The following is a 72,089-nucleotide window of genomic DNA, read 5'->3' as shown; positions in this document are numbered from 1 at the left end:
CCAGCTTAAGTGCCCAAGTCGCACCCTTAAGGGCAGCAACACATTTAAACAGGAATAACCCGTCAGTCCCTCGGATCTAGTCCGATAAAGCCACTTACCAGGATCGAATACCACTTGCTCACACAAAGGTGAGGCACAGAGAAATACAACAAAACATAATACCACAAATTTAATAAGTATCATTAGTGATTACATTATCAGAGTTTCAGAAATAATAACCATAAATTTTAATGCAGCGGAAATAACTAACGGAGGAAACCGAGTAACATGGCGAAGCCTGGCCATGCTACTCCTCCTGGTCCTCTCCTACGGAAGCAGTAACCCACTCGACCATCTATCTCGGTGGCAGGAATGGAGGCCAAGTCACACCAGCAACAAATCATCCTAAGGAGTACCTGCAAAAATTGTGCCACAAGCAAGGCTGAGTATACTAATACTCAGCTAGACTTACCCGGTGTGAGGAGTCTACTCCTCTATCTCTAGACATGCAGCTATTTGGCTGAGGGGTTTGGTTTGCCAAAAACACTAGCTGAGTCTAAAAACAAGTTTTAGCTTTTCAAGTTTTAGTAGAATCCTTTAGACTAGATGTGTACCTAGCTATTCATACAGGGTATCAAACATTTTTATCAATCAACATCTTTTTCCAGTCACCTCATTTCCACTTATTACTCAATGTAGCAGCATGGATCAAACAGTCTCATTAGCTGCGAGAAGCAGACGATTCGAATCGAGTTTTTAAACCTTGCAAGGTAAACCTAAACACACGACGTGGCGAGGCACTCCGTCCCCACACACATCAACCGTCCCCATCGATTCCCCGTCAGCAGAGAGGGGCTCACCGCCTTGGCGTACAATGCCTCACTGACCCCGACTGCCGTCGTGCAGTGACCGCACTTGTACCCACCATAACCGGAATGGGAGACCACGTCTCAGGTCGCGTGAGGAGGGCAATCTGCTGCCAGGTTCACTCAGGTACTAGGCTTACCGATTTACCATATTTCTCGGCATATGTTTAGTACGTTCAAACGCTTGACTCACGGTACCACACCTTAATCCTTATTCCAATTTCCATCCCGTAGACAACGCATCCCCGTGGACCGTTGTCCACACACCATCATCATTATGATATAAAAATGGATACAACCAATTCCTGACCTCGCGCGAGTGCTAGAAAAATCACTCGACTTCTACCGAGATCCCTAATTAGTAAAGCAGCTACTCGACCTAGCATACTAGTATCCATCTCAAAAGGAATCCTGAGTTCATGCAACTAGGGTTTCAGTCAACTCCTACACTTAAGTGCACAGTACAAGCCTACAAACATTAAGTGCAGTAAAATAGCATATATAACGGTTATGCATAAAACCGGGGCTTGCCTTTTTAACACTTAGGTAGTGTTTGCTGGGGGAGGTACTCGCTTGGCGAGTATCTACTGGGTAAGTCCACCATTCTCCAGGTCGTCCACCAACTGCATCTTGTGGTTGGCACCACATCAATGGCTCGATCATCATCTCTCGGTCCTAAATGAGATGCAATATGCATATGTATGAATATAATGAAACAGCACAAGATAATTTAAGTACACGCTAGCGAATTAAACACTAAGTAGCGAGACATTACAAGCAACCACACCCACTAGCGTTAGCTAACTACGTATCGTCGAGCGCACAACATTACATCACTAAAAAGACGACAAACATTTTGGATATTTACGCAACACAATACTACATCACAATTAACTAGAGAAAGAAACGTATAAAAACATGACACATATATTATCTCAAGCTTAGCCATGGCAATTCTATGTGAATTTAGTGCCAACCAATCATTTTTAGCCAAAAGGGTGAACTAACAATTAAATGAGTGCTTGCAGATTTTTGGGACAGCAGCACAACAGTTACTTGTTTTAATCATAACTTTTCAAATATTAATCCAAACATAGCAAACTAGGACTTTCTGGAAAGCGTAAAATGTTCTCTACAACTTTGGTATTTTCACCTCAACAAGATTCAACACTTAGCAAGGTTAAAAGTGCTAACACAACAGATCTGTCCAGATTTGGACAGATTCAGACTTGTGAATTTAAAAATTCATAACTAAAGATTCAAACATCCAAACAAAGTGATTTTAGACTTTCTGAAAAGATAATTAAATGTTCTACAAATTATTTATAAACATCATTGGCTAGTTTAATATGTATCAAGGGTAAAATACACTATGAAGGCTGTACTGTCCAGAACTGGACAGATTCAGTTTTCAGACTTTAAACATCCATAACTTAATCTTCAGACCACCAAAAAGAGTGATCTAAGACTTTTTGGAAAGCTCAGCAAAAGCACTACATAACTTTTATAATCACCAAGAATTGATTCCAGGTTTAAGTAAACCCAACATTACAGTTTTCAAAATCTGTTCTGATAGTGGACAGAACACAACAATCAGTTTGTAAAATTCATAACTCTTAAACTGTCAGGCTTATGGTTATGAAATTTTATCACAAGTAAGATGAGAAAAGCTTCTACAACTTTCTTATAACAACCATGAACAGATTGTAACATTAACTTAAGCAAACAGTGCAGTTTCTGAAATCTGTACAGAATTGGGACAAATTCAGTTACTAAATTTGTAAAAAGCATAACTCCTAAACGATCAGACTTATGACTGTCAAATTTTAACACCAGCAAGATAATAAAGTTATCTACCCCTTTTCTATGGCACATATCTACAGAAAATACAATTTAGTTCATCAAACATGCAGCACGACAAAAACAGCGCGTGCAGCCTAAAACAGCAATTAATAAAATTCAGCTTCTATTTACTTCAAAAATTATCGCGTTCTAGAGACTCGACTTATTCTAACTTATATCAAGGCACACTTAAGCATAGTCACACAATAGATGACGTGATGGCTACGTAGTCATGCCATCACTTCACCCCACAATCCCAAGTAGCAAAATAACTCTAACCGAACTTGGCATTTAGTCGATCGATTCCTAACCCATTTTTTTCATACCACCACTACACGACATGCCTACTACGTTAAATGACTTGTTCACAATTCACATACATATTTACCAAAACATTCCCACATCGCTTGCAACTTAACCTAAGCTTCACTACACAATTTCAGGACATCTACTTAATTCATGAATATCATCGTCACACACATCAACTCGATTTGAATTAACCACACATGTCTATCACATGAATGGAGCATTTCAACAAATATCCTAAAACAAACTAACTTCATCACGCATCTTGCATTACAAACCTACTTGACTTATTTGAAGTATCTACTCGAAATCGTAAGCACAATCATACACTATCTGCGAAACTCCATTTGACGAACTATGTACGCATCGTCACGACTCAACTTATAATTATAGAGAAAGCGACGACTATTTGGCATGTCACCACCTCTCTATATAAGCCAAAACAATTTCTACTATCGACTAAGAGTTCTAAGTATTAAACACACTGTTACTGTCCACGCGCAAATAAACCTACTCTTAACACTAATGACACCGATCGATGGGTTTTTACTAAACTCATCATGTTCATAATCCCGTCTCACATACAATTATATTGCGGCATGCACTCAAGACACTTAAGTATTTCAAGAAACATGCACGCTTTTGTTTACTTCTAATTTGTCTCTAATTCTTCTTATAATTATAAAACGTGTGTCATTTAGCAACATATGAAACTATCTAATTTGGAGCTGAAATTTTTATGTCGCATAGGTAATAACAAATCATGACTAATGTATAAATTTCACATGCTCAGATTTTATATTTTATTTACTACAAAAATAACAATTTGTTAATGCAATAAAGCATGTGAGAGCAAGTTAATTCTAAAATTAATTATTTTCTGTGAATACATGACCATATTAAGTTTTCTTAGGATACTATAATATCATGCAAGGACAGTGGAACACCATTTTCCATTTTTACATGCATATATTATTTATAAATTATTTAAAACTACTTAAGGTGCATTAAACAAGTTAAATCACTAACTTAATCATACATGCACAACAATTCATAAAATTTTTACCAGTCCCCAAGCATCACAACAAGAGTCTACTGTAAAAATGTGAATCGATTTGGAGCAGTAGAGCTACAGATCAAAAAATAACAAGCAAAACAATCATCTTTTTCCTATTTAACATGTTTAAATTAACACACCAAGAAAACAGTGAACAACATATAAGTTTTATATTTTTCCTTGATGGAGCATGACAACATCTAACTAATAAAACAAGTTTCATCATTTTTGGATTTTTATAATTAAAACTATGGAGAGATGCAAGTTCATTTATTTTCTAAACCAATTTTTAAATACGAATTTCTACAGAAAAACTTTTGCACTAAAACATACAAACATATAGATCCAATAGTTAGAGCATTTCACAAGGAAGCCAACAAAACAAATTTCGTGATTTTTGGATCTCCGAAACTCAAGATATGAATTTTATAAAACATCCCACAAATCTGCACATTGACTGTTTTACCTTAGCCCTGGATCCACACGTCATTAGCACAGCGAGTTCTTCTTCAAGCTGCACCCACGCACAGCCATATGCAGAAGGAGCACGACGTTGTTCCATGGGGGAGTCGAGGAGGGAAAGGAAGGGCCGAGCTAGGAGGGGGAATGGCGTGGGGAGGAAAAGTAGAGGGCGCCGAGCGCCATGGGAGCTGAGTGGAGGTGAGGGCCGGCCAGCGAAGAAACGGAGGTCGGCCAGGGAGCAGCTATGGCACGACCATGGCGCGCAGGGCGGAGAAAGCTAGCAGCAAGCGGCGCGTCGGACCGCCGGAGGAAGGAGGGAGCTGAGGAGGAAGGGGAGGAGGCCAAGGGTATCCATTTATAGGAGAGGGAGCAGCCAAGAGCGTGGACAAATGGCAGCTATGGCGGAAGCAAGCTCTGCGCATAGTGGCCACGCGTCCTCCTTTGCAGCAATCCATCAAACAGGTGGTAGATGCTACGGTAGCGACTTTGGGCGGCACTTTTTGGCGTTGTCTGTTTGGATTAGGATCTTGGTCACTGTAGCAAAGTTTCTTCCCGCACAATGCTCTACATGTTTGATTAAGGGTTCTCAGCCATTTGCCAACTAGATTAAGAGATAATTAAGTCCAAAGTTGCTACTGTCAGAGGGTTCATTTCACCTAAAGAATGGATGTCAAACCTTGTCAAAATGGGTCGGATGAATGCCATCTTTTGATATGATGTGCCTCTATTAGTTATTAACAACTTTTATATTTGGGGAAACTTGAGTTGTTCAATAAAAATTTGGGAACGCGAGACGTCGACCCGAACGACACTGATTTCAGACTTAGAAGAATTCGAATCCTGAAATCAGATTTTTGTTCTGTCTTGATGGCACTGTTTGGGATACTTAGAGATTGAATCAAGGCTTGGTTTAAATATAAAGTTTGTTGTATAACACAGGTTCTACAACGTTTATTAAAGGTCAAACCTCATATCTTGAATATAAATAAAAGTTTCACTTTGGTCAAGGTAGTATAGTTATAAAGCTTCAATTTATATTTTTAAAGCGATCGAAGTATTTTCTCGATATTTTCTTGGCATTTTCTCTACATGAACCCTTAATAACTTCTGTTGTAGAGTTGATATAGAGTTGTTTTAGCAATATGACAAGGTTTTGTTGAATTTCAAAATTCGCATTTGTTCGGACGAGCAGTTTCAAGCATGTATAGGATTTATCTTTTCATGTGTGTATTTGGTTCGAACTTCTAGAAATCTTTAGATACACTTGATAGATAGAGATGAATGATGATATAGAGAAAACAAATCGATTTGCATAAGAATTAATTAGAGGTTCACACAGAGAGATCCTGCGGGAGAATGCGAATTCGGATTAAGTATTTGGACGTAGACCGACTATCGAGACAATGAATTCGGACATAGATTGGATAATATCACAACTGTCAAGAGTCCGAATAAATGAGTCTGGACAGGAGTTACGAGACGATATTGACTTTCGAATTTGCATTTGCTCCGAGAAATAAAAGTTTTAACAGGCTCCAAATTTGGCTGTTCTTGAGATTGAATAATTCCAAACTTGGTGAAACATTCATGAGTAACTTGATGAATGAAGATAGATGTGATAGAGAAATAGAAATTTTCACTGAGCATTCGAGATTAGGATAAATCTCCCAACATAACATGAAATTGACACCAGGGGTGTCACAAGTATATGGTTGGAACTAGGTTGTAAAACTCTTGTGTGTAGCCTATAAACACTATTATACACAAGGGGTAAAATAGGTTAAGTGGTATGTCGAAGATTGTTTGATTGTGTTTATATAGGGTAGATCACAAGATTGAAAGTTGAAGGTAAAGGCATAAGAGACACAAAGATTTATATAGGTTTAGGATCTCAATGTGAGATAATACCATATGTCTTGTCTAAGGTGAATATGTTGTTGTATGTTTGGATGAACGATTGTTCTCCTGTCCCTCCCTTTATATCCTAAGGAGGGACAATGGTACATAATAGGCATTAAGTTGGTTACCAAGTTTCTGATAGTCAATACCGAGTTGTATTCAAGTCTAACTCTATGTTTACAAGCTTATATTTGATTTTATTAAGATATTTGCCATATATGTGTGTTGGGTCCTTACACACTGGCCCAAGAACTCGGGAGCATGTGAGACAAACAATGCATGACAAAATGGTTGGTAGGGGAGCATGGATGTCTTGTGAAGCGGGCCCCATCCACTGTCGAGTGGGGGTATTTATAGGGTGACCAAGGGCCTAGGGTCTAAAGTATGTATGTACTCTTGGTTACCTACTATATTCAAATAATATATTGTACAACATGGTAATTACATAACAGTGCTACAATATGCTAATTTACACCAAATGTTACACCCAAGGGACAGGCAAACAGGTGGGCCATGCAGGTAGGCTGAGGCCCCATTGGGCCCCTATAGTCCTCATGTGGCTCTTAAGGTCCAAGTCATGTGGGCCTTTGTCTTGAGGTCTTCAAGATGATCACTTTGACTTGTCTTCAGCTCACCAAGCCTCTATTGTCCACCTATGGCCCTTCGGGTCCAAGTCCTAGGGGCATTTACCTTGAGGTTTTTAGATCAATCACTCCGATCCATCCTCAACTAGCGAATTTGTACCCTTCACTGCCATAGAATCTTTAATGTGGTTTATTGTAATGGTAGTCGATTCCCATAGGGTGCGATGGCCTCATGGTCTTTGGCTTGTAATCGCATGACGCCCTCGCTATGTATGGGTCCTTGGTGTTGCCACCCCTGGATGGGGACTTTGGACCTCTGGCCTCGCCTGGGAGGACTTCGCCTACAGGGAGTGGTCATTGACTTTAAGACTTCACATGCCTCACATCTGTTTCTGGTAGTTAACAGAGGCATATGATTAGTGTGAACATGATAGATGTAAAGTTTGGCCTTCGCTCCTACACTAGTCCCCGAGGGGAGGGTCAACTTGATGAGTCGATGTCGAAGTCTGGTAAGAAGGGTATGAACGCTGCCCTTGATCATCAGTTGAGGCTACGTCAGGGGGCGTGGGAAAAGTGGTTGATTTAACGTTTTCACTATAGTCACCGCCCTTTTTCCCGGCCTTTTTAGTAGGGTTATAAAAGGGGTAAAAGATAAATGGCCTTAAACCATTTTCTATATTGATTTTGGTGCTTGATGACCATCATAACCATTCGGACTAACTAGTTTGCCTAGTCTTTGAATCACAGGTTCATAAGTTCAACAATTCAGTTCCTAAGTTAGAATCAGCTCAAATTCAACCAAAAAGGGGTAAAACTTGGAATAGATGAACTAGCGATAGTTCTATAGTTTTGATAAGTTCTAAATATCTCTAGGAACCCATTTGACTCACCTAAAAAGGTTGGATATCTCAGTTTCAACATTTCACTAATATGAAGACATTTTGAGCTAGAGAAGGAATGTGAGTTGAAGGAATTTAAACAACCATGTTTCATGACTTAGACTAGTTGGAAAGTCACTAGATATGTTTATCTAAGTCATAGGAACACCCTCAAGTGCAGCCAAACTTGTTTGAAGAAGATATGTTCAGAAGTGCCAAAGTTGGTATGTGCTCTGGTGCACCGTACCAGTCCGGTGGGGCAATGGACCAAGTGCGATGAGGGCTCTAGAGTTGGCCTTCGGCGGCTGGAGCACCGAACCGATCTCATGGGTCATCGGACCAAGATTCTAGAGAGGTTGTTTTTGAGCTCATTGGAGGCTGGCACGTCAGACCAGTCTGGTGGCTCACCGGACTGTCTAACAGGTTCAATGGTCATCTACTTCCCTAACGGCTATGCTGACTTGGCAGCAGCCCGGTGCATAAGGACCCAACCCCGTGCACCTATCAGAGGCTGACACTGTCAGAACGACTCCCTGCTACAACAGTCAGACATGGGTCCAATGCGCCGCCGGGCTGACACTGTTCATGGTCCGGTGTGGCACAGAACTTTGTAGATTTCTCCACTCAATTCCAATGACTATGTGGGATGGTTGGGGATATAAATACCCCAACCAGTACATTGAAGACGCAAGAGCTATGCCAAACTCTATACATTCATTGCAACATCTCCCAAGCATTCAAAGCCACACAAGCGCTGCATTTGTTCGATTTGAGTTAGAGAGACTTAGTGCCTTGTGCTCTTAAGTGTTGCAAGTTCTTGTGGTCTTGTTTTGTGTTTTCATTCTCGCTCTCACCCCCATTCTTTCACTTGTACAGCTAGCAAGAAACACCTCAGTGTGTGGTGATCCTTGTGGGACTTGGTGTCCCTTAGAGAAGAGAATAAAACTCGATCGGTCTCGGTGACCGTTTGAGAGAGTGAGAAAGGGTTGAAAGAGAAATGTCCTTTGTGAACTCCTCAACGGAGAGTAGGTTCTTGAGAACCAAACCTTGGGAAACAAATCGCCCGCGTTCTTTGTGTTTGATCCTCATTTGCAATTTGCTTCTTCCTCTCAATTTGCTAGTGCTTCATTCCATATCAATTAAGTTGCTCCCAAAGTAATCCACAATCATTTGAGCAACTTGTTCAAGAAGAAATCTCTCTCCCTTACTTTGAACATTATTATTATCGTTCTAACACTAACCCGGGGTTGAAGTTTGTGTTTAAAGTTGTAAATTTCAGGTTTCGCCTATTCACCCCCCTCTAGGTGACTTTCAAGGGGGCGTAGGGTGTTAGGTTTTCACTTTTTCACTCGTGACTGCCTATGTTTCCCTCTCTCTCCTGTGCTTGTGACTCTTGCTTTCTAACGTCGATCACGCGCCACTGCTCATCATCGACTGTTTCATGCTGTCGCTCCCAATACGCTGCACGCATGTCTTCTCCGTCTGACTTGAGTCATACCGTGTCTCTACCACCGATGATTGTTAATGTCCTAGTGGTCGGTTTGTCTTCTATGGGGTCGAGCAACGCCGGCGCCGCACTGCCCACTGACATCGCTGGGGGCACATGCTGACGTCACCATGTGCAATAGATGGGGAAACCTTTGAGGTTGGGCGATCAAAGTTTTTCAAACACCGAGTTAAAGATATGGAGGCGCTCAACTACTTTTTGATGGGGTCTAGGAGGGCAACTTGATCGAAGATTGTGCCACAGCCATGGGGTGACAAAGTCATTGTCTTTAAATCTTATTTCATTGTTGTTCTTCGCCTTCATTGCCATGACTTTATGGTCGATGTTCTAGAGAAGTTTAGAGTTCAAATTCATCAATTGACTCCCACCACTATAGTCATGTTAAGCAAGTTTGTTTGGCCGGTTACAACTCATGGGGGACTTTATCAGTCGAGGCCTTCATCAAACATTATTATCTGGACTAGTAGAAAAAAGACAGTGAACAAATGAGTGTTGCACCTTTACCACAAAGACTACAAAGATGAAAGGTAATGTGACTGAACTGGTCCCCTATGCCAAAAATTGGTGGGGCAGCTAGACAAACGTTTAGTTCGATGTGCGGGATGAGGAAGATGAGCGGTGGCTGTGTGTGAGTACAATGATCTCGTATGATTATGGTGCCTTCCCTCACTTCAATGTGGAGAAGGATGACCTGGATGACAAGGCCTTTAGATTTGCCTCATGGTCAGTGGAGGCTAGGATTTGATTGAAGAGTATATGGTCGTTGGAATATGGCCCCTGAGTCGAGGCTAGTTTGTCGGTGAGGTGAACTGCCTTGATTTTCCTAGTTTGCCCAGACAAGTGTGAAGGCCTCCTTTTGTAGCTGATTTGAAGGGGATGATAGGGGCAAAGTTTATTAAATAGATTTAGCTCAAGGTCATCAAGCTTGTTGGTCCTATGATGGGCCACAAGGTGGCTAAGAGCTTGGAAAATCGAAAAGGAAGCGTTTGGGTTAATTGAGTTTTTGGATTGATGAAGGTCCCCTATGGCATGGACGTAGTGTGCATCAAGGGCAAAAGTAGTGGGGCCATTGGAGACAAGTGAAAGTTGGAAGAAGAAGATGTGAAGGCTAAGAGGTCCCACATCAAATTTTGGTTACCTGCGGGGGCCTCGACCGAGGGAGTGGGTGGTGCGAAGGTGGAGGTTGTGTCTTACGCGTTCACCGCTGACCTCACGAATACATGCGAGTCACCTCTTGGGTTGTCACATGACACTGGCACATATGAAGAGGACTTCATGGAGAAGGTCATCTATGGTAAGTTTGGGAAAGTTAGTGCGTAAGACGGTTAGCTCGGAGGGATTGAAATGGTGGGTTGTTAATGATGCGCCTCTAGCATTTGGTTGCGAAGTTGCACTAGCCAGGATGGCTAGGGCACTGAATATATACCCATACTCATATAACATTGAGTATGTGATGGTAGGCATGATGGAACCAAAGGGTAAGGTACATAAGATCATGTATGGCATTTTCAATATGACAGGGTGGTCCTTGAAGCAGAAGGTGGGTGTGGCTCATGAATCAACGAATGTTGTTGTGGCCATGGAAACAACAAATATAGTCATCACGATGGTTGTTGGAGGAGGAGGCGGGGCAACAACAAATATAGTCATCACGATGAATGTTGTTGTTGGAGGAGGAGGCGGGGCAACCAAGGCCAAGCAGGAGGCGGCACCTCGTCGGCTGTCGAGCGAGTCGACGGCGCCCCAACGGGGGGCACGTCGGGCATCGACCTCGCGTTTGAGACGAAGACGAGCGTCGTCTCCCCGCAACACGCCAATCCCAAGCAAACGGACGACGCCAGCACGCTCGCGAAGGACTTGCTGGGCGTCACCCTCGTACTTGAGACGATGGTGCAGTCAGTCCCTGACGTGACTTCGTCACCGCCCGTCGACCAAGAGGTACCAACCGATTCCCATCTCACGCCTTTTGGATTCAACCTCGACCCGCCAAGCGACTTCGCTTTGGTGGGCGCTCTCGTAGAGGCGAGTCCAAACCCTCTGGGGTATCGTATGCGGTCACCCTGGGACCGGCTGACGGACGTCTCGACCTACGGGCCCTCGGGGTCCGAGGAAGATGACGAGCCCGACTTCTGTTGGGATTTCTCCGGACTTGGTAACCCCAGTGCCATGCGTGACTTTATGACCGCATGCGACTACTGCTTTTCCGACTGTTCTGACGGTAGCCGCAGCCTCGGCGACGAGGACTGCGGCCCAAGTCGTGAATGTTTCCACGTCGATCTAAGGGGTCCCTCCGAAGGCAACCATCTTGGTATGCCGGAGAACGGTGATCTCCCTAGGCCTGTGCCTCGCGTTGACATCCTACGGGAGCTAGCTGTGGTCCCCTTTCCGGTGGGGGGTCATAACCCACAGCTCGAGCAAATCCGTGGGGTGCAGGCCAGGCTCGACGAGGGAGCAGGAACACTTGAGCCGATCCATCGGGACGTCGGGCAGGAATGGGCGGGCCAACCTCCGGCCGGAGAAGTGCGTCATCTACCCCAGGGTATCCAGCACCGCATCGCCGATGATGTCAGGGTAAGGCCGCCACCCACCTCCAGCGGAGTTGGCCAGAACCTGGCTGCAGCGACAATGCTTCTCTGCGCGATGCCGGAGCCATCAACCGCCGAGGGGCGGCGAATTCAGGGAGAGCTCAAGAATCTCCTGGAGGACGCCGCGGTCCGACGGGCCGAAAGCTCCGCCTCCCGAAGGCAGGGGTACCCCTCGGAACATCGCGCCGCGACTTCCCGATTCATGCGGGAAGCCTCGGTCCACACCGGGCGCACGCGCAACACGGCGCCTGCGGCCCCGGGTCGCCTCGGCAACGAGCACCATCACCGCAACCGTCGGGCCCACCTCGACGAGAGGGTGCGCCGAGGCTACCACCCCAGGCGTGGGGGACGCTACGACAGCAGGGAGGATCGGAGTCCCTCGCCCGAACCACCCGGTCCGCAGGCTTTCAGCCGCGCCATACGACGGGCGCCGTTCCCGACCCGGTTCCGAACCCCGAATACTATCACAAAGTACTCGGGGGAGACGAGACCGGAACTGTGGCTCGCGGACTACCGGCTGGCTTGCCAGCTGGGTGGAACGGACGATGACAACCTCATCATCCGCAACCTCCCCCTGTTCCTCTCTAACACCGCTCGCGCCTGGTTGGAGCACCTGCCTCCGGGGCAGATCTTCAACTGGGACGACCTTGGCCAAGCCTTCGCCGGTAATTTCCAGGGCACGTACGTGCGCCCTGGAAACTCCTGGGACCTCCGAAGCTGCCGACAGCAGCCGGGAGAGTCTCTCCGGGACTACATCCGGCGATTCTCGAAGCAGCGCACTGAGCTGCCCAACATCACCGATTCAGATGTCATCGGCACGTTCCTCGCCGGCACCACCTGTCGCGACCTGGTGAGCAAGCTGGGTCGCAAGACCCCCACCAGGGCGAGCGAGCTGATGGACATCGCCACCAAGTTCGCCTCTGGCTAGGAGGCGGTCGAGGCTATCTTCCGGAAGGACAAGCAGCCCTAGGGCCGCCCACCGGAAGATGTCCCCGAGGCGTCAACTCAGCGCGGCGCCAAGAAGAAAGGCAAGAAGAAGTCGCAAGCGAAACGCGACGCCGCCGACGCGGACCTTGTCGCCGCCGCCGAGTACAAGAACCCTCGGAAACCCCCCGGAGGTGCCAACCTCTTCGACAAGATGCTCAAGGAGCCGTGCCCCTATCATCAGGGGTCCGTCAAGCACACCCTTGAGGAGTGCGCCATGCTTCGGCGCCACTTTCACAAGGCCGGGCCACCCGCGGAGGGTGGCAGGGCTCGCGACGACGATAAGAAGGAAGATCACCAGGCAGGAGAGTTCCCCGAGGTCCGCGACTGCTTCATGATCTACGGTGGGCAAGTGGCGAACGCCTCGGCTCGGCACCGCAAGCAAGAGTGTCGGGAGGTCTGTTCGGTAAAGGTGGTGGCGCCAGTCTACCTAGACTGGTCCGACAAGCCCATCACCTTCGACCAAGCCGACCACCCCGACCACGTGCCGAGCCTGGGGAAATACCCGCTCGTTGTCGACCCCGTCATCGGCGACGTCAGGCTCACCAAGGTCCTCATGGACGGAGGCAGCAGCCTCAACATCATCTACGCCGAGACCCTTGGGCTCCTGCGTGTTGATCTGTCCTCGGTCCAGGCAGGCGCTGCGCCTTTCCACGGGATCATCCCCGGAAAGCGCGTCCAGCCCCTCGGACAACTCGATCTTCCCGTCTGCTTTGGGACTCCCTCCAACTTCCGAAGGGAGACCCTCACATTCGAGGTGGTCGGGTTCCGAGGGACCTACCACACAGTACTGGGGAGGCCATGCTACGCGAAGTTCATGGCCGTCCCCAACTACACCTACCTCAAGCTCAAGATGCCGTGCCCCAACGGGGTCATCACCATTGGCCCCACGTACAGACACGCGTTCGAATGCGACGTGGAGTGCGTGGAGTACGCCGAGGCCCTCGCTGAATCCGAGGCCCTCATCGCCGACCTGGAGAGCCTCTCTAAGGAGGTGCCAGACGTGAAACGCCACGCCGGCAACTTTGAGCCTGCGGAGACGGTTAAGTCCGTCCCCCTCGACCCCAGCAGCGACGCCTCCAAGCAGATCCAGATCGGCTCCGAGCTCGATCCCAAATAGGAAGCAGTGCTCGTCGACTTTCTCTGCGCAAACGCCGACGTTTTCGCGTGGAGTCCCTCGGACATGCCCGGCATACCGAGGGATGTCGCCGAGCACTCGCTAGATATCCGAGCTGGGGCCCGACCCGTGAAGCAGCCTCTGCGCCGATTCGACGAGGAAAAGCGCAGAGCCATAGGCGAGGAGATCCACAAGCTAATGGCGGCAGGGTTCATCAAAGAGGTATTCCATCCCGAATGGCTTGCCAACCCCGTGCTTGTGAGAAAGAAAGGAGGGAAATGGCGGATGTGTGTAGACTACACTGGTCTAAACAAAGCATGTCCGAAAGTTCCCTACCCTCTACCTCGCATCGATCAAATCGTGGATTCCACTGCTGGGTGCGAAACCCTGTCTTTCCTCGATGCCTACTCGGGGTATCACCAAATCAGGATGAAAGAGTCCGACCAGCTCGCGACTTCTTTCATCACACCCTTCGGCATGTACTGCTTTGTTACCATGCCGTTCGGCTTGAGGAATGCAGGTGCAACGTACCAACGGTGCATGAACCACGTGTTCGGCGAACACATTGGCCGGACGGTCGAGGCCTACATCGATGACATCATAGTCAAGACGAGGAAAGCCTCCGACCTCCTTTCCGACCTTGAAGTGACATTCCGATGTCTCAAGGCGAAAGGCGTGAAGCTCAATCCCGAAAAGTGTGTCTTCGGGGTCCCCCGAGGCATGCTCTTGGGGTTCATCGTCTCCGAGCGGGGCATCGAGGCCAACCCGGAGAAGATCGCGGCCATCACCAGCATGGGGCCCATCAAGGACTTGAAAGGCATACAGAGAGTCACGGGATGCCTTGCGGCTCTGAGCCGCTTCATCTCGCGCCTCGGCGAAAGAGGCCTGCCTCTGTACCGCCTCTTAAGGAAGGCCGAGTGCTTCACTTGGACCCCTGAGGCCGAGGAAGCCCTCGGGAACCTAAAGGCGCTCCTTACAAACGCGCCCATCTTGGTGCCCCCCGCTGCCGGAGAAGCCCTCTTGATCTACGTCGCCATGACCACTCAGGTGGTTAGCGCCGCGATTGTGGTTGAGAGATGAGAAGAGGGGCATGCATTGCCCATCCAGAGGCCAGTCTACTTTGTCAGCGAGGTACTGTCCGAGACCAAGATCCGCTACCCACAAATTCAGAAGCTACTATACGCGGTGATCCTGACGCGGCAGAAGTTGCGACACTACTTCGAGTCTCATCCAGTAACTGTGGTGTCATCCTTCCCCCTGGGGGAGATCATCCAGTGCCGAGAGGCCTCGGGTAGAATTGCAAAGTGGGCGGTGGAAATCATGGGCGAAACGATCTCGTTCGCCCCTCGGAAGGCCATCAAGTCCCAGGTGTTGGCGGACTTCGTGGCTGAATGAGTCGACACCTAGCTCCCAACAGCTCCGATCCAACCGGAACTCTGGACCATGTTCTTCGACGGGTCGCTGATGAAGACAGGAGCAGGCGCAGGCCTGCTCTTCATCTCGCCCCTCGGAAACCACCTACGCTACGTGCTACGCCTCCACTTCCTGGCATCCAACAATGTGGCTGAGTACGAGGCTCTGGTCAACGGTTTGCGCATCGCCATCGAGCTAGGGGTCCGACGCCTCGACGCTCGCGGTGACTCGCAGCTCGTCATCGACCAAGTCATGAAGAATTCCCACTGCCGCGACCCGAAGATGGAAGCCTACTGCGATGAGGTTCGGCGCCTGGAAGACAAGTTCTACGGGCTCGAGCTCAACCACATCGCCCGACGCTACAACGAGACTGCGGATGAGCTGGCTAAAATAGCCTCGGGGTGAACAACGGTTCCCCCGGACGTCTTCTCCCGAGACCTGCATCAACCCTCCGTCAAGACCGACGACACGCCCGAGCCTGAGGCACCCTCGGCTCAGTCCGAGGTACCCTCGGCTCAGTCCGAGGTACCCTCGGCCCAGCCCGAGGCACCCTCGGCCCCCGAGGGTGAGGCACTGCGCGTCGAGGAGGAGCGAAGCGGGGTCACGCCTAATCGAAACTGGCAGACCCCGTACCTGCAATATCTCCACCGAGGAGAGCTACCCCTCGACCGAGCCGAAGCTCGGCGGTTGGCGCGACGCGCCAAGTCGTTTGTCTTGCTGGGGGACGGGAAGGAACTCTACCACCATAGCCCCTCGGGCATCCTCCAGCGATGCATTTCCATCACCGAAGGCCAGGAGCTCCTACAAGAGATACACTCGGGGGCTTGCGGCCATCACGCGGCACCTCGAGTCCTTGTTGGAAACGCCTTCCGACAAGGTTTCTACTGGCCAACGGCGGTGGCCGACGCCACTAGAATTGTCCGCACCTGTGAAGGGTGTCAGTTCTACGCAAGGTAGACCCACCTGCCCGCTCAGGCCCTACAGACAATACCCATCACCTGGCCTTTTGCTGTGTGGGGACTGGACCTCGTCGGCCCCTTGCAGAAGGCACCCGGGGGCTACACACACCTGTTGGTCGCCATCGACAAATTCTCCAAGTGGATCGAGGTCCAACCCCTAAACAGCATCAGGTCCGAACAGGCGGTGGCGTTCTTCACCAACATCATCCATCGCTTTGGGGTCCCGAACTCCATCATCACCGACAACGGCACCCAGTTCATCGACAGAAAGTTCCTGGACTTCTGCGAGGATCACCACATCCGGGTGGACTGGGCCGCCGTGGCTCACCCCATGACGAATGGGCAAGTAGAGCGTGCCAACGGCATGATTCTACAAGGACTCAAGCCTCGGATCTACAACGACCTCAACAAGTTCGGCAAGCGATGGATGAAGGAACTCCCCTCAGTGGTCTGGAGTCTGAGGACAACGCCGAGCCGAGCCACGGGCTTCACGCCGTTCTTTCTAGTCTATGGGGCCGAGGCCATCTTGCCCACAGACTTAGAATACGGTTCCCTAAGGACGAGGGCCTACGCCGACCAAAGCAACCAAGCTAATCGAGAAGACTCACTGGACCAGCTGGAAGAGGCTCGGGACATGGCCTTACTACACTCGGCGCGGTACCAGCAGTCCCTGCGACTCTACCACGGCCGAGGGGTTCGGTCCCGAGACCTCCAGGCGGGCGACCTGATGCTTCGGCTGCGACAAGACGCTCGAGGGCGGCACAAGCTCACGCCTCCCTGGGAAGGGCCGTTCGTCATCGCCAAAGTTCTGAAGCCCGGAACGTACAAGCTGGCCAACAGTCAAGGCAAGGTCTACAGCAACGCTTGGGACATCCAACAGCTACGTCGCTTCTACCCTTAAGATGCTTTCAAGTTGTTCGTATGCCTCGTTCCCACGCAAAATTTGGTCATCAAGGAAGGGTCAGCCTTGCCTCGGCAAAGCCTGACCCTCCCTCGGGGGCCGAAAGGGGGGAACCCCCTCTGCGTCAAAATTTTCAATCAAAAGGCTTCCGCGTTCCCCCGGCTATGTCGGTAGCAGGACCCCAAGAAGCAAACGCGGGTGCATGTAAGTGGCAAGGCTGACTGAGCCGAGGGACTCCTACGCCTCTGGGTTACGGATACCTCACTCATCACCTACCACGAAAAATGACTCCTACTTGGGCAAGCCACCCTGCTACTGACGAACGGGGCCGGGCACGCAAAATGAAAGGAAAAGGGGCACGACTTTATACTATGATAATAAAGTGTTCGGGCCTCAGCGGCCGCAAAAGACACACGTGCATTCAAAGGAAACTGCTCCGGCGGAGTTAGGCGTCGCCCGGGGAAGGAGCCGCGCCTTCGGCTTCGTCCCCGCCTTCGGCTTCGTCCCCGCCTTCGGCAAAGTCCACCCCGGCTTCAGACGACGGCGCAGGCGGGAGGATCTCTGCCTCGAAGGTGGTCGCCAGCACTGCGCTCGGGCCCGCGGCGGCCGCGTAGAGCGTCTGGACTTCAGCCAGGGCAGCTTCATCTTCGTCAGGAAGGCAATACCCCTCGCTGACCCGCTCCAGATCCACGACGTAGCGGGAAGCAAGCACGGCGAAGGCCCGCCTGACGCCGTGGTGTAGCGCCTCGCGGAGTCTGCCGCGCACGTGGTCACCCAAGGCCTGCAGGCGACTTTGAGGGGAGCTTCCTGAGGGGACGTCGCCGAAGCCAAAGACCCGGCAGAAGTCCGAGATGGCCTCGGACATGGCCGCGTGGTCGGCCTCTCTCTGCTCGGCCACCTCGGCAAGCGCCCTGGTGGACTCATCAAGGGCAGACTCGAGCTCTGTGAATGGCCAGAGCGCAAGGCCTCAAACACAAGTGGAGGAAACAAGCTGGAACGAAAACCGAGAACAACCAGGACATACCTCCGGCTCGGGCACGCTGCTCCGAGGCTGCGGCTTGGGCTACGGCTAGGTCTGCTGCAAGGGCTCCGGCCCGGCTTTCAGCCTCGGCAGCCCGGCCCCGAGATTGATCTCGCTCATCGACGACCTGGTCAAACTCCGACTGTCGTCGCTGCACCTCTGCGCGTGCCGCTGCTGCCTCTGCTCTTAGATCGGCGCAGAGCAACCGAAGGTCCGTCACCTTGGCGCCCTGCTGGGAGAGGCGCGCGGTAGCCCCGGCGAGCGAGGTCCTCAAGGATCGCAGCGAGCCCCAGACATCGACCTCGTGGCGGATGAACGATGACTTGGCGGTGCTCAGATCCGTCAGATCCTGAGGGAAGGAGGCGGGGCGTCACAAAGGATGCCTTGATCACCAAAAAGGTATGCCTGAAATCATTACCTGGAGGATCTTGGGGATGTCTCTGCAAAAGACCTCCAAGGATGACCGGAGCGACCCCACCGTTGCTTCGGCACACTCGCGGAGCTCGTCCCAAGACTGCCCCTCCCGCTCATCGTCAAGAACAAAGAAGGGATCCAAAGCCTCACGGGTCCGGAACCGGAGCAACTGGGGCCGCCCCTCGGAGCTCCGCCGCGCAGGGACAAGGCTGCCGCTCGGCGGGACGGGCCGCATTTCCATGCCCCCCTCCTTCGAGGCACCAAGCGCCGATGCCTCGACCATCTCAGCGTCGGTGGCGACAGGTCGCTCCCCGACCGGGACGACAGCGGCTTCGGCAGCAGCTAGCGCCAACACCGGCGGCATGTCTGGTGGGCCCGAGGCCACGTCCGCGCCAGCCGCCTCCCCCAGCGCGACGGCCACCTCGACAGAAGAGCCGGCCTCGGGAACTCGCTCCACGGCGACTGGTGCCGCCTGAGCCCCCCGTTGTGGGGCGCCTTGCGAGAAGGTCAGCTGAACGGCGAGGCCCGGCGCGGCACCGGCTGCGGAAGCCGACGCCGTCTTAAGGACTTTCCGGGGAGCCAGATCGGTCAGGCCATGGCTTCGCTTGCTGAGGAGGAAAGGAAAGTCGCGGTCGGGACATACGAATGAGGAGCCAGGACGAAGACATTCTAAGGTACTTACCCGCTCCGGGCCATGATCAACCGTGCCTGAGGAGAGGTTTCTCGGATCTCGACCCCCGAAGGTGCCGCCGAGGTCCGCCTCGTCGCCAGCTTCGGTACCATCCTCGCCTTGGGCACCTTGGACGCCCGGGAGACGGACTGCCCAGGCGCTGCCACGGCGACCTGAGGGTCGCTCTCCTGCGCTGCCGGCGTGGGCGACGGCACTCGGGGAACAGGCGCCTTGGCCTGACTCCCCGGGGTCACCTCAACTTCCCCAGCCGAGGGGTCGAGTACCCCCTCGGTCTGCCTCCGCTCTTCGGGCCGGGACCTCGGCGTCCCGACCCCAGGAACTGACGGCGCCAGCCCGCTCAGGGGCTGGCTTGACGACTCCTGGCCAAGCCTCAAACCCGGGTTGAGGCCAAGGCGGACAGCCATGTCGTCATCCTTGTCATCGTCTTCATCATCGTCGTCGTCGTCAGGCGTTTTCGGCGACGGCTCCCTTAGGAGTCCATCCCTCTCCTACCGATGACGGAGTTTTCCAAGGCGTCCTAGGCCCGAGCCTTCTTCGCGTCCTTTTTCTTCTTCTTCTCCTTCGCGGCAACCCGCCGCGCTGCTCGGTCCACCGCGTCCTCCGGGACCCGTGGCCGGGAAGGCTTGTGACACCCTACCTCCTGGAGACAGATGAAAAGTCTTGACCGTAAGGACCAAGGGCGATCCGACGCAAGGAGAAAGAAGGAGCGGACACTCACCAGGGACACACACCCATGGTCGGGGCGCATCAAGGGCTGAGAGAAGGCGCTGGCGTCCGGTTTTCCCAACGCGACGGCCACCCGCCCGTGGAGAACGTCGATGGGAAGGGGATCCGAGGACATCCGCGAGCCCTCCAAGTCAGCCTCCGGCGTCATCTCCCAAAGCGGCAACCGCCGCTCCGCCAAGGGAAGCACCCTCCGGCGGTGAATGGCGGCAATCACTCCCACGGCGGTGAGCCCTCCTCCGCAATGCCTCTAGGGCCTTGAGAAGGGGCTCGAGATTATTCTGTCTGTCGTGCGGGGTCCCGTAGCGCCAAGCATCGGCGGCGACGGTGACCACTCGCTGAGAAAACGGCGGAAGCATCTCGTCGTCATTCTGGAGGTAGAACCACTGGCGCTGCCACCCTTTATTCGAGGACGCAAGGACGGCGGGAATATACTGCGACGCCCGCGACTGCCTCAGCTGGAGGATGCAGCCGCCGGCCCGCACTACCGCGCGGACCCTTCTCTCCCCCGTTGGCAAAGCAAAAAGCTCCACAGAGAAGAAATGAGTCCACAAGTCCCAGTGGGGGTCGATCCCCAAGTATCCTTCGCACACCGCTACGAAGATGGCGGCTTGCGAGATGGAGTTGGGGCTGAGGTTGTGCAACTCCACCCCATAGTTATGGAGGATCGCCCGCATGAAGCGGCTTGCCGGCACACCGAATCCCCGCTCGTGGAAGGAGATGAAGCTCACGACGTACCCCGGCGGCGGGGACGGGGCGGCTCCGCTCGGGGGGGGATCCACTCCGACCGCCTCTCATCAGAGAGAGGGCGAAGTAAACCCTTAGCAACGAGGTCCTCCAGGTCATCCGCCGTGACTATGGAGAAAGGCCATGGGTTGCGCGGCAAGACAATGGTCACCCGGTCGGCCATCACCGAGCAGAAGGGGTGGCGGCGGAAAGGACTGGGTGGGCAGTTTCCTTTTCTCTGGCTAAAACTCTCAGGTTGCGAAAACCTAAGAAGGAAGCAAGGAGCGGAGCAAAGAACCGTCACCAGACCCTCCCCCGAGTATATAAAGACCAAGGCGAGACCCGTTCAACGCGTCGCCCGAACCCACCGCGGGATTCAAAGACTCAAAGCGAAACGACCGTTCCTCGAACGGCTCGCGCACGCGCAACGGCCGCCTCGCGAACCACTTGCCCCGTCGCATTAACTCCGCGGCGGGACAGGCGGCGCCTCAGGCAGGAGAAGCGAGCGACGCTTCGCCTTCGCCATAATGACCGCGTCAAAAAAGGTACGCCACATCATTCGATTTCGTATCCTTTTCCTTTTTCCTCTTTCTCTCTCTTACAACAGGGACCGGGAAAGGGGGATACCCTGAAAAGGATCCTTCTCCATGAAGGAAACAGGCCCCGAGCCTCCCTACTGATCAGAGGTTCAAAGGCTGGCCCCTCGGAGGGGATCAACAACCGCCTCAGAGCGCTTGGGTTCTGCGCCCACTACTGGTCAGAGGTTTGAAGGCCGGCCCCTCGGAAGGGTTCAACGGCCGCCTCAGGCCACTCGGGCTCCGCGCCCACTACTGATCAGGGGTTCGTAGGCTGGCCCCCGAAGGGTTCACAGCCGCCTCAGACACAGAGCGAGGGATGACCCTAGGTACGTTCGATACATAACCAAGGCTCGGGCTACGCTCCCGAGGTACCCTAGGACATTTCCGAGGCCAGCGGGAACGATCTTGTAACGGAATCCCATCAGAGGGAGGCATCGAGCCCTCGGACCCCGTCGAAAGGGGACCGGGTCCGGCAGATCACCCACAGGTACTTTTGAGCGCGCCTCCGGGCCTCTAGCCGACCCCTAACAAATGGGGCACGGGCGTCCACTCGGATTACCCGCCAGCAGCTCACCGGAGACACCATGTTCAGCGCCCTCCGAGGGCAACATGGCGCTTTCCCCCCTCCTTGCGGAAAGGCGACGTAGGGGCGTATGTAAAAAAGTCGAGTCTGTCCTTGATCGTCCTCTCACCCTGTGCAGAGGCTCAGGGGCTGCTCTCGAAAACCCGGCTCCGGCCAAACCGTTGACAGCGTCAACATACCAGCCCGAGAACTTGGGACCCGACCGTGCACCCGGGCTACGACCAGCTCGCATGAGGGAACGACCAGACCAGCTGAAGCATTGTGCGAGGCATTAAGACCTCGGAGGACTCAAACCACTCCTCCGAGGCCTCGGGGGCTACACCCGGCGTGCGCTCGCGCGCACCCACCGGAACAAAACGCAACCGAGAAAGGCTGGTCCCCTTGCAAAAAAGTGCGACAAAAGCCTCCAAGCGAGTATTAACACTCCCTTCGAGGCTCGGGGGCTACTGTCGGGGACCATAATTAGGGGTACCCTCAAGGCTCCTAAATCTCAGCTGGTAACCCCCATCAGCACAAAGCTGCAAAGGCCTGATGGGTGCGACTAAGTCAAGGATCGGTCCATTCGAGGGACGCGATAACGCCTCGCCCGAGCCCAGCCTCGAGCAAGGGCAGCCGACCCCGGAGGATCTACGTCTTGCCTGAGGCCCCCCTCCAGCAATGGACACACCTTCGGCTCGCCCAAGGCCCAGTCTTCACCAAGAAGCTACCTTGGCCAAATCGCCGCGCCAACCGACCAAATCGCAGGGGCATTTAATGCAAAGGTGGCCTGACACCTTTATCCTGACGCACGCTCTCCAGTCGACAGAGCCGAAGTGACCGCAGTCACTTCGCCGCTCCACTGACCGGTCTGACAAGAGGACAGCACCGCCTGCGCCGCACCGACTGCTGAGCCACTCGACAGAGTGAGGCTGACAGCAGCCAAGTCTGGCCCTAGGCGCCATGGGAAACTCTGCTTCACCCGACCCCAGGGCTCGGACTCGGGCTCAGCCCCGGAAGACGACGAACTCTGCTCCGCCCGACCCCAGGGCTCGGACTCGGGCTCAGCCCCAGAAGACGACGAACTCTGCTTCGCCCGACCCCAGGGCTCGGACTCGGGCTCAGCCCCGAAAGACGACGAACTCCGCTTCGCCCAACCCCAGGGCTCGGACTCGGGCTCAGCCCCGGAAGACGACGAACTCCGCTTCGCCTGACCCCAGGGCTCGGACTCGGGCTCAGCCCCGGAAGACGACGAACTCCGCTTCGCCCGGCCCTAGGGCTCGGACTCGGGCTCAGCCCCGGAAGACGACGAACTCCGCTTCGCCCGACCCCAGGGCTCGGACTCAGCCCTGGCCTCAGCCGATGATCTCCGCCTCGCCCGACCCGGGGTCTCGGACTCGACCTCGGCCTCGGAAGACAGACTCGACCTCGACCTCGACCTCGGAGGAGCCTCCATATCGCCCAACCCAGGGCAAGGACCGACCACGTCAACAGGAGGCGCCATCATTACCCTATCCCAAGCTGACTCAGGCTACGGGGAACAAGACCGGCGTCCCATCTGGCTCGCTCCGCCAGACAAGTAATGATGGCGCCCCGCACACTCTATGACGACGACGGCTCTCAGCCCCCTTACGAAAGCAAGAGGACGTCAGCAAGGACTCGACAGCCCCGACAGCTGTCCTTCCGCCAGCTCCAGCGCTCCTCCGACAGCCACGACACCACACGAACCGGGTGCCAAAACCTCTCCGGCTGCCACGATGGCATGTACTTAGGGCGCTAGCTCTCCTCCGCTAGACATGTTAGCACACTACTACACCCCCATTGTACACATGGATCCTCTCCTTGCGCCTATAAAAGGAAGGACCAGGCCACCAGGGCCCTCTTACAGAGGGTTGGCCGCGCGGGGAAGGACGGGACGGCGCTCGCGTGAGGCCGCTCGCTCCCTCCCACGTGGACGCTTGTAACCCCCTACTGCAAGCGCACCCGACCTGGGCGCGGGACAAACACGAAGGCCACAGGATTCCACCTCTCACGCCCGTCTCCCTCCGGCTGCCTCCCCCCTTCGCGCTCCGTCTCACACCGACCCATCTGGGCTGGGGCACGCGGCGACAATTTACTCATCGGCCCAGGGACCCCCGGGTTTTGAAACGCCGACAAGAGTATTTCCGACGTTAAAGGGTTGGAGTATGCCGAAGCTTAAAGGAGAGAAGAAAAAGAATGAACTTGTTCGACTGTCCTATCATTTTAAGTTCAAGAAACACTTCAAACAACCCTGCCAAGAATGGTTGGATACAATTGAAGTTATGTGTAATGAAATCTTGGGCAATTATACGAAGAAAGAAGATCAATTGATGACGGCAGCCTTCGGCACCCGACCGAAACAAAGGCTGAACCGAGTAATGGACGCTCTGAAATTTGAATATCCTGACTATGAACGGTTGGGCAAAGGTGCCGAAGGGCCAAAACGAAAAAGAGTTGTCAGTGTTATGCAAAGACAAGCTGCCAGAATGATAAAAGAAGATGAAAATTTAGCAAAAAAGAAAAAATCCAGCCCTGAGCCGAAGGTGGCCGTGTCGAAGAAAAGGAAGGCTACAGCTCCAAAGCCAAAAGCTGATTTAGAAGAAGAGATTCCCTCAACACCTTCTGCCACTGACATAGAAGAAGTTTTAAAGGTAATGACCAAATCTCTACCTAATAAGCTAAGTCCGCTGGGACCGGAACTGATGAAGCTTTTACAGAAGAAGAAAGAGCCTTCGGATGCCGAGAAGCCCGCTGAACCAAAAAAGCGAAGAATTATTACTGTCATTGAGGCTATTGAAGAAACACCGCTGTCGGCCTCAGTGCCGAAAACAGCAGCAGCCGAAGCTGCTCCTGTCGAAGCTTCTACTTCCGAAGCTGCAGCAGCCAAAGCCACAAATTTGGAAAACACGATTTCTATCATTGATGAAATGATTTTGAATATGGCTGAGGAAGAAACTACTGCAGCTGCCGAGGAAACCCCGGCTGTAGTGCCTGAAAAAAGGGAGAAGATGCCTGGAAAAGAGAAGGAGCCTGCCGAAGATGCTTCAGAAGAAGGAAATTTCAACTTTCAAAATATAATTGGGCAAGAATTGTCAAAGGCTGAAAAAGAAGAGCTGAGGGACTATGCCATATCTTGCGGGTACCAGCCAGGGGCGCTGCTCTTCGGTGGTGTTGCTGAAGAGAGTTTAGGATGCCTTCGGGACCGAATTGGGGTGAAGGTTGTCAGCACTTTATCGAAAAGTGTTGGTTTTCCGAAGCTCGAAGCCGATCTCAGCAGATACCGACGATAGCATATCGCCGGTAGCCTGTTTTATTCTAACTTTAAGGTAAAATTCTTCCTTGAACTTTTTTTATTGTTTTGATATGAAGATGTTTTCTGATGAAGGTTATTTTATCAGAGCCTACTACTAAGCAAAGCATTGAGGATGCAACAAGACCTCGAGGACAAGAAAAACGAAGTTATAATTGAGGGCTTAGAGAACAAGATTAAAGATCATGAAGCTGACCTAGAAAAGAAAGACTTCGTGCTTCAAACGATGGAAGGTTCACTGGCAGAAGCTCAAGCCGAGATCGCCAGATTGAATAGTGAACTTTCCCTAAAATCAAAAAGCTTTGAGCAAGAGAAGAAAGATTTCAAAACAAAACTCGAAGCCGAAGTTGAAAGAATTCAAATCTGCAGAAATCACTCAAGGATCTTCAAGAAAAATGCTTAGGCTTCGGCACCCGGTGCATTCAACGGCTGAAACAGGTCTTCAACTCAGTTGGAGCTAGTTCTGAAAAGTTTAAACCTTCGGTTGAAGACCTGTCGGGCACATTTGATCATATTGAAGGTGAAGTTGATGCTCTCGATGAAGTTATAGCTGGACATGGTGACTTTTGTGCTTTGCTAGCTTCTCGAGGCACAACTGTCACTTTCATGAAGGCTGGCTGTACACATGGAAATATCGTAAACAGACCAAACTTTAGCTTGTCACTAGCAGACTTGGATGACATCCCCGGCCTGGCCTGAAGCATCGGAAACAGATTCGTTACTCAAATATGGGCAAAGGGCGGGCGAAACTTGGCTGGTGACGGAGCTCGAAGTTACCTTAAACCGATAATAAACTCATACCTTGTGCTTACCTTTTCCTTGAAACTTGAATTTACCTTATAATGCTTTGATGTGTACAGGATGACGAAGCCGAAGAGCATTGAGCCGAAGCTTAGCAGATGATCTGAAGCTTAGCAGATGATGATGAAGCCGAAAGCTTTGCTGTGAAAAAAACTCTAGAAAAACTCTTGTATTATCCTTGTAAAGAATATTATAATTTGAGAATCAGATACTACTCTGTAAATTTGTCCATACCTTGTAATATATTTTTACCTTTCCGTCCATGTACGAACTGCTTTGATGTGGACGAAACTTGTATTTTTTGAGCCGAAGGCGAAAAACACCTTCCCTTCTTTTCGTACACAACGAAGCATAAATCTGTTTCCGAAGCCGTATCCTTAGAGCCAAAGCAACTGTCTGTATTTGTATGATATGATGATGATGATCCTATGTATGTCTAAATGAATGTTTATGAATGCAATGTATGATGTAATGTATCGTGCAAATGAATGCCCAAACACACACATACGAAGCCACATCCATAACCTTCATTCCCTTGGGAATGACTGAAGTCTCTTTGCCGTTTATTTTTCGGCTGCACCGCTTATTTTTCGGTGTAAGTTCTGCATCCCCTTAGGAACGTCTTTTGAACTTCTTCGCCTTCTATTTCGGCGGTATTCGCGTTGACTTTTCGCGCTTCGCCTTATATTTCAGCGGTATTTGGCTCTGCATTCCCTTAGGAACGAGTTTTGAGCAGAAAACTTACGTTGCGCTCCCTTAGAAACGGCTTTTTGTAGCTTCGTTGTGCTCTGCATCCCCTTAGGGACGACTTTCGAGCTTCTCCCTGTTTTTTTCTCTCTGCACTCGATGGTGCATGCTCAGATTTTACATTTACATATCTTGGGGGATTTTGCTCTCGTAGAGCTGAATAAGAAAGGAGAAATTACAAACTATGGACCCATTAAAAACTTTTCTCCCCCTTTGGAAAGGAAAAGGGTGCCATAGGAAAAATGAAAAAGATTACATCAATTTATACATAATATCGTCGAAGCTCATCCGCATTCCAAGATCTAGGAATGTCATTGCCGTCCATGTTCTTTAATCTGTAAGAACCGGGTCTTGACGAAGATACTACCAGAAAGGGTCCTTTCCACTTCAGCTGAAGCTTGCCTACTGTGTCAGGGTTGGCTACTCTCCGAAGCACCAAATGTCCAGGCTTAATGTTTTTCAACTGAACTTTTCTATCACACCATTTTATTGTTTCGGCTTGATATTTGTTGATATTTTCCACAGCCTGAAGTCTGGTCCCTTCTATAGTATCTTTTGCCATAGAATAATTATCTTCGTCTTCTACCGAAGCTACTATTCTTATCGACCCCGCTTTAGCCTCTTCGGGGGTTATAGCTCCGTCACCGAACAATAACTTGAATAGTGTAAAACCTGTTGACCTTGATATAGATGTATTGTGGCTCCACACCACTTTAACCAACTCATCTGGCCACTTTCCTCTGGGCTGATTGAAGATTAACTTCATTATTCCCATCATTATAATACCATTCGCCCTTTCAACTAGTCCGTTTGATTCCGGGTGCCTGACTGATGCAAAATGATTTTTTGTGCCGATCTGATCGCATAAATCTTTGAAAGTTTCAGCATCAAACTGCATTCCATTGTCCACAGTTATAGCCTTCGGCACACCGAAGCGACAAACTATATTCTGCAAGAAGAATTTTTGGACTGTAGTCGAAGTTATTGTAGCCAAAGGCTTCGCTTCGATCCACTTTGAAAAATATTCTACCGCCACCACGACATATCTCAAGTTGCCCTGCGCTGGTGGAAGTGGACCTAGTAGATCCAGGCCCCATCTTTGCAACGACCAGGTTGGTTGTATTAGCTGAGTTAGTGACGAAGGTTGCTTCTGATCTCTTGCACATTTTTGGCAATTTTCGCACTTTTGAACCAAATATGCTGCGTCCGAAGCTGCCTTCGGCCAATAGAATTCTTGTCGGAAAACCTTTCCCAGAAGAGTTCTGGACCCAATGTGGGATCCACATAATCCTGCATGTATCTCCTTCATCAGTTCTATACCTTCAATTCTGGATAAGCACTTGAGAAGTGGGGAACAAACTCCATGTTTATATAATTCCCCTTCTATTATGACATATGGTCTTGTTCTTGCTTCCATTCGTTTGTTATAAACCTCATCATCAGAGAGACAGTTACCTTGGAGGAAAGAGATAATCTCAGTCCTCCAATCTTCACTATGGACAGGAGATATTGTGAGCACTGCTCTTTCGAGGAGTTCCACCGAAGGTGCTTTTATTGTCTCAAAAAATACTTCCGAAGGTAGAGGAAGCCCCTCTGCCGCTGACTTGGCTAGCAGATCAGCATGCTCATTTTCCCATCTTGGAATATTCTTAACAGAAAATCCTTCGAAAGAAGCTTCAAGCCTTCGAACTGTGTCCAGATATTTCTCAAGCTTCGGATCTCTTGCCTTGCAACTCTTGTCGACATGACCAGAAATAACTTGAGAGTCGGTTTTAAGGATTGCCCTTCTTATTCCCATTGCCTTTAACTTTTGAAGCCCCAAAAGTAAAGCTTTGTATTTAGCAATATTATTTGTACAGCTGAAATCAAGCCTTGCTGCGTAGCATGTTCTAACCTTGGAAGGTGCAACTAGGATAGCAGCCGCACCTGCACCGAAGGTTCCCCAGGAACCGTCGCAGAACATTGTCCAAGCTTCGACATCTTTATTTGCTTCTTCTTCTTGACCCCATGGCATTCAATTAGCAATGAAGTCTGCTAACGCTTGGGACTGAATTGAGGATCTATGCACATAGTCAATACTGAATTCGTTAAGCTCCGCAGCCCACTTTCCAATCCTTCCAGTAGCTTCTCTGTTCCTCATAATATCCTTCAGAGGCTGTGATGATGGAACAATTATGTGGTATGCTTGAAAATAATGCCAAAGCTTCCTGGAGGCCATTAACACAGCATACAACACCTTCTCCAACTCTGTATAGTTTTTCTTTGATAAACTTAGAACTTCGGAGACGAAGTATACTGGGGCTTGCTTTTTAATTTGTCCTTCAAGCTTCTCCTGTACAAGCGCCACACTCACTGCAGAGCGCGAAGCTGCCACATACAATAGCAATGGAGCCCCTGGCGCAAGTGGAGTTAATGTTGTTAGATCAATCAAGTATTGCTTCAGCTCTTCGAAGGCTTTCTGTTGACCCGAACCCCATTGAAAAACTTCAGCTGACTTTAGTATTTCAAAGAATGGCAAGTTTCTTTATGCTGATCTAGATATGAATCTATTCAATGATGCCAGTCTTCCTGTCAACCGTTGGGCCCCCTTCTTTGTGCTTGGCGGCTCCATCCGAAGGATAGCTTCGATCTTGCTTGGGTTAGCTTCAATCCCCTTCATTTAAACTAGACAGCCAAGGAACTTACCCTTCTTCACTCCAAAGACACAATTCTCTGGATTTAATTTCAGGCCAGCTTGCCTGAAAATAGCAAATGTTTCTTGTAGATCAGTAATGTGATTTTCTTGCTTCGTGCTTTTTACTATGATATCATCAACGTATGTTAGCACATTTCTGCCTATCTAAGAATGAAGGACCTTGGCTGTCATTCTGCTGAAGCTTCCTCCAGCATTCTTGAGCCCCCCAGACATCCGAAGATAACAATAGGTGCCACTGGGAGTTATGAAGCTAGTCTTCGGCTCATCCTCCTTCTTCATCCATATTTGATGATATCCTGAGTAGCAATCCAGCAGACTCATAAGTTCTGAAGAAGCTGCTACATCTACAAGAGAGTCTATTCTTGGTAATGGAAATTCGTCCTTTGGACAGGCCTTGTTAAGATCCGTGAAGTCAATACACATTCTCCATTTGCCATTGGCCTTCTTCACCATAACAGTATTGGCTAGCCACTCTGGATATTTTACCTCTCTGATAACACCAGCACTGAGAAGTCTTTTTACTTCATTCCGAGCACCTTCGTCTTTATCATCAGACATTTTCCGAAGCCTTTGCTTTCTTGGCCTGAAGGATGGGTCGACATTGAGTGAATGTTCAATGACGTCTCTGTTGACACCACAGAGATCATTGGCCGACCAAGCAAAAACATCTTTGTTGTTGAATAAAAACCTTATCAAAGTTTTCTCCTGCTCTTCAGATAGTTGAGACCCCAGCAGTACCTTCTGCTCTGCTATGTCTTCACATAGAAGCATGGGTTTTGGCTGATCAGCCGAAGCAGCCTTCTCTCTTCTGTACTTGTACTGTTCACAAGCTTTGGCTCCATCTATATTGTGGATCGCTTTTGAGTCTGTCAAGTTTCCTTCGGCTTTTCTAGCGGCTTCCTGACTCCCATGAATAGCAATGGGCCCTTGTTCCGAAGGTATCTTCATGCATAGATATGCTGGATGAAGTATTGCTTCGAAAGCATTAAGTGTCCCACGACCAATGATTGCATTGTAGGGGTATTCCATATCAACAATGTCAAACACAACCTGTTCAGTCCTTGTATTGTGGACGAAGCCGAAGGACACTGGCATCGTGATTTTGCCGAGTGCTGCAATCTGCCTTCCTCCGAAGCCACAAAGAGGGTGTGTAGCATCATGAATCTTGTCTTCTGGCTCTTGCATCTGTCTGAAGGCCTTAGCAAATATGATATCCGCTGCACTGCCTGTATCAACCAGAACATTGTGGACCAGAAATCCCTTGATGACACAAGATATAACCATAGCATCATTGTGAGGGTAATCCTTGAGCTGAAGGTCCTCCTAGGAGAAGATGATTGGGATGTGGGACCATTTTGACTTGATAAAGGGTCCCTGCACCCCAACATGCTGCACCCTTCTCTGTGCTTCCTTCTTCTGCTTCTTGTTACCCGGCTCTGAACTTGAGCTGCCTGTTATCGGGAGCACCAACTACGTAGCCTGAAAGGGAAATAGGGTCAAACCTTTTCCTAATTGATTTTGGTGGTTGAATTGCCCAACACAAATAATTGGACTAACTAGTTTGTTCAAGATTATACATTCTACAGGTGCCAAAGGTTCAACACAAACCAATCAAAAGAACAAGTTAGGTCTCAAAAGAAAGGAGCAAAAAGGAAACCGAAGGCTGCCCTGGTCTGGCGCATCGGACCGTCCGGTGCACCACCGGACAGTGTCCGGTGCACCAGGGTGAATCAGCTTGAACTCTTCACCTTCGGGTTTCCCAGGCGCAGCTCCGCTATAATTCACCGGACTGTCCGGTGTGCCACCGGACTGTCCGGTGCACCAGCGGAGCAACGACTATCTGCGCGCAACGGTCGACTCTGACAGATGAACAGTACCGTGGCAGAAGTCAGAGCAGCGGTCAGAGGGGCACCGGACTGTCCGGTGTAACACCGGACTGTCTGGTGCCACATGAGGACAAAGCCTCCAACGGTCGACCAGCTTCAGGGCCTAACGATAAGATGACGTGGCGGCGCACCGGACACTGTCCGGTGGCGCACCGGACTGTCCGGTGCGCCCATCGCTAGCAGACTTCACCAACGGCTAGATTTTGGTTGGTGGCTATAAATACCACCCCAACCGGCCACTTCAGTGTGTGGGAGCCCAAGCAACATTCCAAGTCATCTAGTTGACATACTCAAGCCCTCCCAACCACATATATTCATTGATCCATCATATACACAAGATTTAGATCACCACAACCAACACAAGTGCCACAAAAGAGAAACGAGAAAGAGAAGATACTCATTTGAGTTTAGCACTAGTGCCTTGTGAGATTCTTTGAGAGATAGTGTGTGCTACATCTTTGTGTTCATTTGCGCGTGGAGTTTTGACTCCCATTGAACTTCCTCCGAAGTTTTGGAGGCTTGTAAAAGATAAGCAAGAGACACCAAAGAGTGTGGTGGTCCTTGCGGGGTCTTAAGTGATCCTTGAGAAGAAGAAGAGCTCGCCGGTCTTGAGTGATCGGTTGAGAGAGGGAAAGGGTTGAAAAAGACCCGTCCTTTGTGGACTCCTCAACAGGGACTACGCCTTCGAGGGCCAAACCTCGGTAAAACAAATCACCCGTGCTCTTGTGTGCTTATTGCTTGTGATTTGTTTGTTCTTTCCCTTTCCAAGTTTTTCTTGCACTATTCTTTGCTCATACTATTTGGTGTTGCTTTAAGTTAAACTCTCATTTAGTAAAGCAACTCCTTGCAAGAAAGAACTTGTGTTATTGCTCTTCTTATCTAAGCCCTAGTGATTTATTCTTATAGACTTATTAGTAGTATTGATTTATCAATTTCGCATTATTTGAAAGCAATACTCTTTACAAGCAAGGACTTAGTTTTTGTACTCCGATAATTGTATATCTTGTTCTAACCACTAATCAAGGGATCTAGTTGGGGGATAAAGTTTTAAATTTCAGGTTTCGCCTATCCACCCCCCTCTAGGCGTCTTTCATAGCCGAAGGTGCTATGACTTGATTGTTGAATGAAGCCATCAGCTCAAAAGTGGAAGTGAGTTCACCGGAGGTGGGCGCCAATGTTGGGGATTTGTTCTCAAATGCTATGAGTTAAGAACAAGGCAACATAGAATATTAAATGTTAATGTCCTTCGTCCTTCGAAGCATTATTTCCTTTAGGATATAACGATCTTCGGACGAAGGTCATGAAGGACGTACCTTCATCATCACAGTATACGTTAATGAAAGACAAAGCATATAAAACATGAAAGATAACATGAATAATCATATAACATCATTCATATATCTTTATTATATAATCTTGAATAGATAAAGACAATATTTAATTACATTTGTACCTTCGGCTTGACAGAAGGCAAAAATCCAAGCGTGACGCACGAGCGAATACCAGACAACATGAACAGTACGTGGGTACTGTTCATCTATTTATAGGCACAAGACACAGCCTGTGAGAAATTACATTCATGCCCTTTACAAATGATTACAATCATAATACAAGTTAACATGGGCCGATTGGTCATTTCATCTTTAAGTCGGTGCATCTAGAAGTACGCTACGAAGCTCTCTGATTGGTAGCTTCGACTTTGCTTCTGTGTCGATCTTCCGAAGGTGTTTATTCTTATGGGACCTTCGGCGACGAAGCAGACCCCAACACTCTCCCAAGTCCAGAATCACTCCAAACAATTAGTGACTAGTGAGAGAGAGATATTTGTGTTCATTTGAGTTCTTGTCGCTTGGATCGCTTTTCTTCTTCCCCATTCTTGTTCTCAACACCTTTGTAATCAAAAGAAGAGATACCAAGTTGTGGTGGTCCTTGTGGGCTCTAAGTGACCCAATTGATTGAGGAGAAAAGCTCACTCGGTCTAGGTGACCGTTTGAGAGAGGGAAAGGGTTGAAATAGACCCGATCATTGTGACCACCTCATCGGGGAGTAGGTTTGCAAGAACCGAATCTCGGTAAAACAAATCATCGTGTCATCCGCTTTCATTTGCTTGTGATTTGTTTTCTCCCTCTCTTTCGGACTCGACTTTACTTCTAACACTAACCCCGGCTTGTAGTTGTGCTTAAAGTTTATAAATTTCAGATTTGCCTATTCACCCCCCCTCTAGGCGACTTTCAATTGGTATCAAAGCCCACATTGTCGTTGCTGCCTGGGAGAGCTTTGGGCCTCTTAGGGGGGTGGGATGTGAGAGACCGGTATGCACGCCCTGGGTTAGGTATGCACGCCCTGGGTTAGTACCACCTCGCCTAGCCAAGGGGGCCGTGATGCACTTATAAGGGCGGGTCTCCCTCCTCTCTCAGCCTAGGTGAAAGGGAATTAGGCTTACACCTAAGTTCCTAAATAATTTTGGTGGTTGAATTGCCCAACACAAATAATTGGACTAACTAGTTTGCTCTAGTGTATAAGCTATACAGGTGTCAAAGGTTCACAACAAGCCAATTAAAAAGACCAAAGTTGGATTCAAAATAGAGAGCTAAAGGCATCCCGAAAGGCTCCCTGGTCTGGCGCACCGGACTGTCCGGTGGCGCACCGGACAGTGTCCGGTGCACCAGGGGACCTCGCACAGAACTCCTCAGCCTCGGGATTTTCCAGGAGCCGGCGCGCTATAATTCACCGGACTGTCCGGTGTACACCGGACAGTGTCCGGTGCACCAAGAAGACGCGGCTCTGGAACTTGGCAGCCTCGGGAAATTCTAACGGCTGCTCCGCTATAATTCACCGGACATGTCCGGTGTACACCGGACTGTCCGGTGTAACAGCGGGGCAATGGCTACTTCGCGCCAACGGTCGCCTGCAACAGCAATTAATGCGCGCCAGAGCGCGCAGACGTCAGGCACGCCCATGCTGGGCACCGGACACTCTACAGTACATGTCCAGTGCGCCACCGGACATCGAGGCGGGCCCAGAAGACAGAACTCCAACGGTCGAATCGCAACGGCTTTGGTGACGCGGCTGGCGCACCGGACATGTCCGGTGTGCACCGGACTGTCCGGTGCACCATACGACAGACAGCCTCCACCAATGGTCATGTTTGGTGGTTGGGGCTATAAATACCCCAACCACCCCACCATTCATGGCATCCAAGTTTTCCAGCTTCCAACCACTATACAAGAGCTAGCATTCATTGCAAAGCACACAAAAAGAGATCAAATCCTCTCCCAACTCCACACAAAGCCTTAGTGACTAGAGAGAGTGATTTGTAGTGTTCATTTGAGCTCTTGCGCTTGGATCGCTTCTTTTCTTTGGCATTCTTTCTTGTGATCAAACACTCACTTGTAATTGAGGCAAGAGACACCAATTGTGTGGTGGTCCTTGCGGGAAGTTTGATTCCCAAAGTGATTTGAGAAGAGAAGCTCACTCGGTCCGAGGGACCGTTTGAGAGAGGGAAGGGTTGAAAGAGACCCGGCCTTTGTGGCCTCCTCAACGGGGAGTAGGTTTGCGAGAACCGAACCTCGGTAAAACAAATCCGCGTGTCACACTCTTCATTTGCTTGCGATTTGTTTTGCACCCTCTCTCGCGGACTCGTTTTTATTTCTAACGCTAACTCGGCTTGTAGTTGTGTTTATATTTGTAAATTTCAGTTTCGCCCTATTCACCCCCCCTCTAGGCGACTATCAATTGGTATCAGAACCTGGTGCTTCATTAGAGCCTAACCGCTCGAAGTGATGTCGGGAGATCACGCCAAGAAGGAGATGGAGACTGGCGAAAAGCCCACTACAAGCCACGGGAGCACTTCATCGGAAGAGTCCCGCACCAAAAGGAACGAGAAGAAAGACTCCTCCAAAGGGAAGGAGAAGAAGATGGACTCCTCCAAAGGGAAGGAGAAGAAATCTTCTTCACACAAAGAGAAGAAGGAGAAGTCTTCCTCCCACAAGCCGCAACGGAGTGGGGACAAGAAAAAGAGGATGAGGAAAGTAGTCTACTACGAGACCGATTCTTCATCGACATCCACCTCCGGCTCCGACGCGGCGTCCGTCACTTCTAAACGCCAAGAGCGTAAGAAGTATAGTAAGATTCCCCTACGCTACCCTCGCATTTCTAAACATACACCTTTACTTTCCGTCCCATTAGGCAAACCACCAACTTTTGATGGTGAAGATTATGCTAGGTGGAGTGATTTAATGCGATTTCATCTAACCTCACTCCACAAAAGTATATGGGATGTTGTTGAGTTTGGTGCACAGGTACCATCTGTAGGGGATGAAGACTATGATGTGGATGAAGTAGCCCAAATCGAGCACTTCAACTCCCAAGCCACAACCATACTCCTTGCCTCTCTAAGTAGAGAGGAATATAACAAGGTGCAAGGGTTGAAGAATGCAAAGGGGATTTGGGATCTACTCAAGACCGCGCACGAGGGTGATGAACTCACCAAGATCACCAAGCGGGAAACGATCGAGGGGGAGCTCGGTCGCTTCCGTCTTCGCTAAGGGGAGGAGCCACAAGATATGTACAACCGGCTCAAAACCTTGGTGAACCAAGTGCGCAACCTCGGGAGCAAGAAATGGGATGACCACGAGGTGGTTAAGGTTATTCTTAGATCACTCATCTTCCTTAACCCCACTCAAGTTCAATTAATTTGTGGTAATCCTAGATATACACTAATGACCCCCAAGGAAGTTATCGGGAATTTTGTGAGCTTTGAATGTATGATCAAGGGCTCAAAGAAGATCAACGAGCTTGATGATCCCTCCACGTCCGAAGCACACCCGGTGGCTTTTAAGGCGACGAAGGAGAAGAAGGAGGAGTCTACACCAAGTAGACAACCAATCGACGCTTCAAAGCTCGACAACGAGGAAATGGCTTTAATCATCAAAAGCTTTCGCCAAATCCTCAAGCAACGGAAGGGGAAGGATTACAAATCCCGTTCCAAGAAGGTTTGCTATAAGTGTGGTAAGCCCGGTCACTTTATTGCTAAATGTCCATTATCAAGTGACAGTGACAGGGATAACGACAAGAAGGGCAAGAGGAGAGAAAAGAAGAGGTACCACAAGAAGAGGGGCAGCGATGCCCACGTGTGCCGCGAGTGGGACTCCGACGAGAGCTCCACTGACTCCTCCGACGACAAGGACACCGCCAACATCGCCGTCACCAAGGGACTCCTCTTCCCCAACGTCGGCCACAAGTGCCTCATGGCAAAGGACGGCAAAAAGAAGAAGGTTAAATCCAAATCCTCCACTAGATATGAATCCTCTAGTGATGAAAATGTTAGTGATGAGGAAGATAACTTGCGCTCTCTTTTTGCCAACCTCAACATACAACAAAAAGAGAAACTTAATGAATTGATTAGTGCCATTCATGAAAAGGATGATCTCTTGGACACCCAAGAGGACTTCCTTATTAAAGAAAACAAGAAGCATGTCAAGGTTAAAAATGCTTATGCTGTAGAAGTAGAAAAATGTGAAAAATTGTCTAGTGAGCTAAGTACTTGCCATGAGACTATAGACAACCTTAGAAATGAAAATGCTAGTTTGTTAGCTAAGGTTGATTCTCATGTTTGTAATGTTTCAATTACCAATTCTAGAAATAATAATGATGATTTACTTGCTAGGATTGAAGAATTGAACATTTCTCTTGCTAGCCTTAGGATTGAAAATGAAAAATTGCTTGCTAAGGCTAAAGATTTTGATGTTTGCAATGCTACTATTTCCGACCTTAGAACTAAGAATGACATGTTACATGCTAAGATCGTAGAATTAAAATCTTGCAAACCCTCTACATCTATTGTTGAGCATGTATCTATTTGTACTAGATGTAGAGATGTTGATATTAATGCTATTCATGATCACATGGCTTTAATTAAACAACAAAATGATCATATAGCAAAATTAGATGTTAAAATTGCCGAGCATAACTTAGAGAATGAAAAATTTAAATTTGCTCGTAGTATGCTTTATAGTGGGAGACGCCCTGGCATCAAGGATGGCATTGGCTTCCAAAGGGGAGACAATGTCAAACTTAATGCCCCTCCTAAAAGATTGTCTAATTTTGTAAAGGGCAAGGCTCCCATGCCTCAGGATAACGAGGGTTACATTTTGTACCCTGCCGGTTATCCCGAGAGCAAAATTAGGAGGATTCACTCTAGGAAGTCTCACTCTGGCCCTAACCATGCTTTCATGTATAAGGGTGAGACATCTAGCTCTAGGCAACCAACCCATGTTAAGTTGCCTAAGAAGAAAACTCCTAGTGCATCAAATGAACATAGCATTTCATTTAAGACTTTTGATGCATCTTATGTTTTGACTAACAAATCCGGCAAAGTAGTTGCCAAGTTTGTTGGGGGCAAACACAAGGGCTCCAAAACTTGTGTTTGGGTACCCAAAGTTCTTGTTTCTAATGCCAAAGGACCCAAAACCGTTTGGGTACCTAAAGTCAAGAACTAAAATTGTTTTGTAGGTTTATACATCCGGGGGCTCAAGTTGGATACTCGACAGCGGGTGCACAAACCATATGACAGGGGAGAAGAAGATATTCTCCTCCTACGAGAAAAACCAAGATCCCCAACGAGCTATCACATTCGGGGATGGAAATCAAGATTTGGTCAAAGGTCTTGGTAAAATAGCTATATCTCCTGACCATTCTATTTCCAATGTTTTTCTTGTAGATTCATTAGATTACAATTTGCTTTCTGTATCTCAATTATGCAAAATGGGCTACAACTGTCTCTTTACTGATGTAGGTGTCACTGTCTTTAGAAGAAGTGATGATTCAATAGCATTTAAGGGAGTGTTAGAGGGTCAGCTATACTTGGTAGATTTTGATAGAGCTGAACTCGACACTTGCTTAATTGCTAAGACTAACATGGGTTGGCTCTAGCATCGCCGACTAGCCCATGTTGGGATGAAGAATCTTCATAAGCTTCTAAAGGGAGAGCACATTTTAGGACTAACCAATGTTCACTTTGAGAAAGCAGGGTATGTAGCGCATGCCAGGCAGGAAAGCAAGTTGGAGCCCATCATCCACACAAGAACATCATGACGACCGACAGGCCGCTTGAGCTACTCCACATGGATCTATTCGGCCCGATTGCTTACATAAGCATCGGCGGGAGTAAGTATTGTCTTGTAATAGTGGATGATTATTCTCGCTTCACTTGGGTGTTCTTTTTGCAGGAAAAATCTCAAACCCAAGAAACCTTAAAGGGATTCTTAAGACGAGCTCAAAACGAGTTTGGCTTAAGGATCAAGAAAATTAGAAGCGACAACGGGACGGAGTTCAAGAACTCTCAAATCGAAGGCTTCCTTGAGGAGGAGGGCATCAAGCATGAGTTCTCTTCTCCCTACACGCCACAACAAAATGGTGTAGTGGAGAGAAAGAATAGAACTTTATTGGACATGGCAAGGACCATGCTTGATGAGTACAAGACTTCGGATCGGTTTTGGGCCGAGGCGGTCAACACCGCCTGCTACGCCATCAACCGGTTGTATCTTCACCGAATCCTCAAGAAGACATCGTATGAACTCCTAACCGGTAAAAAGCCCAACATTTCATATTTTAGAGTCTTTGGTAGCAAATGCTTCATTCTTGTTAAAAGAGGTAGAAAATCTAAATTTGCTCCTAAGACTGTAGAAGGCTTTTTACTAGGATATGATTCAAACACAAGGGCATATAGAGTCTTTAACAAGTCCACTGGACAAGTTGAAGTTTCTTGTGACGTTGTGTTTGATGAGACTAACGGCTCTCAAGTAGAGCAAGTTGATCTTGATGAGATAGGTATTGAAGAGGCTCCGTGCATCGCTCTAAGGAACATGTCCATTGGGGATGTGTGTCCTAAGGAATTCGAAGAGCCTTCAAATGCACAAGATCAATTGTCCTCCTCCACGCAAGCATCTCCACCGACTCAAAATAAGGATGAAGCTCAAGTTGATGAAATAGAAGATCAAGCAAATGAGCCACCTCAAGATGACGACAATGATCAAGGGGGAGATGCAAGTGATCAAGACAAGGAGGATGAAGAACCAAGGCCGCCACACCCAAGAGTCCATCAAGCAATCCAACGAGATCACCTCGTCGACACCATCCTCGGCGACATTCATAAGGGGGTAACCACTAGATCTCGAGTTGCACATTTTTGTGAGCATTACTCTTTTGTTTCCTCTATTGAGCCACACAGGGTAGAGGAAGCACTCCAAGATTCGGATTGGGTGGTGGCGATGCAAGAGGAGCTCAACAACTTCACTAGGAATGAGGTATGGCATTTAGTTCCACGTCCTAACCAAAATGTTGTAGGAACCAAATGGGTCTTCCGCAACAAGCAAGATGAGCATGGTGTGGTGACAAGGAACAAAGCTCGACTTGTGGCCAAGGGATACTCCCAAGTCGAAGGTTTGGATTTCGGTGAAACCTATGCACCCGTAGCTAGGCTTGACTCAATTCGTATATTATTGGCCTATGCTACTTACCATGGCTTTAAGCTTTATCAAATGGACGTGAAAAGTGCCTTCCTCAATGGACCAATCAAGGAAGAGGTCTATGTTGAGCAACCTCCCGGCTTTGAAGATAGTAAGTACCCTAACCATATCTATAAACTCTCTAAGGCGCTTTATGGGCTCAAGCAAGCCCCAAGAGCATGGTATGAATGCCTTAGGGATTTTCTCATCACTAATGAATTCAAAGTCGGAAAGGCCGATCCTACTCTATTCACTAAAACTATTGAAAATGACTTGTTTGTATGCCAAATTTATGTTGATGATATTATATTTGGGTCTACTAACGAGTCTACATGTGAAGAATTTAGTAGGATCATGACACAAAAGTTCGAGATGTCTATGATGGGGGAGTTGAAGTACTTCTTGGGATTTCAAGTGAAGCAACTCCAAGAGGGCACCTTCATTATCCAAACGAAGTATACTCAAGACATTCTAAACAAGTTTGGGATGAAGGATGCCAAGCCCATCAAGACACCCATGGGAACTAATGGGCATCTCGACCTCGACACGGGAGGTAAGTCCGTAGATCAAAAGGTATATCGGTCGATGATAGGTTCTTTACTCTATTTATGTGCATCTCGACCGGATATTATGCTTTCCGTATGCATGTGTGCAAGATTCCAAGCTGACCCTAAGGAAGCTCACCTTACGGCCGTGAAACGGATCTTGAGATATTTGGCTTATACTCCTAAGTTTGGGCTTTGGTATCCTAGTGGATCCACATTTGATTTGATTGGTTATTCGGATGCCGATTGGGCGGGGTGTAAAATCAATAGGAAGAGCACATCGGGGACTTGCCAGTTCTTGGGAAGATCCTTGGTGTCTTGGGCTTCAAAGAAGCAAAATTCGGTCGCTCTTTCCACCGCTGAAGCCGAGTACATTGCCGCAGGCCATTGTTGCGCGCAATTGCTTTAGATGAGGCAAACCCTGCGGGACTACGGTTACAAATTAACCAAAGTCCCTTTGCTATGTGATAATGAGAGTGCAATCAAGATGGCGGATAATCCCGTCGAGCATAGCCGCACTAAGCACATAGCCATTCAGTATCATTTTCTTAGGGATCACCAACAAAAGGGAGATATCGAGATTTCTTACATTAACACTAAAGATCAATTAGCCGATATCTTTACCAAGCCTCTTGATGAACAAACTTTTAACAAACTTAGGCATGAGCTCAATATTCTTGATTCGCGCAATTTCTTTTGCTAACTTGCACATATAGCTCATTTGTATACCTTTGATCATGTCTCTCTCATATGCTATGACTAATGTGTTTTTCAAGTCTATTTCAAACCAAGTCATAGGTATATTGAAAGGGAATTGGAGTCTTCGGCAAAAACAAAGGCTTCCACTCCGTAACTCATCCTTCGCCGTCGCTCCATGCCACTCTCCATTTTTGGGGGAGAGAGCAAAAGGACTTCGTCTTTGGTATAATCTTAACTCATTTATTTATGACCAAAAGGGGAAGAAAGTACTTCGAGGGCTCTAATGATTCCGTTTTTGGCGATTCATGCCAAAGGGGGAGAAAGTATGAGCCCAAAGCAAAAGGACCGCACCACCACCAAATTTTAAAATTGGAGTTTTTCAAATGGTAAATTTCAAATTGGTATCTTATTGTGTTCAAAAGGGGGAGAAAGTAGTATTTCAAAAATGATATATCAAAACCCTCTTGAACACTAAGAGGAGGATCTCATTTAGGGGGAGTTTTGTTTAGTCAAAGGAAAAGCATTTGAAACAGGGGGAGAAAATTTCAAATCTTGAAAATGCTTTGCTAAATCTTATTCATTTACCTTTGACTATTTGCAAAAGAACCTTGAAAAGGATTTACAAAATAGTTTGCAAAAACAAAACATGTGGTGCAAGCGTGGTCCAAAATGTTAACAAGAGAAGAAACAATCCATGCATATCTTGTAAGTATTTATATTGGCTCAATTCCAAGCAACCTTTGCACTTACATTATGCAAACTAGTTCAATAATGCACTTCTATATTTGCTTTGGTTTGTGTTGGCATCAATCACCAAAAAGGGGGAGATTGAAAGGGAATTAGGCTTACACCTAAGTTCCTAAATAATTTTGGTGGTTGAATTGCCCAACACAAATAATTGGACTAACTAGTTTGCTCTAGTGTATAAGCTATACAGGTGTCAAAGGTTCACAACAAGCCAATTAAAAAGACCAAAGTTGGGTTCAAAATAGAGAGCTAAAGGCATCCCGAAAGGCTCCCTCGTCTGGCGCACCGGACTGTCCGGTGGCGCACCGGACAGTGTCCGGTGCACCAGGGGACCTCGCACAGAACTCCTCAGCCTCGGGATTTTCCAGGAGCCGGCGCGCTATAATTCACCGGACTGTTCGGTGTACACCGGACAGTGTCCGGTGCACCAAGAAGACGCGGCTCTGGAACTTGGCAGCCTCGGGAAATTCTAACGGCTGCTCCGCTATAATTCACTGGACATGTCCGGTGTACACCGGACTGTCCGGTATAACAGCGGGGCAACGGCTACTTCGCGCCAACGGTCGCCTGCAACAGCAATTAATGCGCGCCAGAGCGCGCAGACGTCAGGCACGCCCATGCTGGCGCACCGGACACTCTACAGTACATGTCCGGTGCGCCACCGGACATCGAGGCGGGCCCAGAAGACAGAACTCCAACGGTCGAATCGCAACGGCTTTGGTGACGTGGCTGGCGCACCGGACATGTCCGGTGTGCACCGGACTGTCCGGTGCACTATACGACAGACAGCCTCCACCAACGGTCATGTTTGGTGGTTGGGGCTATAAATACCCCAACCACCCCACCATTCATGGCATCCAAGTTTTCCAGCTTCCAACCACTATACAAGAGCTAGCATTCATTGCAAAGCACACCAAAAGAGATCAAATCCTCTCCCAACTCCACACAAAGCCTTAGTGACTAGAGAGAGTGATTTGTAGTGTTCATTTGAGCTCTTGCGCTTGGATCGCTTCTTTTCTTTGGCATTCTTTCTTGTGATCAAACACTCACTTGTAATTGAGGCAAGAGACACCAATTGTGTGGTGGTCCTTGCGGGAAGTTTGATTCCCAAAGTGATTTGAGAAGAGAAGCTCACTCGGTCCGAGGGACCGTTTGAGAGAGGGAAGGGTTGAAAGAGACCTGGCCTTTGTGGCCTCCTCAACGGGGAGTAGGTTTGCGAGAACCGAACCTCGGTAAAACAAATCCGCGTGTCACACTCTTCATTTGCTTGCGATTTGTTTTGCACCCTCTCTCGCGGACTCGTTTTTATTTCTAACGCTAACCCGGCTTGTAGTTGTGTTTATATTTGTAAATTTCAGTTTCGCCCTATTCACCCCCTCTAGGCGACTATCACTAGGTTTTGACAGCGAGGTGCCCGTGTGAATAGGCTGCGCACGAGCGCATGAACGTCCGACGCTGGTGATGGTGGTCTTTGGGCGGACTGACCCAGTGGGTGCGTTACAATTGGTATCAGAGCCTGATACTTCATTAGAGTCTAACCACTCGAAGTGATGTCAGGAGCATCCGCCAAGAGGGAGATTGGGACCGGCGGCGACAAGTCCGCAAGCTCGGGGAGAACCCACTCAAGGGAGTCCAGCCACAAGCACAAGGAGGAATCCTCTTCCTCCATCAAGACACAACAGAAAGGTGACAAGAAGAAGATGATGAAGAAAGTGGTCTACTACGAGACCGACTCTTCATCACCTTCCACCTCCGGCTTCGAATCGGCATCCGCCACTTCCAAGCGCCATGAGCGAAAGAAGTATAGTAAGATGCCCCTCCGCTATCCTCGCATTTCCAAACGCACTCCATTACTTTTCGTCCCATTAGACAAACCACCGGTTTTTTATGATGAAGATTATTCTATGTGGAGTGATAAAATGAGGCATCACCTAACCTCACTCCACAAAAGCATATGGGATATTGTTGAGTATGGAGCGCAGGTACCAAAGGAAGGGGACAAGGACTATGATTCGGAGGAGGTCGACAAAATCCGGCACTTCAACTCCTAAGCCACTACTATACTCCTCGCCTCTCTAAGTCGAGAGGAGTATAATAAAGTGCAAGGGTTGAAGAGTGCCAAAGAGATTTGGGACGTGCTTAAGACCGCGCACGAAGGAGATGAGGTGACCAAGATCACCAAGCGGGAAACAATCGAGGGGAGCTCGGTCGATTCATGCTCAACCAAGGGGAGGAGCCACAAGCCATGTACAACTGGCTCAAGACCTTGGTGTATCAAGTGCGCAACCTCGGGAGCACAAAATGGGATGACCATGAAATGGTCAAGGTTATTCTAAGATCACTCATTTTTCTTAATCCTACACAAGTTCAATTAATTCGTGGTGATCCTAGATACAAGCTAATGTCTCCCAAGGAGGTTATAGGAAAGTTTGTGAGCTTTGAATTGATGATCAAAGGCTCCAAACAAATCATCGAGTGAGGCGCCACCTCCACACCCAAGGTGCAACCAGTCGCATTCAAAGCGACTGAGGAGAAGAAAGAAGAGTCTACGTCAAGTAGGCTCCCCATCGACGCCTCCAAGCTCGACAACGAGGAAATGACGCTCATCATCAAGAGATTCCGCCAAATCCTCAAGCAAAGGAGGGGGAAGGATTACAAGCCTCGCTCCAAGACAGTTTGCTACAAGTGTGGTAAGCCCGGTCATTTTATTGTTAAATGTCCATTATCAAGTGATAGTGACAGGGGCGATGACAAGAAGGGAAAGAGGAGGGAAAAGAAGAGATACTACAAGAAGAAGGGCGGCGATGCCCATGTATGCCGGGAGTGGGACTCCGATGAGAGTCCACCGACTCCTCCTCCGACGAGGACGCCGCCAACATCACCGTCAACAAGGGTCTCCTCTTCCCCAACATCGGCAACAAACGCGACGCCACCGACGCAGACCTTGTTGCCGCCGCCGAGCACAGGAACCCTCGGAAGCCTCCTGGAGGCGCCAACCTGTTCGACAAGATGCTCAAGGAGTCGTGCCCCTATCATCAGGGTCCCGTCAAGCACACCCTTGAGGAGTACGTCATGCTTCGGCGCTACTTCCACAAGGCCGGGCCACCGGCGGAAGGTGGTAGAGCCCGCAACAACGACAAGAAGGAGGATCACAAGGCAGAGGAGTTCCCCGAGATCCACGACTGCTTCATGATCTACGGTGGGCATGTGGCGAACGCCTCGGCTCGGCACCGCAAGCAAGAGCGCCGGGAGGTCTGCTCGGTAAAGGTGGCGGCGCCAGTCTACCTAGACTGGTCCGACAAGCCCATCACCTTTGACCAGGGCAACCACCCCGACCGCGTGCCGAGCCCAGGAAAGTACCCGCTCGTTGTCGATCCCGTCATCGGCAACATCAGGCTTACCAAGGTCCTCATGGACGGAGGCAGTAGCCTCAACATCATCTACGCCGAGACCCTCGGGCTTCTGCAGATCGATCTGTCCTCGATCCGGGCCGGCGCCGCGCCCTTTCACGGGATCATCCTAGGGAAACGCGTCCAACCCCTTGGGCAACTCGATCTGCCCGTCTGCTTCGGGACTCCCTCCAACTTCTGAAAGGAAACCCTCACGTTCGAGGTGGTCGGGTTCCGAGGAACCTACCACGCAGTACTGGGGAGACCACCAAGTTCATGGTCGTCCCCAACTACACTAACCTCAAGCTCAAGATGTCGGGCCCCAACGGGGTCATCACCGTCGGCTCCACGTACCGACACATGTACGAATGCGACGTGGAGTGCGTGGAGTACGCCGAGGCCCTCGCCGAATCTGAGGCCCTCATCGCCGACCTGGAGAGCCTCTCCAAGGAGGCTTCAGATGCGAAGCGCCACGCCGGCAACTTCAAGCCAGCTAAGACGGTCAAGTCCGTCCCTCTCGACCCCAGCAACGACACCTCCAAGCAGATCCGGATCGGCTCCGAGCTCGACCCCAAATAGGAAGTAGTGCTCGTCGACTTTCTCCGCGCGAACGCCGAAGTTTTTGCGTGGAGTCCCTCGGACATGCCTGGCATACCGAGGGTTGTCGCCGAGCACTCGCTGAACATCCGAGTTGGAGCCCGACCCGTGAAGCAACCTCTGCGCCGATTCGACAAAGAAAAGCGCAGAGCCATAGGCGAGGAGATCCACAAGCTGATGGCTGCAAGGTTCATCAAAGAGGTATTCCATCCCGAATGGCTTGCCAACCCTGTGCTTGTGAGAAAGAAAGGGGGGAAATGGCGGATGTGTGTAGACTACACTGGTCTAAACAAAGCATGTCCGAAAGTTCCCTACCCTCTGCCTCGCATCGATCAAATCATGGATTCCACTGCTGGGTGCGAAACCCTGTCTTTTCTCGATGCCTACTCAGGGTATCACCAAATCAGGATGAAAGAGTCTGACCAGCTCGCGACTTCTTTCATCACACCCTTTGGCACGTACTGCTACGTTACTATGCCATTCGGTTTGAGGAATGAGGGTGCGACATACCAAAGGTGCATGAACCACGTGTTTGGAGAACACATTGGCCGAACGGTCGAGGCTTACGTCGATGACATCGTAGTCAAGATGAGGAAAGCCTCCGACCTCCTCTCCGACCTTGAAATGACATTCCGGTGTCTCAAAGTGAAAGGCGTAAAACTCAATCCCGAGAAGTGTGTCTTCGGAGTCCCCCGAGGCATGCTCCTGGGGTTCATCGTCTCCGAGCGGGGTATCGAGGCCAACCTGGAGAAAATCGCGGCCATCACCAACATGGGTCCCGTCAAGGACTTGAAAGGGGTACAGAGGGTCATGGGATGCCTTGCGGCTCTGAGCCGTTTCATCTCACGCCTCGGCGAAAGAGGCCTACCTCTGTACCGCCTCTTAAGGAAGACCGAGCGCTTCACTTGGACCCCCGAGGCCGAGGAAGCTCTCGGGAACCTAAAGGCGCTCCTCACAAGCGCGCCCATCTTGGTGCCCCCCGCTGCCGGAGAAGCCCTCTTGATCTACGTCGCCGCTACCACTCAGGTGGTCAGCGCCGCGATCGTGGTCGAAGGCTGGCCCCTCGGAAGGGTTCGACAGCCGCCTCAGAGCACTCGGGCTTCGCGCCCACTACTGGTTAGAGGTTCGAAGGCTGGCCCCTCGGAGGGGTTCGACAGCCGCCTCAGACCACTTGGGCTCCGCGCCCACTACTGATCAGGGGTTCGTAGGCTGGCCCCCGAAGGGTTCGACAGCCGCCTCAGAGCACGTAGAGCGAGGGATGACTCTGGGTACGTCCGATACATGGCTGAGGCTCGAGCTACACTCCTGAGGTACCCTAGGACATTTCTGAGACCAGCAGGAGCGATTCTGTAATGGAATCCCATCAGAGGGAGGCATCGAGCCCTCGGACCCTATCAAACGGGACCGGTTCCGATAAATCACTTGCAGGTACTTTTGGAGCGCGCCTCTGGGCCACTAGCCGACCCTTATCGAACGGGGCACGGGCGTCCACTCGGATCACCCGTTAGCAACTCACTGGAGACACCATGTTCGGCGCCCTCCGAGGGCAACATGGCGCTTCCCCCCCCCCCCTCCTCCTTGCGGAAAGGCGACGAAGGGGCGTATGAAAAAAGCCGAGTTAGTCCTTGACCGTCCTCTCGCTCTGTGCGGAGGCTCGGGGGCTGCTCTCTCAAACCCGGCTCCGGCCAAACCGTTGACAGCGTCAACATACCAGCCCGAGAACTTGGAACCTGACTATGCACCCGGGCTACGACCAGTTCGCATGAGGGAACAACCAGACCGACCGAAGCATCACGAAAGGCATTAAGACCTCGAAGGAGTAAAACACTCCTCCGAGGCCTCGGGGGCTACACCCGGCGGGTGCGCTCGTGCGCACCCACCGGAACGAAATGCAACCGAGAAATGTCGGTCCCCTTGCAAAAAGTGCGACAAAAGCCTCCAAGCGAGTACTAACACTCCCTTCGAGGCTCAGGGGCTACTGTCGGGGACCATAATTAGGGGTACCCCCAAGACTCCTAAATCTCAGCTGGTAACCCCCATCAGCACAAAGCTGCAAAGGCCTGATGGGCGCGATCCCGGTCAAGGCTCCGTCCACTCAAGGGACACGATCTCGCCTCGCCCGAGCCCGGCCTCGGGCAAAGGCAGCCGACCTAGGAGAATTCACGTCTCGCCCGAGGGCCCCCTCAAGCAACGGACGCACCTTCGACTCGCCCGAGGCCCAACTCGGGCAGGCTTCGCGGAGAAGCAACCTTGGCCGGATCTCCACGCCAACCGACCATATCGCAGGAGCATTTAATGCAAGGGTCGACTGACACCTTATCCTGACGCACGCTCCTCAGTCGACAGAGCCGAAGTGACCGCAGTCACTTTGCCGCTCCACTGACCGACCTGACAGGAAAACAGCGCCGCCTGCCCCGCTCCGACTGCTGTGCCACTCGACAGAGTGAGGCTGACAGCAGCTAAGTCCAGCCTCGGGCGCCATAGGAAGCTCTGCCTCACCCGACCCCAGGGCTCGGGCTCAACCTCGACGCCGGATGACAGACTCCGCCTCGCCCGACCCCAGGGCTCGGACTCAGCCTCGACCTCGGAAGACGGACTCCGCCTCGCCCGACCCTAGGGCTCAAACTCAGCCTCGACGCCGAACGACAGACTCCGCCTTGCCCGACCCCAGGGCTCGGACTCAGCCTCGACCTCGGAAGACGGACTCCGCCTCGCCCGACCCCAGGGCTCGGACTCAGCCTCGACCTCGGAAGACGGACTCCGCCTCGCCCGACCCATGGCTCGGACTCAGCCTCAACCTCGACCTCGGAGGAGTCACCGCCTCGCCCGACCTCAGGCTTGGACCGACCACGTCACAGGGGGGCCATCATTACCCTACCCCTAGCTAGCTCAGGCTACGGGGAACAAGACCGGCGTCCCATATGGCTCGCCCCAGTAAACAAGTAATGATGGCACCCCGCGTGCTCCATGATGACGGTGGCTCTCAGCCCCTTACGGAAGCAAGGAGACGTCAGCAAGGATCCGACAGCCCCGACAGTTGTACTTCCACGGGGCTCAAGCGCTCCTCCGACGGCCACGACATCACAGGAACAGGGCGCCAAAACCTCTCCGACAGCCACGATGGCATGTACTTAGGGCTCTGGCTCCTCTCTGCTAGACACGTTAGCACATTGCTACACCCCCCATTGTACACCTGGGCCCTCTCCTTACGTCTATAAAAGGAAGGCCCAGGGCTCTCGTACGAGAGGGTTGGCCGCGCGGGAGAACAGGCTGGCGGACAGTCTCTCTCTCTCCCACGCGAACGCTTGTAACCCTCTACTGCAAGCGCATTCGCCCTCGGCGCAGGACAACACGAAGGCCGCGAGTTTCCCCTTTGCTGTTTCTCCCCCCTTTGTGTTCTGTCTCGCGCCGACCCATCTGGGCTAGGACACGCAGCGACAATTTACTCGTCGGTTCAGGGACCCCCCCGGGGTCGAAACGCCGACAGGCAGTGACACCGATTTGGAATAGAAGGGGCATCTTCCGATTTCACTACATGTGTGACCCTATCAGCATATCAGATTATGTCAATGGACTTTGAAGAATTTTATAGGTTATTTGATTCGGAGAAGTATTTGGACATTGAAGGTGACTTAGCTTAATTCATGGTGTTGGACGCGGTGTTGTCGGCCCCTCTTGTTATAAGTGAGTGTGGGGGCAGATATCCCCCGGGTCCACTAGAAGGCAAGAAGGCCTCGCGAGAGGCTTTAGGCCTACTATCTCGCAAGGCCATCCCTTCGTGGGCCGGGATAGAACTACTGGCAGAGTGGACCGACACGAGAATGAAGCAGACTCAGGCCCAAACAACCCGTCAGACTCGAGCGTTATCCGTAGCGTTCACCCAACTTTCCCGCGCGCAGCGCCCTTGAATATTGGAACGAATTAGAGATAAGTCGGCAAGATTATAGGAAGATAAGTTCATTCGGTTCACTATTATTTAGGTACACATCATCATCACATACGCATGTAGTGCCCCTCAGTCGAGTATATAAGGCCTAGAGGGTACCCCATCATTTCCATCAACCATCTACCTATATCCTTAGCTTTTCTCCATACTGGAGACTTCTATTGTAACCTACCACATAAAGATCCACACCAGGAAGTAAGGTATTACGCCTCTCCTAGCGGCCCGAACCTGTAGAAAATTGCTTGTTGTCTCTCGTGCATCCCGCACGAACCATTGAGTTACAGTCAACAACACCGTCCTACGCAAAAGGACCACGAGGGGTAACCCTGGGTGTGCGGTCAGACTCTAAACACCGACAGCTGGCGTGCCAGGTAGGGGGTGTGTCGTTGACCCAAGCTAGCTCAATGGCCATCACTTCCCAATGCAAGATCGCTCTTTGCCCTGGATCCGTATTCTGCTTCGGGACCATCTCGTCCGTGGCAGATGAGAAAGGAATTCTGCACCGCATAGCAGATCCGCCGGAGAAGAAGCTTTTCTTAGAAATTCCCAGGAAAGTCAGAACAAGACAATGGATAGCGCAACCTCCTGCGCCTCAGGCGAAGAGTACTTCTTGCAAGCCAAAAATCGGGAATTTACTTGCCCGAAGAACCCCACTGCCCACTTCGCCCACAAAGGAGTGGACACGGATTACAAGAAAGAAAGAAGCAAGCGTTCCTAGAAAGGGAACAGAAGTTCGCTGAATTATCTTTCTGGCACCTTCGCCCTCAAAGAAGGACAGAAAGGAACTCACCATCACAACAACTCCTTTTTACCCCGACATCCTCTTCATCGAGGGGAGATTGGAGTCATCTCCCATCTCGGATGACGAGCCGACCCTACAGGGGGAAGAGCCTCCCCAGCGAGAAGCTCGGCGATGAAGGAACAGGCGCCGGAATATTCGGCGACATCATGAGGCTGGGGAGCGGGACCAGCACAACCCGTATCTCGGGATGAAGTTTGAGAAGTGGGAGAAACCCCCGATGAGCGGGTATACCAAGAAAGGCGGAATTCTCGCCGACGTGACCGCCGGCAAGCTCAGGAACGAGATCGAGAACAAGCCGAGCAGGGCACAAGGTTACGCCGAGAGAATCCCCTCTTTGCTCGAAACCTAAACCCTGACTTCGCTCACGCAATGAACACGTCGAGCAAAGTCAGAGGAGTGCTGGTCCAGATAGCTGATGACCTCCCGCGGACTTCGGATGCTGAAGGCTATCGACGGTTGCTTACTCGGGCGGCTAACCACCTTCTACCCATCGCTCATCCCCCGAGCGACCTGCGACACGCCATCAACAGTCGGCGAGATGCGCGTAGCTCCATCAATGTTGTGCGTGACCGATGACACGAAACGAGATAAGGCGCCGGGAGGACTATGACCGGGACCACGGCATCCCGGCTCGAAGTCATGCCACCCGAGTTGAGTCGGCTGTGGCCTCAGCTAGTGGCCCGATCTAGGGACGGTCGAGACGACACATCACCGACTCCCCTCCCCAGGATCGACACCATGAACGCCGACAGGAAGACACATGTGGAGTCTCAGCGCTTACTCCGCGTCTCCAGGCCATCTAGTGGCCCCCTAACTTCAAAGTCTCCAACATCGACAAGTACGAGCCTAAGCAGGACCCGGGGGCTGGTTGGCTGTCTACACGACCGCCGCCCGGGCCGCCGGGGCAACAAAAGATGTGATGACAGCATATTTGCCCATCGTCCTTGGGCAAGATGCACTGCAGTGGCTACGACATCTGCCACGACACTGCATCGATGATTAGAGTGACTTCAGTCGGCGTTTCATTGCTAACTTCCAGTCCCTCTCTGACAAGCCGGTGCAGCCATGGGACCTCAAATCCATCAGGCGCCAGGGCGATGAAATCACAAGAGGTTTCAGACCATGAGAAATCACATCCCTGAAGTCACCGAGGCAGCGATGATTGAAGATTTCTACCAGAGATCCAATAACTTGGCCTTCGTCTGAGCCATACTGCAGAAAGTGCCGACCACCTCCGAACAACTATTTTGAGAGGCGGACCTCTACATCACCACTGACGAGTGGGCCCAGGACCTCATTGGAGGAACAAAACCCGCACCACCGGCGCCACGACGCGACGTGAACCAGCAACCCGACAGGCGCGGGGAGAAAAGGCCACATGAGGAGGTACATGCCGTCGGACCCCCCCCCTGTCGCTCGAGCTCGAGGGGCACCTCGCGGAGGCGAGCGGACACTGGATGACATCCTCGATGCCCAGTGCCCGTACCACAAGGACATGTGCCACACCCTACGGAACTGTGGGGACATCAAGCACTCCGTCGGACACGGCCGACCGTTCCAGCCTCTACCACCTCCCCACCACGAGGAGGGCCCAGCGAGCCCAGGCAGCCTCAACATCTAGAAGGGGGAGGAGGTGGAGCATTCCCACACGTTGACAGGGAGGTCAACGTCATCTTCGGAGGACATGGGTCGCAGGAGAACAGAAGGCAGCAAAAGCTCAATGACCGGCAGGTCCTGGCGGCAACCACTAGTGCCTCAGCTCCTTATCGGTTGTCAGAGCACGCAATAACCTTCAGTAGAGCGGATCAATGGCTCAACTTCGACCACCCTGGCAAGTACCCGCTCCTCGATGATCCGGTGATCCGAAAAAGCAGGGTAAAGAAAGTACTAGTGGACGAGGGAAGTAGCATTAACGTTACCTTCCCCCGGACACTCCTGGCCTTGGGGGTTGCACTCAAAGACCTCATCGAGTCAGATACACCCTTCTTCGGTATCGTGCCGACCGAAGGAGAGTACCCACTTGGGCACATCTACATGCCCATCACCTTTGGCACTCTGGAGAACTACAGAACTGAGTTCCTGAGGTTCGAGGTGGCACGTTTCGACTGCGGGTACAACGCCATCATCGGCAGACCTGGACTAGCGAAGTTCATGGCCATTCTGCACTATTCATACATGATATTGAAGATGTCAGGACCTCAAGGAATCATCACCGTGCGTGCTGACTTCCAAGGCGCCGCGAAATGCTTTCGGGGAGCCATCCAGGCAGCCCTTACTGCTGGACCCCCGACGACTTCCTCCGTGCAGGCGGACACAAAGCCTAAGGAAGACCTCGCAATACCCACAAACGAAGCTCAAGTCGTGACCTCTATACGACCGACTAAGGAGACTAAAAGCATCAACCTGGGATTCGCTGATGAACGCAAGACTACCATCATCAGTTCCAGCCTTGATGACAAATAGGAAAGCGCGCTCGTTCGGTTCCTGCAAGATAACCGAGATGTATTCGCATGGCAACCTGTGGATATGCCGGGAGTCCCGAGAGAACTGACCGAGCACAAATTGATGGTCTATCCTCAAGCAAGGTCGATTCGACATAAGCTGCATCGTTTCACGCCTGATAAAAGAGAAGTTATTCGCGTCGAGCTAGCCCGCTTAGTGACTGCAAGGTTCATTAGGGAGGCGCTGCATCCCGAGTGGATCGCAAATCCTGTTCTTGTACTAAAAAAGAATAAAGTGGATTGGCACATGTGCGTCGACTATACCGATCTTAACAAACATTGTCTGAAGGATCCCTTCGGTCTCCCTAGAATAGATCAGGTAGTCGACTCGATTGCTAGCTGTTCTATGTTGTCCTTCCTAGATTGTTATTCTGGATACCATCAGATCACCCTCGCAAAAGAGGATGAGGAGAAGACTGCTTTCATCACCCTGTTTGGAGCTTTCTGGTATACCTCCATGCCGTTCGGCCTCAAGAACGCAGGAGCAACTTACCAGAGAGCCATCCAAACATGCTTAGCCGATCACTGGGGCAAGCAGGTGGAATCCTACATCGATGATGTGGTGATAAAAATAGAAAACTCAGAAAACTTCATCAAAGATTTGCAGCTGGTCTTCAATAACTTGAGGCACTACCGGTGGAAGCTCAACCCAGAAAACTGTGTTTTTGGAGTACCAGCAGGGAAGTTACTCGGATTCATTGTCAGCCACCGAGGGATTGGAGCTAACCCAGAAAAAATCGAGGCCATCATGAGAATGGAAGCGCCACGATCACAGAAAAAGGTGCAGAGGCTTACTGGATGCACGGCAGCCTTGAGCAGGTTCATATCAAGGCTAGGCGAGAAAGGCATACCGTTCTAGAAATTGCTCAAAAAGGTGGACAAGTTTCAGTGGACCATAGAGGCGCAGGAAGCTCTAGAGGCACTGAAAAAGTTCCTGACTACACCACCAGTACTTAAGCCACCACGCCGAGCTACGCCGGATCAGCCCGTGGAAGATCTGTTGTTATACATCTCCTGCACGACTCACGTGGTAAGCACCGCGTTGGTAGTCGAGCGGGCAGAGGAAGGACATACATATCCTGTACAACATCCGGTCTACTTCATCAGTGAAGTCCTTGGGTCCTCAAAGACAAAGTATCCTCAAGTCCAGAAGTTGCTATACGTGGTACTCCTAACCGCCCGCAAGCTTCGCCAATACTTTGACGACCATAAAGTCATAGTAGTCACAGGATTTCCAATAGGAGATATTCTTCACAATAAAGAAGCTATTGGAAGGATAGCTAAGTGGGCGTGCGAGCTGGGAGCTCACGACATAGAGTTCCGGCCCCGCACGACAATAAAGACTCAGGCGCTGGTTGACTTCGTATCAGAGTGGACTGAACATCAGGTCCCAGACAGCCCAGAGGTTACCGAGGTGTGGAGAATGTACTTTGATGGCTCGTTGAAGCTGCAAGGAGCGGGTGCAGGGATTCTCTTTATTGCTCCTAGAGGTGAGCAACTCAAGTATGCACTCCAGCTACTATTTCCAGCATCAAATAATGCAGCAGAGTATGAAGCACTGATCCACGGGTTAAGCATCATCGTTTCACTCGGCATCAAGAAACTGATGGTATATGGTGATTCGCTAGTAGTCATAAGCCAGATAAACAAAGACTGGGACTGCTCGACTGACTCCATGGGCAAGTACTACGCAACTGTGCGAAAACTGGAGGACAAATTCGAAGGATTAGAGTTCCATCACGTGGAAAGAGACCGCAACGCAGCAGCAAACGCGTTGTCGAAGTTGGGATCCAGTCGGACCCAGGCTCCACCTAGGATCTTCGTCCAAGAAATATCACAACCGAGCATCCTCTCGGATCAGGTGGAAGAGTGCAACACCTTGAGCCAACCAGAGTCGGACCCCAACGACTGGAGAGAGCCTATCATCAGGTATATAAAAATGAAGAAGAACCGGATAACAAGGCTACAGCAGAACGCATCGCGAGGCAGTCGGCCCACTACACCATCATAGGGGGCTTGCTGTACAAGAGAGGTGCAACAGGAGTCCTCATGAAATGTATTCACTCGGCTACCGGGAAGCAATTGTTGGATGAAATCCATGCCAGACAGTGCGGAGTACATGCAGCGTCAAGGACTCTAGTCGGGAAGGCTTTCAGATCCGGTTTCTATTAGCCAACAACGAAGAGCGATGCTACCGAGTTAGTCCAGAAGTGTGAGGCATGCCAATTCTTATCAAAGCAACATCACTTACCCGCACAGCAGCTGCAGACCATTCCTGTAACATGGTCGTTCGCATGCTGGGGGATGGACATGATCGGACCTTTTAAGAAAGCTCAGGGAGGCTATACTCATGTACTAGTTGTCATTGACAAATTCACAAAATGGATAGAGTACAAGCCAATCGCTTCTTTGACCTCAACCAAAGCGGTGGAGTTTATACAAGACATAATATTCAGGTTTGGGATACCAAACAGCATCATCACTGACCTGGGATCCAACTTCACCAGTTATGAATTCTTTGATTTCTGTGAGCAACGGAGCATCCAGATCAAGTATGCATTAGTGGCACACCCAAGAGCCATTGGCCAGGTAGAAAGAGCCAACAGAATGATACTGGAAGCACTCAGAAAGAAAGTATTTTACAAGAGTGAAAAGCTTGCAGGAAAATGGATCACAGAGCTGCCATACGTGGTTTGGAGCCTGAGAACTCAACCTAGTCGGGCTCTGCATGGAAATACCCCATTTTTCATGGTTTATGGATAAGAGGCAGTGCTACCCACCGACCTAATCTTCGGGGCGCCGAGGTTAACTTTCGAAAGCATAGCAGAAGCAGAAGCAACCAGGCTAGAAGATATCGACGTGCTTGAGGAAGAACGAGTGAACACAGTAATTCAGTCGGCTAGGTACCAACAGACCTTGAGGCGCTACCATGACAAAGTTGTGCGACACCGATCTTTTGCAGTGGGAGACTTGGTCCTTCACCAAATACTAACGGGGGAAGGGCGGCATAAGCTAGCACCACTATGGGAAGGATCGTTCATTGTATCAGAGGTCACATGGCCAGGATCACACTGGCTTAATCAGATGGACGGCACAGAAGTGGGGAACTCGTGGAACATAGAACACCTCAGAAAATTCTATCCTTAGCAAAGGCCTCAAAATTCTTGAAGGAACATTGTACTATGTAATCTGAGGACTTCATCATCAATAAAGTTTTCATTTTCCAAAGGCATTCAAACTCTTGACTTACAGCTGACTTCGATTGGGCTGGGCTTGAAATCAGCGTACCTACCTGACTTAGGGTGACCACTATACCCTGCTAACAGAGCAATTGGCTTAAGTTGATGATGACCCAAGTCGGTGCGACATGCTCACGCTTACTTAACTAAGGGTGACCACTATACCCTGCTAACGGAGCAATTAGCTTAAGTCGGCGACGACTTAAGTCGGTGCGACATGTTCACGCTTACTTGACTTAGGGTGACCACTATACCCTGCTAATGGAGCAATCGGCTTAAGTCAGCGACAACTTAAGTCTTTGTGACATGCTCACGCTTACTTGACTATGGGTGACCACTATACCCTGCTAACGGAGCAATCGGCTTAAGACGGCAACGACTTAAGTCGGTGTGACATGCTCACGCTTACCTGACTTAGGGTGACCACTATACCCTGCTAAAGGTGCGATCGACTTAAGTCGGTGACGACTTAAGTCGGTGCAATATACTTCGACTTACTTCACTTAGGGTGACCACTGCGCCCTACCAGCAAGGCGATCGGCTTAAGTCGGAAAACGCCTTAAGCCAGCGTGGTATACTTGCATTCGCATTGTTTAGGGTGACCACTATACCCTAATAGCAGAACAACCAGCTAAGATTAAAAATACTCCAGAAAAAGAGAACATCTTATTTGCCAGTACCAGTGGTGTATTCTGGCACCCTGTTCACAGAATAATCAAGTTGCACATAAAGATCCATACTTACAAGAGAATATCTTACTTGCCAGTATGGAGAAAAACACAACTGTCGTGTGCACATAAAATTCATATTACATCTATCCTCCAAAGAAATACTAACTCAATACAAAAAGTGTTTTTACAGGACATCACTATGTCGAAGCATCTTTTCAGACAGTATCCTTCGTAGGTGCAACAGAAGAAGAGGGACAGCTTGCAGCATCAGGCACGGCCTTGACATCAGCAACAATATCGTCAGGCACCACGACGCCGGGTCTCCTCATCAAGATCCGTCCAACACGAACGACTTTATCCATAGCCTTGTCGCGCTGGGCCTTCAGGACGGTGAAGTTGTCCTCTAGAGTTTTAACGGCAAGCTAGGCAGCCTCTAGCTCCCGCGCGACAAGCTTCTTGGAAGCGCGCAGATCTTTGATGGTGGAATCCTTGATCGACAGCAATCGTCCAAGTCGTAGAACTTCGTCCTGAGATGCCTGCAGCTCATGGCGGTGATGGTCTAGGTCAGACATGGTGAAGCGGTGGCTCCTCTCTAGGATGGTCAAGGAGTTGCTGGCATCACGGTACAGCCTGTCAAGATTGTCGTGAGAGGCAACAAGTGCTCGTTTCTCCTCCTACAAACAGAAAACACCATTCAGCACAGAAGCAATAATAACAGAGCAGGGTCAGCCAGGGAAGTTTACCTCATGTGCCATCTTTTCAGAATCAAGCTGGGCATTCAGAGAAGAGTTTAGAGAGCGGGCACTATCCAGAAAGGCAGAAGTTTGAGCGAAGTTGGCCTGATTCTGAGAATACTTCACCTCAAGGTCAGAGAATTGTTGAGCCATATCTGATAATGCAGCTGAAAGGGAATGTGTGATTAAAGATAAGTTGATCAGCTAAAGCAGCTAGAGAAACTATAAGCTCACTAACCAACATTCGACGCCTTTAAATCATCCATCTGTTTCTTGAGCAGCAAAGGATTCCACTGCATCAAAGATAAAGCTTGTTCGGGAACAACAGTGCCACAGGACCTCAACTGGGTGGATACTCCATCAACAAAATCATGTGGTCATAGACAGATGAGCAGAAGAAAAATAATTCGCTAGTACGAATAATATAGAGCAAAAGACTAACTCACCTGGAGATTGGAAAGGAATAGTGGAAGGCCCAAGGTAGGAGGAGCGGAGCATGGCTTGATGAGGGAAGATCAAGAGGAACAATCTCGAGAACACTATCCGGGGTGACCTCAGCCCCACCAGCAGACAACGTGCTCCTGGCGTCTGGCTCGCCGACCTCTAAGGCGACTTGGCCAGTTAAGGCCGCAGAAGCACGTGTTGCCGTCACTCCATCGGACTGGATTGGGGATGACCCGTTGTGGACATCCATGGAAGCATTAGAAAGAGAGCACGCCTGAACATCCTCGGAGGCTAGATTACAGCTTGCACTACCCACAGGGGCTGGGTCGCTACCGGCAACACCCTCGGGGGCCGGGTAGCTGCCAGCGACACCCTCGAGGTCTGGGTCTTCTGCAGCAGCCACTTCTGAAGCTAAAAGCCCTTCAACCACCTCCATGGGAGTCAGATAACTCGGATCCGTGTCTTTGCATGGGAGACTGCCCTCCAAGGTCGACGATCCGCGAGACACCACTCGGGTTACCTCTTGCCCGGGAGAACCAAGCAACGAAATGCCACCATCTGGGACCTCTGAACAGACGACTGGGATATCAGCTTCAGGATGCTCCGATAGTATGTCTTCAGGAATGACCTCCTCCAGTGCTTGATCAAAATCTGATATCGAAAGCCCCTAAAGACTGACAAGTGCCGATAGAGCTGGAGAGGGAATATCGCTACCCCCTCGCTGCCTCTATAGAAACGACTGTTCTTGCGGATCAGTGGGATTTCTTCTTATTCCTCCTCTTCATCCTCGTCAAACATGCCGCCAGTAGCCTGTGCATTGTCACAACCTTTGGCATCAACCTTGGGAATGGCGTCCGCCAGGACATCGTCAAGGATCGGTATAGAAGGACCAGCATCCTGATCCAAGCACGACAGTCGCCGAAGTCGCCTCTTCTTCATTTTCTCCTCGACGGGTGCAGTCGGGCGGTTCACTCATCGTGAACGCTTTGGGAATCTCCGCTTCTTCATCAAATTCTTGGCCAGTCGTGATAGCCATCGGCTCGGTGCGGGTAGAGTCGGACGATTCCCCAGCCAGCAGGCTAAGCACAACATCCATCTCAGCATCATCAGTGCTGGCTGGCATCTCAAAATGAGTTTGCCTCTTAGCCTCGAGAAGACTCTGAAGTGGAGCAATCAAGGCCTCAATGTCCTCAGGAGAGGGTCACACTCTATGACCCAAGCTACCGTCACGAGCAGGAGGGTTGGAGACAAACTCAGAGAATGGCCTATTTGGCGGCAGGTTCCATGCAGAATAGGTCACCAACATTTGAGACTCTGTGCCTCAAGATCATGTCTGTAACACCCCTGGTGTTACTGTAACTAAAACATGAGCATGACATCATAAGCATTGGCATTGCATATGTTTGACACACCTAGAGTGCATTTACTAGGTAAAAATTTCAAACAAGTCGTATTGTTTTGGTATTTTGCAAATAGAACCCTGGATAGGGAACTTAACCCTAAATAGGGATTAAAGGGGTAAGACATAACCCAAATTAAGAAAACCAAAAAGCTTTAGGGGAATGGTAACAAAATGTTCCCAAGAATGAACTTGAATTACTTTTATACCCCTAGGATACCAAAAATCCCCATTTGAACCCTAGAAAACCCTAAAACTAAAACCTAGGGGCTTATGTGCAAAATTGATGCACATTTGGACTAAAGTGCAAAAACCAAGTTAATAAAGTATCTTAAGTCACTTGATTCACTAAGGCGTGAATTTGGAAGCCAAACCCTAAGATTTGGATTCATTTGCAAAAAGGCCCCTAGTTATGATTTCATGCTAAGTCTGAATTTCAGATTGATGAGCTCAACTTTGGAGCCTTGCAACTTTTAAAATATAGGGTTTTTGCCCTAGGGCACCACATCAAAATTGTAGACCAAACTAAGGGGAACAACTTTGCTTAAAAGTGTGAGCATAGTTGTTAAGAAAATATTGGAGATAATCAAGCCTGAAGTCAGGCTGTCAGGCTAATACTGTCTGAATTTCACACTAACAATGACTTGGATCCAAGTTTAAGAGCCAATTCAACTCCGATCCAGTGCGAGTTTAAGCATGATTCCTATAACAAATTTGTAGCTGGTATGTAGCATTACAACTTTGATGCAGAGACTTGGGGATGTTTCCATAGAAAATTTAGAGAAAATTTGATCTAAACTTGCTCTGTCAGGCGTTCTGAAGATCCTCTTCATGGTACAGTAGCCTGACTGCATCTGTTTCAGTAACCCTCACCGCCGACGATTCCCCACCGCGATTCACGTCAACGGCGTCCAGATTCGTGCTCAGGTAGACAGATAACGTCGCGGGGTAAGGGAATCTTCACCGCTGGTGAGCTGGGCTCCACTCCGGGGACGACCCCCCCCCCCCCCCCCCCCCCCGTGCTTCCCCCTCTACCCTACGACTGGAGCAGATAAGCTCACCGGTGACCGCCGCCTCCCAACCATGTGCCGCGTGGCTCAACCTTTCCACCGCGTCGCCGTAACTCCCCACTGCTGTCTAATCAACACCGGTGAGGTTGCCATGGCATGGGACACCAATTCACGCGCGCCAGTATTCTTCTCCACCTCCGACCGCCACGCGTCTCGTCCAAATTCGCGGCCACCGCCCGTTCTCCCTATAAATTGAGCCCGTGACTAGCTCCGCAAGGTCATCAGCTACCCAGCCACCAAGAATTGCTAGCAATCGATCACTAGTGCGCCCGAATTCCTTATTTCCCCCAAATCCTTTCTCCGCCACTGTGAAGATCCGTTCGTCGCGGCCAGCTCAAATCAGGTTAGCTCAAGCTGCACCATTGCCTGTTCTAGCGTCCCTAGGCTCTCCTCATGCTCTTTGACCCCTTTGATTAAACTAAGCCGCCATGGATCACCGGGAACACCTTCATCCATCTGCAACGTTCTCGGTCACCGTGGCCAGAACAAACCACTTGATCGATTATGAAATTAAGTTGGGGAAAAGGCTTAGGATGGGTCCGATTTAGTGTCCGCCACTCGGGAGTGCCGGTCATAGCCCCAATCGGCCGGTCCAGGAGCTCGCTGGACTTCGGCCGCGCTCAACGCCATCGGGGACTTGCCCGTGCGAAGAAATAGAAACCGAAGGGGCTTTCTATAAACCGTCAGCGACACATAAGAATAGTAAAAGAACCTGTTTTCTGTTAGCCAGAACCCCGAGGGCCCTTCTGCAAGAATTCCACCGCGGGCACGCGCGCGCTTTCTCCTCTGGATTGGGCCGCCTGGGCTAAAACCAGCCCAGCACTGTTTACCCTTTTTCTTTTTCTTTTCAGTAGAGCTTTGGAAATCTATTATAAATTGTAGAAAAATCCTAAAATTGAGAAACCAATTTTCCTAGACTCCTTATTTTCCCTAATATTTAATAAAAATAGTTTCATGATTTTTAGTTTAAACAGGGAATTTTAGGGCATTTAAAATAGCTTAAAGAAATAGTTCTGGAATTTTAGAGAATTAATAGTAATGCCAAAAATGTTCAAAATTTTTATATGAACTCCACACATTATTTAGAAGCCTTGGGTAGAATTTGGGTTGATTTGTACCTTGTTTGATACTTAGAACCCAAAACCCCCCCTGCCCTTTGAACTCCTTTACTGACTCCGGAAACTATAAGTTCTCGGAGTTCCGTGAAGGAAAGTTGTATTCAAGACTTAGATAATAACTCTTTATTATCTTTGCACTCTCATAAGCATTACATGGCATTCATTCTTATATGTACCTATATGGTTATATTTAGAAAACGAAGAAGAGATTGAAGTGACCGAAGAGAAGACACTACCACCATCGTATTCTTAGGCCGGGAATTGTTTCTACTTCGATATCTGCGGGACCGAGCCTGACTCACCTACTAACGAAGGCAAGCCCCGGTGCATTTGCCACCTTCCTTGATGTTTTTAAAATCTTTCTCACTTGCTTGCTGCATTAGGTGATAGGAGTTGAATGCTTAAACAATTCCTGCATTACCTTCCTTGAACTTGATTACCTTCCTTGAAACCCTGTTTTTACAAAAAAGGTTTTTCTATGCTTAGTATTGCTTTAGAAAAACAAAAGGATTTGTTTTACAAAAGATGTTTGGCAAAGTGGGAGGGTTGTTTTCAAAAATAAAACTTGATGGTGAATCCATCACGGCCGTGATGGATTCAACATTGGAAAAGATGTACCTCTGCCAGGTACCAAGTTTTTGGGTTTAATGATTAAGCTGAGACCGGGCGGGTGACTTGCACGAGAAGAGAGTCTCGGTGTAGTGTCTCCGTCTGAGTCGATTAAGGACCGTCTCGATGTAGGCTTGCTGACCGAGGACCCTTTAACTGGTCACATGCCTCGTCATGGGTAAGCCTTGCCTCAGGCAGACTAAGGCCAGAATAAGATAACACGAAACGGGCGTGGAGCGGTGGCGAGAGTAGCGTGTACCCTCCATGGCAAGAGGCTGGACGGTGGTGTATCTGTGCTCTCGGTTTGCGTGAACCTGATCTGGTCTTAAGAACCCCGGTGGCGGGTTGACATATGCAAGGGTTAAGTGCTACATATGTCGTGTGATTGGAGATCCTCAGCTGAGTATAATCGATTCGGATCGCCGTACCTTCGTGGTTATGAAGACTTGGTCACTGCCCTATACGTAGCAATCCACTAAAGATGATGGGTTTTTGTTAAGAAATTGGCTAGTGCAGGACCAGTGATTGAACTAGGGTAGAAAGAACTCTAGTTACACGTAATTCTACTTAACTTGACAAATAAAACTGGATTTTTAAGGATCCACTTTAGTAAGCATTTCTGCAAAACAGAGTCTTTGATTATTGAAAAGCCTTACCTTGACTCCCTTAAGCCAGCATACCCTTGAGAGTCTTTTCTTTAGTCGGGTAAGACTTGCTGAGTAATTCCATACTCAGGGTTTATCCCTCCGTTGTTTTTAGGTGAGGAAGCGACAATTTTTTGTTGCTTTTGCTCCAAGGTGGTTCCAAAGGAGGAAAAACAAGAGTGAAGCCGCGGGAGGACTTGGTCCTCCATATAGAACTTTTGTGAAAGAACTTATCGGGAGGAGTTTTTGCCTCCCTTGGTATTGTAATACTATTACTCCGCACTCCTAGGACAACTCTGGTCTGTAATAAGTAACTTGATCTTACTTTCTAAATAAATGTAAAGTTATGTAATCGCTTCCGCATTTCTTTATCTCCGATGTTCTGTAATGTCTGCAAGACGGGTGAAACGTTCCTGGAAAGGTAAGAAAGAAGATACCGAACTTGTCAAGTAGTTCAGGGGCACCTATAGGGTTGTCTGAGGTCCGTTAGACAAGGACAACTGTAGGTGGGCCTAATTACTTGGGAGGTTCCGTCACAATGTCCAGTCGGCTTAGCAAATCTTCATTGGGAATCCTCTTGTTCATAACCCGGGTGGAATCATTGACACCGCTATATAAGTAAGTGGGGTAAATTCTGTCCTTCAAGGGTTGGATATTTTTGAAAATGAAGTCAGCAACTACAGCTTCAGCAGTCAGACCCCTATCCTTCAACAAGTAGATCTCAGCAAGTAATACTTTGGCCTCTGTTATCTCCGAAAAGGTAGGAGATTCTACCCAGCTAGGTGTGCGAACATCTGGTTGCCTCCCCGACCGAGGGGGAGAGTTGTAGTGGTTTTCCACGATGAACCACTCAAGACGTCATCCTTTGATACTGTCCTTGAGAGGAATATCGAGATACTCCACTTTCCTTCCCCGGCGAAGCTCTAAACTTGCACTGCCAACAAGCTGGTGTTGTCCGCAGCCATCCCGGGCCGACAGTGATAAAGATACTTCCAAAGTCCGAAGTGGGGGAGAATCCCAAGAAAAGCCTCGCACAGATGTACGAAAATGGTGACTTGCATAATTGAATTAGGGTTCAAATGCATCAGATTCAACTCATAGAAATCAAGGAGGCCACGGAAAAAGGGGGAGATGGGAAGAGCAAGCCCGCGAATGAGAAACAGAACGTAAATGACGGATTCATGAGTGTTCTCTGTCGGAAGTGACACCGCGATAGATGCGCCAAGAACAGAGCTCCTTCAGAAGCAAAACCCCAATTTCAACGAGATGAAGAAGGTCAGATTCAGAGATGATAGACATGTGGTTACCAGCGGATGGAAGCTTTCTGTTGGGGTCGATGGGCGGGATGATTGCAACAGTGGTGCTCTGCCTCTTCCGCTTGGGGGCCATCGCTATCTTTCTGGCAGGACGAGCAGGCTCGGAAATTCAGGGGAAGCAGAGGAGCAGATGAAGAGAAAAAGTGAAGCTAGGGTTCATAAATCAAAAAGGCACGTCGACGCGAGTATAAATGGGGTTTCTTGGGTCGGGCACTATCTCTAAAGTGCCAGATCACTACTCGGAAAAGCAAAAGCATCAAGCATCACTCGGCAGTTACCTCTAAAATGCTAGCAGTATCGGACATATGGACAAACTTTCAAATGCGCAAATAGAAAAATGGCAAAACATTGATCACTTGAGGCAACTAATTCCTTCATTCATATCGGAGGGGGTTACACAAACTCAAAGCCGACTCATTATGAGTCAACCTTTTCCCACCCTGGTTACTACATTACATTATATTACCTTGCTACTTACACTACACTACTAACTACCACTACATTATTCTACTACTACTACCACTAACTATCTATACTAATATTTAGACCAGTGGTGCTATGCCACTGGCCTTGTCGTCACCACTGTCGCCGCCGTCGCCCTTGCTGCCGCCATCGCCACCGTCGCCCTTGCTGCCGCCACCGTCGCCCTTGCTGCTGCCATCGCCACCGTCGCACTCGCTGCCGCTGCCGCCATCGCCTTCACTGCCGCCCTTGCTGTCACTGTCATCGTCGTCGCTGCTGTCGCCCTCGTCATCACCGCCGTCGCCGCTCCACTCCTCGGAAGAGTCGGAGGAGTCTGCCTCATCCGAGGAGACTCCCGAGTCGTCCGATCCACCGAGCCCGGTACGCTCGATGGAGCGCCAGTACGCCCAGGTCGTGGTAGAAAGCCCCATGGAGTCATCCAAGTCATCGGATGACGCTGGGGGAGAAGCCAGAGCGAGCGAGCGGTCCGACTCGGAGGATACCTCCTCCGAGTACTCTGAGTCCCCAAAGTCCTCCAAGGGGGGACTCGGGGCACGCTTGCGCTTGTTGTCACCATGGTGAGGCCAACCGTGACCCCTCCTACCTCTACCCATGGTCGTTTGGAGAAGAATAGAAAGGGATAAGAAAGCAACAGATGATCGAAGGATGAGTGAAGAAAACAACGGTGCAAGCAGGATATTTATAGAGGTCGGGGGTGACCGTCCACTTCCTACCACGCTCGCCAAACAGTCGCAAGTATTCAATAAGCAATTCAAGCCGCCTGAAAATGAGTCAGGCAACAAGCGCCGCTTTGCGTAACACGACACCATTTGGACCAAGGTCAACTGCTCAGACAATAGGATTACACCCCACGGTCCCATCAAGTTACTACTCCAGGACAGTGTGCTAAATGCTCTACGTACCAAGACACCCCTTAGGCACACCCATTGGGTGTGTAGCCAGGAATTTTCAAAAGATTTTCTGAAGAAGTCATATCCATACAGTATATGCAATGAATGTACTGAGACAAAAGGAAGAGATCGACTGAGATGGGAGGAAGTCCAAATATAGCTACTGAACCGCAAGTCTAATCAGCAGAGGCATTGAAGCACAGAGCGGGGTGATGTCCAGCCGAGAGCCATCTGCCAGACGTCCAATCTATCACCGATCAAATAAATTTAAGACATAACAAGGTATGGACAGATAACATTGTTTGGATTCGCAAGAACATGGGATGAAGACAAAATACTGATTTCTAAATCATAAGATGATGGCAGAATGCTGATTTCTAAAGCACAAGATGAAGACTTTTGAGTGGATTATTTTCAAAAATCTACTCAAAGCTCGGGGCTACACCCATTGGGTCCACCTTAGATTTCTAGTCCCAAGAGCGACAAAATGCTTATTTCTAAAGCATAAGATGATAACAAAATGTTGATTTCTAAAGCATAAGATGATAACAGAATGCTGATTTCTAAAGCATAAGATGAAGACCTTTGAGTGGATTATTTTTAAAAATCTACTCAAAGCTCGGGGGCTACACCCACCCAATAGATTTCTAGCCCCAAGAGCGACAAAATACTGGTTTATAAAGCATAAGATGAAGACAGAATGCTGGTTTCTAAAGCACAAGATATAGACCTTTGAGTGGATTATTTTCAAAAATCCACTCAAAGCTCGGGGGCTACACCCATTGGGTGCACCTTCGGTGCACCCAATAGATTCTTAATCCCAGAAGACGAAATGCTGATTTCTAAAGCATAATATGATGACAAGATGCTGATCTCCAAAGCATAAAATGAAGACCTTTGAGAGGACTGTTTTTAATGAGTCAGTCAAAGTTTATGAGCTACACCCAATGGGTGCACTTACGGTACACCCATTGGCAGAGTGGAAACCATGCCACATAACAAACCTACGAGCCGGACCTAGAATCTTTGGGCTGATTATTTCAAAATCACCTCAAAGATTGGGGGCTTGTGGGGGACAGATATCCCCTAGGTCCACTAAAAGGCAAGAAGGCATCGCGAGAGGCTTTAGGCCTGCTATCTCGCAAGGCCATCCCTTCGTGGGCCGGGATAGAACTACTGGCAGAGTGGACTGACACGAGAATGAAGCAGACTCAGGCCCAAGCAACCCGTCAGACTCGAGCATTATCCGTAGCGTTCACCCGACTTTGCCGCGCGCAGCGCCCTTGAATATCGAAACGAATTAGATATAAGTCGATAAAATTATAGAAAGATAAGTTCAGTCGGTTCACTATTATTTAGGTACACATCATCATCACATACGCATGTAGTGCCCCTCGGTCGAGTATATAAAGCCTAGAGGGTACCCCATCATTTCCATCAACCATCTACCTATCTCCTTAGCTTTTTGTCTATACTGGAGACTTCTCTTGTAACCTACCACATAAAGATCCACACCAGGAAGTAGGGTATTACGCCTGTCGGTGTTTCGAACCCGGGGGGTCCCTGGACCGACGAGTAAATTGTCGCCGCGTGCCCCAGCCCAGATGGGTCGGTGCGAGACGGAGTGCGAAGGGGGGAAGAAGCCGGAGGGAGACAGGCGTAAAAGGGGAAACCCGTGGCCTTCGTGTTTGTCCCGTGCACAGGTCGGGTGCGCTTGCAGTAGGGGGTTACAAGCGTCCACGCGGGAGGGAGCGAGCGGCTTACGCGAGCGCCGTCCCGTCCTTCCCCGCACGGCCAACCTTTTGTAAGAGGGCCCTGGACCTTCCTTTTATAGGCGTAAGGAAAGGATCCAGGTGTACAATGGGGGGTATAGCAGTGTGCTAACGTGTCTAGCGGAGGAGAGCTAGTGCCCTAAGTACATGCCATCGTGGCAGCCGGAGAGGTTTTGGCACCCGGTTCGTGTGGTGTCGTGGCCGTCGGAGGAGCGCTGGAGCCTAGCGGAAGGACAGCTGTCGGGGCTGTCGAGTCCTTGCTGACGTCCCCTTGCTTCCGTAAGGGGGCTGAGAGCCGCCGTCGTCATAGAGCATGCGGGGCGCCATCATTACTTGTTTACCGGGGCGAGCCAGATGGGACGCCGGTCTTGTTCCCCGTAGCCTGAGTTAGCTTGGGGTAGGGTAATGATGGCGCCTCCTGTGACGTGGTCGGTCCGAGCCCTGGGTTGGGCGAGGTGGAGGCTCCTCTGAGGTCGAGGTCGAGTCTGTCTTCCAAGGCCGAGGTCGAGTCCGAGCCCCTGGGTCGGGCGAGGCGGAGACCGTCGGCTGAGGCCAGGGCTGAGTCCGAGCCCTGGGGTCGGGTGAAGCGGAGTTCGTCGTCTTCCGGGGCTGAGCCCGAGTCCGAGCCCTCGGGTCGGGCGAAGCGGAGTTCGTCGTCTTCCGGGGCTGAGCCCGAGTCCGAGCCCTAGGGTCGAGCGAAGCGGAGTTCATCGTCTTCCGGGGCTGAGCCCGAGTCCGAGCCCTGGGGTCGGGCGATGCGGAGTTCGTCATCTTCCGGGGCTGAGCCCGAGTCCGAGCCCTGGGGTCTGGCGATGCGGAGTTTGTCGTCTTCCGGGGCTGAGCCCGAGTCCGAGCCCTGGGGTCGGGCGATGTGGAGTTCGTCGTCTTCCGGGGTTGAGCCCGAGTCCGAGCCCTGGGGTCGGGCGATGTGGAGTTCGTCGTCTTCCGGGGCTGAGCCCGAGTCCGAGCCCTGGGTCGGGCGAGGCGGAGCTTCCTATGGCGCTCGAGGCCGGACATGGCTGCTGTCAGCCGCACTCTGCCGAGTGGCGCAGCAGTCGGAGCGGCGCAGGCGGCGCTGTCCTCTTGTCAGGCCGGTCAGTGGAGCGGCGAAGTGACTACGGTCACTTCGGCTCTGTCGACTGAAGGGCGCGCGTTAGGATAAGGTGTCAGGCCACCTTTGCATTAAATGCCCTTGCGATACGGTCGGTCGGCATGGCGATTTGGCCAAGGTTGCTTCTTGGTGAAGATTGGGCCTCGGGCGAGCCGAAGGTGTGTCCGTTGCTGGAGGGGGTCCTCGGGCGAGACGTAAATCCTCCGGGGTCGACTGCCCTTGCCCGAGGCTGGGCTCGGGCGAGGCGAGATCGTGTCCCTTGAGTGGACCGATCCTTGTCTTAATCGCACCCATCAGGCCTTTGCAGCTTTGTGCTGATGGGGGTTACCAGCTGAGATTAGGAGTCTTGAGGGTACCCCTAATTATGGTCCCCGACAGTAGCCCCCGAGCCTCGAAGGGAGTGTTAATACTCGCTTGGAGGCTTTTGTCGCACTTTTTTGCAAGGGGACCAACCTTTCTCGGTTGCGTTTTGTTCCGGTGGGTGCGCGCGAGCGCACCCGCCGGGTGTAGCCCCCGAGGCCTCGGAGGAGTGGTTTGACTCCTTCGAGGTCTTAATGCGTTTCGCAATGCTTCGGCCGTTCTGGTTGTTCCCTCATGCGAGCTGGTCGTAGCCCGGGTGCACGGTCGGGTCCCAAGTTCTCGGGCTGGTATGTTGACGCTGTCAACGGTTTGGCCGGAGCCGGGTTTGCGAGAGCAGCCCCCGAGCCTTCGCACAGGGCGAGAGGACGGTCAAGGACAGACTCGACTTTTTTACATACGCCCCTGTGTCTCCTTTCCGCAAGGAGGGGGGGAAAAGCGCCATGTTGCCCTTGGAGGGCGCCGAACATGGTGTCTCCAGTGAGCTGCTAACGGGTAATCCGAGTGGACGCCCGTGCCCCATTTGTTAGGGGTCGGCTAGAGGCCCGGAGGCGCGCTCCAAAAGTACCTGCGGGTGATCTGCCGGACCCGGTCCCCTTTTGACGGGGTCCGAGGGCTCGATGCCTCCCTCTGATGGGATTCCGTTACAAGATTGTTCCCGCTGGTCTCCGAAATGTCCTAGGGTACCTAGGGAGCGTAGCCCGAGCCTTGGTTATGTATCGAACGTACCTAGGGTCATCCCTCGCTCTGTGTCTGAGGTGGTTGTGAACCCTTCGAGGGCCAGCCTACGAACCCCTGATCAGTAGTGGGCACGGATCCCGAGTGGCCTGAGGCGGCCGTTGAACCCTTCCGGGGGGCCGGCCTTCGAACCTCTGACCAGTAGTGGGCGCGGAGCCCGAGCGCTCTGAGGCGGCTGTTGAACCCCTCCGAGGGGCCAGCCTTCGAACCTCTGATCAGTAGGGGGCTCGGGGCCCGTTTCCTTCGCGGAGAAGGATCCCTTTTGGGGTATCCCCTTTCCCGGTCCCTGTTGTAAGAGAGAGAAAGAGGAAAAGGATACGAAATCGAAACGACGTGGCGCAACTTTTTTGACGCGGTCGTTATGGCGAAGGCGAAGCGTCGCCCGCTTCTCCTGCCAAAGGTGCCGCCTGTCCCGCCGCGGAGTTAATGCGACGGGGCGAGTGGTCCGCGGGGCAGCCGTTGCGCGTGCGCGAGCCGTTCGAGGAATAGGACACGGGCGCGCCGTCTTCACACCGTGGGAGAGGGTTCTCTCGCTATCCCATGAGGGGACGTGAGCTTGACTGACGACGTGACCGCTGCTTCCGCCCTCCTGCCACCGCCATTACTGCCGGCCCATTTTTGGCCGCATCGACCGTCGCGCCTTCTGCCGCGGCTGACTGGCCTGTGACCGGTGTGCCTGGCTGGCACTGTTGGGTCATACGCAGGGTTGCCTCGAGTCGTGGTACTGGTTCCGCAGTCGAGGAGGCGCGGTAGTGGAGCGAGGGGCGGTGCAGTTGCTTGCACGTAGCAACCGGCGCGCCGGTTGCATGACGTGTGGGCCTGGGCCTCCATGCTGGGCACGTTGGAGTCGAAGGGGTGCGCCCACTTGGCGCGGTTGCATGCCGACTGCATGGCTGTCCGCCCTTTCACCCGCTGGACTGGGCGAAAGTGGAGGAATGCTTGTAACCGCTGGGCAGTTGCATGCACCGCGCGCGGCGGTTTGGCTTCTTCTGCCCTGGGCCAGCGTGCATGACGCGTGGGACCCAGCCCCCGTGTCTTAGGAGGAGGACCTTGGAGCGTGTTGGAGAAGACTCAGCCCGCGATGGCTGGGGACGCAAGTGGGGAGAGTTGCCTTTAAAAGGAGGGTGACCCCCTTGAAAGGCGACCATGTCTTCGCGCTCCCTTATGCATCGCGTCTTTCCACCTTCCGAGCCCCCGGATGGGGAACACCCGCAATCCTTCCGCCTTGTCGTTGGAGGAACGCAACTTCGTGGAAGTTGGTACCTTTCAGCCATCGTTCGGCTTCAAGGATTTTCATCAGGCAGCCCGGCCGCATCCCCTCGCCGGTGGTCACCTAAGACGGTGACCACCAGCTCCTAGGTGGGGAGAAGCAAGTCGGGCTGTGATCTTGGTCCCGCCCTCAGCTTCAAGGATCTTCATCATCCTTGCTGGGGTGGAGGCCGGGCAGAGCCGGAGCTCTACCTCCCGCGCGGGTTCGTGGGTCAGCCTCTCCTTCAGCATTCAAGGGAGAGGGCGCTCACCGGCCTAGCGGGAGGGGCGGACTTCGACAACGTGGGGCCGATCGACGGCGAGTGTCGTCAGCTTCAGCGCGTCAGGCTCGCTGGCTCAGCTGGCTCTGGCTTGGCTCCCGGTGCCTCCTCTCGCCGCAAGGGCGGTTGCTGCGCCGCGCGCACCGGAGGACCGCCCAAGACGTCGCGCGCTGCTAGGGCGACGTTCGTGTTCTGGGGTTGTCCTGCCTTTGCCCCGGTACGGCACCTCTGCGCGGAGGTCGGTGCTCCGCTCGTCCGGGAGGATCCGAGCGGGGATCTGCCGGTGGGCAGATGGCTCCTGTCGTCGGTGCTGAGGTGGCGGCGGCTGGAGAAGTCCTCGTCGCCGACGGGATCACCGCCACCATCCGCGCTCCGGGCCTTCGACTCTTTGTACTTGTCCTCGCCCCTCGAGCGTAGACGTGGGCGAGGGCATTGTTGCAGCGGCATCCGCCCTGAGGCCATTGCTGCTGCAGTTCGGCCACCCGGAGCGGAGGTCGTTGTCACTGCTGCTGGAGCGGGCGACGGTGGGCGACCTGGAGCCTTATCGCCCCGCGGGCCCTCCAATGTGGGGGGGGTTGTTCGTACCCGCGGGGACGGAACCGGAGTTCCGTTTGTAATGGCACCTTGAGTGCCGGTGTCTTGTTCATTGTGGCTGTCGGGGCCTCAACATGTATGTATTTTCAGCACTGAGCCGTGTTTTTCCTCATTTCGAGCACTAAGA

Source organism: Zea mays, chromosome 5 (genome assembly GCF_902167145.1).
Source record: "Zea mays cultivar B73 chromosome 5, Zm-B73-REFERENCE-NAM-5.0, whole genome shotgun sequence".
NCBI lineage: Eukaryota > Viridiplantae > Streptophyta > Magnoliopsida > Poales > Poaceae > Zea > Zea mays.
This window is presented reverse-complemented; position numbering follows the sequence as displayed.